This window comes from Capsicum annuum, chromosome 8 (genome assembly GCF_002878395.1).
Source record: "Capsicum annuum cultivar UCD-10X-F1 chromosome 8, UCD10Xv1.1, whole genome shotgun sequence".
NCBI classification, from domain to species: domain Eukaryota; kingdom Viridiplantae; phylum Streptophyta; class Magnoliopsida; order Solanales; family Solanaceae; genus Capsicum; species Capsicum annuum.
This window is the reverse complement of record NC_061118.1, coordinates 137,198,461-137,270,549: the sequence shown is the minus strand read 5'-3', so window position 1 is coordinate 137,270,549 and position 72,089 is coordinate 137,198,461.

The following is a 72,089-nucleotide window of genomic DNA, read 5'->3' as shown; positions in this document are numbered from 1 at the left end:
TTTTGAATTTTCTCAAGCAGATCAAGAATAAGGTAGCAGGTTTGTAATTTGTATCAAAAGTAGAGTGGATTTTTCAAGGAGGCTTTTAGCTTATATTTCAAGACCTAGTTTTTATATCTTTTGAAGATAGCCTCTCTTTTGTTTTTAGGTTCTCTCTTCACTTTTAGCACCTATCTTCTTATCTTTTGAGAATTTGGTACTAAGCTTGGATAAAAAATACATGGTAGTGATTTCCTTTGAATAATTATTGAAACCCCAAGAGTGGAATTACATTGTCTCTATCTCTCATGGATGAAGTTAATGCTAACTTTGGTATATTCTTATCCCCTTTATCTATGAGTAGATAATTTTCAACCTTGGGGTTATGCTTGCTTAGGTAGTGGTAGTGCATGAGTTTTAGCTAAATTTTTTTCTAATTAGTTAGTTGTGGTGGGTCTTGCTTTTATTTTATGAATTAATTGAGATTTGGAGGTTGAAAACTCCAACCAACCTAGAAACCATGCCATTTTTTAAACAGAGGACATGGGTGAGGAATAAATACAGCCAATAACTTGGTTACATTTTATTTAATGATATCTCTTAGACATACGGATGTCAATTGAGGCAATAAATGTGGGAAATTATTACACTTTTGAGGTGTTATAAAGAACCCATTTGTGAAATTTGGTGTTGTAATTGAAAGTTTAACACCAATCATTGACATCTAGCCTACCCATGACTTTTAGCTTAAAATTGAATAAATGGTCAAACATCCATGCATGATCCCATACCTATAATTGCATAACCCAAAGGATTATTCTCAATTGAATTCACTCTTAACATTCTTCAACATCAAGATACAACACTAAAATTGATGTAGTTGTCATTTATAAACACATTCAAACTAAATACACCACTTTACATTTATACTTGCTTTACTCAAACTGGGGTCATCTTTTAGTAGACTATTAATACTCTTGAGTTTGGAATTCCATTCTTTCACTCCTTGTGGATTTGGGCCCAACGTAAGTTGGGTTATCATATTGAAATTGATTACTTACACCCATTCAAGAGTGTAATTTGAGTGTTATAAAAAATGGCACCATTTCCGGGGAGTGAAACATAATTTTCACTCTTGTAGTGTTTTTAGTTACTTTGGGTTAGCTATAATGCTTTATTTTACATTGTTAGGTGTTCTGCTCTTTCTCAGGTGTGTATAACAGTATACTTGAGAATACGGATCACCTCAGTGATATGGGCCGAGCTAGTGCTATTGGTATCCGACCGGTTGAAGGAAATGAAGTGTTTCACACTACTAGCGTGATTTTTCATTTTCTTTAATGAAAGGGTTATTTGGAGGCCAAGATCATGAGGATGCTAATCTACACTTGAAGAATTTTATTGATGTGTGTTCTCCATTTGACATAGCCCACATATCTCAAGAGTCAATCCAGTTTCATATTTTCCCATTCTCTTTGACGGGAGCCTATGGTTCCATTCTTTACCCATGGGATCTATCACTACATGGGGAGTGAGCTCACAGAGGCATTCTTGAAAAAATATTTTTCTCCTTCTTGGATGTTGCAACTAAGAGATGAAATCTTTAATTTTCACCTCATATCATGAGGTTCTAGATAAGATATTTCTCCAAATATTCTATAGGTAATTAGATCAATTGAACAAGATGGTAGTGGATAGTGTCGTCGGGGGTTCTCTTGTCAGACTATCGTATGGTGTTGCATCAAAATTATTAGATCAAGTGACAAAGAAAAGAAGAGTGTGGCACACAAGAGATACCGAGGTGACCGTGGAGGCTCCCTTCACATATTTTGTAAGCCAAGATCAAAAGAAAAAAGATCAAAAAAGAAACGCAAATATGGCTAAAGTGATGACACAACTTGATCTTCTTACCAAGCATGTGATGGGGCTACTCCTAAGGAAGTTAAATTCATTTCTTATAAGAGTGATAAAGCTTATGATTATGAGTAAACGAAGTCTCTTGATAAAGAAATTTGGTTCTTGTCGAACTAATCGGGGGGTTCCCGCCCTATCGACCAAAGGCAAGGTGGAAATTAAGGTTTGACGAAAATATATCATGATATATAGTAGTGTGATAGAGATCATTATTGGAGAGATAAAGAGATAGATTATGATTAGTATGTACCTCCACATAATCGGGCAAAGGGTAAAGAGTCAAGTTCCATTGACCCGGATAAGCTCAAAAGTGAAGATGTCCTTGCTCGAATTTTAATCGGTGTTGAGGGAACTGACAAGATAGTGAGAGAAATGAAAGGTGACTTCTAGCAACTAAATAAAATGGTGACATATCACTCGGCCTCTATCAATAAATTCAAAAATCAATTGGGCCAAATCTCAGCACAACTTAATGCAATACCAAAGGGTGGATTACCTAGTGACATGGTTTTCAATCCTAAAAATTGTCACTAGGAGTCATCAACTCTTGGTAAAGATGTTGTTGATCTTGGTGAAGACCCCAATGAACAAATAAAGAACAAGCTAATGCAAAAATAAAGCGGCTAGAAGAGCCAATATATAATAATCCAAAGCCTAATAAGACAAGTGTTGAACGACCAGTGGCAGTTAAAGAAAATGTTGAAAGTGAGAAAACTCCGAAGGTGATTGACGATGATACTCCAAAAATAGATGAAACTCTAATTGTTACATTGCCATAAATCAAAATTCCTCCCCCATTTCGTCAAAGCCTAAAGAAGAAGGATGATTATACCAAGTTCAAGAAGTTCCTTGCAAAGTTTAGCAATTTATCGGTGAATATTTTGTTGCTAGAAGTTTTACAAAAATGCTCGGTTATGTTATATTTATGAAGGACTTTGTTACAAACAAGTGAGTCATAGATTTTGAAACAATTGAGGTAACCCACAATTGTAGTGCTATAATGTCTAGCACAATGGTGGTAAAGAAAGAAGACCCGAGTACATTTACTATTCCATACACTATAAGAGTCTAAAAATTTAGAAAAGCTATGTGTGATCTTGGGACAAGTATTAATTTGATTCCATTTGCCGTGTTTCGGAAGTTAGGCTTGGGTGCCCCTAAGCCTACCACTACGAGGCTTCTAATGGCTGATCGTTCAATTAAAAAGCTTATGGGTGTGTTGTATGATGTTTTGGTAAAAGTTGATCGGTTTATCTTTCAGATCGACTTTGTTATTCTTGAGTGTGAGCTTGATCATGAAGTCCTAATCATTCTTGGTAGACCCTTCTTAGCTACTGGAAGGGCATTAGAAGATGTGGAATGTGGGGAGATGAAATTTTGGGTGAACAATAAAAAAGTATCCTTCAATGTGTGTAAGTCCATGAAGCAACCTATGGACTTGCAAGTTACTTCAGTGATTGATCTGGTTGATGATGAGGTTGCTAACACCATTGAAATAGATCTTATGAATGACCCCTTGGTGGATGTATTGTGGAACCTTTGGAGTGAGGTGGTTAAACAATATGATGAGGTGGTAGCTTCATTGATGGGTCTTTGGTCCTACACTAAGAACCTGGTTAAATTGGATCTTGATTTGAAAAACCGTGAGAGTTCACATGCCAAGCCATCTATTATTGAACCACCTCAACTTGAACTTAAGTTGTTTCCATACCATCTCCAATCTGTTTTCTTAGGTGAGGATAATACATTGCCAACCATTGTGGTGGGTGATCTTGGACCTTGTCAAGTGGATGCCTTGGCCATCATCGTGATGCGGTACCATGGTATTGGGCTACTAGATTTTGAAAATTGGGAAATGGAACATCAATACGATGCATACAAAATGTAGAGGTCCATTGGAAATTGACAATTGGCATCCTGCATGTCACTGTGATGCGGTGATTCTCAATTTAGGACACTATCTTCACAAAAAGTGCCATAACTTCCCAACCGAGTATCGGATTTAGGAAAAATTGGCATCGTTGGATAGCCAATTCAATTTTCTACACATTGAAGGGTCTAGATCGAGAAAATTATATATGTATCAAAGGTTATTAATTTTTGAAGCTAACCCTTGACATTCTAGGAGCTAAAGTTTCGAGGGTTAATTTTTGAAAGTTGTTTTTTCTGTGGGAAATGTAAAACTAAAGCTGCATGTACATTTAAATCATTCAGCCTAAGTGCAAAAGGATTCACCTTAATCATAAGTAAAACTAAAAGTTGAAATCTCATAAAGAATAATTCATAAAATAAGTTTTGAACACAATTTTGAGTCTTTACACTTAGTTTCTAAAATAATATTTGTTTTCTATGAGAGATTCTCAGAACAAACAAAAACCATGTGAGCTAGCATAGAGTCCAATGTCTGACCAAGGTTAAGGAAGACTATTTTACCCTTTCCATCTAAATAGAACCTGAACTGAACTGGAGTGCTCACTATACTGCGTCCACATTGGGAAAGGGGGATGCTCTCTGGCAGCGCACCTAAACCTATAGTGGAACGTAGTTTCTAGGAAATAGTATGTGTCGAACTCACATTCCACTCTTTATGCTAAATACTAATCCCATAATATATACATATATATACACACACATATGTATATATACTTTATGCTCATACTGATGAAATTCACCTTAAAATAAGCTTATGGATTTATAAATCTAAAAACCAATCATGCTTCTCTAAATAGATCATACTAATGAATAACTATGTAAAATTCATATCATGTCTGAGATCATAAATTCAAAACTAAAATTTGAATCATACTGTAGTAATATGAAATAATAAATTTGAACTTCTAGTAAACTGAGAAAATCATGATAAATTCATATGCTTTTATTTGTAAATTGACTGAATCAAGCTGAAAATAATATATATTAATCATCTTATGGAAATTCATGTCAAAATAATAAAATCCATCTCATAATAATAATCATGTATCTGAAAACATGAGTAATGGTAAATTATTGAGCAAACAAAACTTGAAATTACATAATAGTGCCATAATGTCAAAAAACATGGAAATAGGGTATAAACCCTAATTAAATCATAAGCATTCAATCATAAAATCAAAGCTATTGGGAACAAGGATAAAAGGTTATCCTTGTTCAAACCCCACATACCTGAATTTAGTGAATCTCTTGAAGGAAACTTGAATTAGAGCCTTGGGTTTTAACATTCAGAAGAAACCCTAATTTCTTTTATCTTTAGAGTGGAGAAGAAACCCTAATTTCTTTTATCTTTAGAGTGGAGAGGAGGATGACTATTAAAAAATTAATAATCGATGAGTATAAAACATTTATAGGGTTATTTATGTCGTAGTAGAGGAATTTAAGGTGTTGTAAAGACCAAAATACCCCTAAGAAATAGGATAAGATTGCATGAATTTTTCAGTTGATATCTTGTCAACTAGTTGACCGATTGTTAACTTTGTCGTCAATCTCTAGCTAGATTTTGACATTTTCTTTTTAGGGTTAATGACTCAGTTGATAGCTTATCAATTATGTGATGTCTTGTCAACACAGTCTTCACCTTCTCTCAATGATTTAAGGTCTTTCCTGGTTAAGGTTAATGACTCAATTGACAGTTTGTTAGCTAGTTGACAACTCATAAACTCAAGTCATCAACTTCTCACAGATAGACATTCCCAGGTAAAATAAGCATAACTTTCTTCTCTGATATCAGCTTAAGGTTAAGTTTGATTCATTGGAAAGATAATTAGAAGATATTTTATTTGGTGGGTCTTGATCACAAAACCTCTATATAATCTAAAATTTATACTCATTTAAAGTTGACCCTTGTAGGCTAGAATACTAAAACTCTATCAATAACAAATGTTCTCAATTCAACCTTGCTCTAAGTACTTCCTATCATAATAATCCCATTGAAAACACTATACACAGACGGTGAATGGTCATGATACTTAATTATGGTTTAAAATAATCACTTTGAGGGCCTTAAATATATGATGAATAGTTGAAAACTTATCTAGGAACTTGTGGGGTAGTGCAATATCGCCTCCTTGGGATCATTCATCCTCGAATGAAGACTGATATTAGCACGAAATGATGTAGTTACTATCTTGAAAATGAATTTCTAAAATTTATCATGTATTGCAACTGAAATTACCTCTTTATACTAACTCAGCAAATATATATAAAACATGAACACATACATAGGAATCATATGGAATAATATAGACATGACATGTATGCTAATATAGGATATAGCTGAGTTGAATCGATAAAACATCAATCATAAAACTTATTTCTAAACTAACATGATTACTCTAAGGAGCTAATTCAAGCTAAGAGTTTCGAACTCAATTAAAACATTCATGATATGATTGTACATATAGAACTGTGAAGTGATAGTTAATGCGATGAAATTTCCAAGATTTACTAATAATGGATTATAAGTTTCCTTAAACTCTCGTAATCATAACTTCTAATTACACTCGAGGGAAAGAATCTTGGGCATGATCTGAGTATCAAATTTTAATAAGGAATCACAACATAGCTACAAATCTATAACATTGCATATAGTCATATAGAGCAGAAGCTAAAATAGGATTACTATGCCTTAGGCAATGCAAGTGCTAAATTGCAAGCTTAGCAACACTTCTCAAATGCTCTTCTAAACTATACTTTTCTTCTTAAATACTGCACTTCATTTGATGTAACCTATAATATTCAACTGAGTATTAATGATTCCTCCTACCAAAGTCTTAGTTGAACTAAATACTCTCACTATGTTAAAGCCTAACTCGAAATCACAAGGTACTACACATAAGACCATAATACTAATCTAAACCTCAAAATTCAATATCCTATGTCTTTTTAGATCTCTCATCTCAAGAATAATACTTCTTACTACTCCAACAATCTTGGACCTCTTACTAAGATTCACTTGTGCACAATGCATTCATCCACTTATATACCAACATGACATTCAAGATTATCTTTAAAACCACTTATGAACTTCTAGGCAACAAACCAAACAAGGATTTTTTTCTATATTCTCTAATATCTCTATCAATAAAAACATTCATGCACTATCCCCGAGAAGATACACCTAGAATTCTTACCTAACAATGATATATACCTAGGATTTGCCTCAATCTTTATTCATACTTATAGCATTAGAAAAAAATATAATACAATAATTTTCCCTAATAAGTGTCATCTACTCTCTCTCATAGAGATGGACAAACTAGCCCAAACCTATTTGACTAGCCCTACCCACCCATGTTTTGATGGATTGGGCTAGAGTAATTTTGGAGATAGATTGATTTGGGTTAGCCCAAGTAAACTCATTATAAATCATCAACCCAAATAGGCTCATAATGTTTCCCTAACATTGACCCATAAAGATATTTAAACCAAGTACTTATAGTTCCACTTTTAATATCTTTTAGTTGCTTCAATTATATTGTTTTTTCGTCTTGAATAAATTATTGTAATAAATAATTTTTTCTTACACCATCCCCTAATCCCCCCCGCCCCCACCACTATTAAAAAACATCGGAAAAACTTAAATATTTTTTTAAAAAGTTTTTTGTTACCTCACCCACCTCCCCTATCCCGATCCTCCAGCCCCCTTGCTTCCCTCAAAAAATTATTTTTAGTTTTTTTTTAAATAGTGAATTGACCCCTGTCCCCGAGCTCCACTCATCCCTCCTCCCCCCCACTCACAAAAAATATTTAACTTTTTTCTTATCCCACCCACCCCCTCTATACCACACACCCTAGCCCCCTTCCTCCAATTATTTTTTAATTTGCATGCAAGAGGTTTAAAAATAAATTACATAAAAATTCTGTGAATAAATTCAGGAAGTCAAGTATAAAAGATAGTATAGTCCTTATGTCTTGTTAATTAAGGAGAGAATTAATATCAAGAAGAGCATTATAATTAACTTTACTGGTCTAATGATTTTAAATGGTGGATCAAAATTGAACATTTGAGATATGGGGTAGGTTGTGTTGTGAATAATTTTATTACATTTTTTAGTTTAGTATTACTTGAAAATAATAATGATAATAATAATAATAACAATATAGATATAAATATAAAATGAAAATAAAAAGATATTATTCCAACCTAAATTACCACTAGAATAATTGTTCAATGAAGGATTAAGTTGGCTGGACTGGGCTATAACCTATTGTTTAGCACATATTGTCCTGACCAATCTTGGCCCATCTATATTTTGGGTGTGTTGGCCAATGACCCATTTGTTGATTTAGCCTATTTTGATCCATCCAAATTCAGCCCAGCCCGCCCATTTGCCACCCTTACTCTATCATCTAAACTATTGCGCATCCATTTTCATCACCAATAGCTTAACATAAGACGAGGTCACTGAAGGGATACAACATGAGGACCTGAAGTAGAAAGAATACTATACATAACATTAACACTTAACTTAGACATGATGAATAGAGTATCAAAGGCATGGATTTATTAAAGAGATCTAAACTAGGGAGATACATGACATAATGTGAATTTCACAAATCATTAAGGGTGTGCCATGAGTTTTCAGAACTGAAGAACTAAGTATACTTTAAAAATGGGTTAATACTTATAATTAGCTACTAAATTTAAGACTGGAGTTCATAGATTTATGAGAGGTGGATCAAATCACAAAGTGAATGTAAGACCCTATAAGATACAAGCTTATTTCAGCATACTATAACATGTTAAAAAGGTCCAACACTTAGAATATTTCACTAAGTATTAAGTCTTAGTCTTCTCCAAAGCCTCTTAAACTTTGATGATATTATTTTTGACCTTCTCGACCTCGAAATATTAGTTTTTAAATTGACATGATTAGGGTTATTGATAGTTCATCTCAGTTGAGTTTTGGGTTTTTCAAATGATGTTTGAGACATATTTAGAATGTCAAAAAAGTAGGGTTTCACAATAGGGCCGCGGTGCATTGCATTTCGCGGAGGTGGGGAGAAATGTGGTGCATCGTATATTGCATCGATAGTGTACCGCGATGCGATACATTTCTCGTCGATCAGTTCGATCTAGTTTAAATGAGTTTCGGTCTGGGAAGGGGTAATTTAGTCATTTCCCACACCCTATCCTAGTCATAACATGGGATTTAGAGTCCCCAAAGAATTATTTGTCATCTTTTAAAAAGAATCTCTCAAAAGAATGAAATTCTCTCTAAAGAACAAACCCTAGCCTCTTCAAAATTCAATCTCAAGCTTCAACAATACACCTAGAACTTTTACTAATTCATCAATTAAGGTATGTGTGACGTTCATCCATGGGACTTTTTCACCCATGGATTCCAAGAATCCGTTTTCAAGTTTAAAGCCATGATTTTTACATGTTATTATGAGTTATCTTCAAGAAGCTAATGTGAATTTTGATTTCAAATTATGTTTACCATATATTTTTGTTGGAAATTATCCTTGACACATTCGAATGATTATGTTCACATGTTTGAATGTTAAATCTATGATTTTATATTTCAATTATGTTAGTATCACATGTTTTAAATATTCTCATGCTTAAGCCTATGAATTTCAAGTGTTTGGTGAAATTTCTGAATTATTGGGTTTTGAACAATGACTACTTATAATGTTTTTAAAGCTTCAGCATGTTCCTATTGTTATTGTTATCGAGACTTGGGGGTTTATGAATACCTGAAATTTAGTTGATTACCTAGTTTTCATTATCTATAGATTGATTTCAATTATACCATGAGCAATATTATTTAGTCTATTACTACGCTCCATTGTGAGTTCAATTAAGCTTAGTTATATGCAGTAATAAGTGTCATTCAGTTGGAAGTAAAAACGTAGCACTGAGTGAATGCAGGGATGTCGTCTCCCCTATCAGTACGCATGATGCACTTGTCTCCCATATCAGTAGGCATGAGATGTCAGTAGCTGTCCCTAGGTTCCTAACCTAAGATACCACCATATACTTTGAGGGGTATCCTAAAAATTTGGCATGACACCCTCATCCTTTGGGATATCAAATTAGTGGATCCACATAGCCAATGTCAGTACCCATGGCACAGTACTAACACCCTTCCAACTGGGGTTACAAGTTGGACCTTGATAGTACATTGGGGTATGTCGGTTATTGCTAGCTCCCACAATATCCATTTAGTATTTTATAGAGATTCAATTTTAGGTTTGCTTGACTATAGCATATAGTCATCGGTTATCCAGTATCAGTAATTTAGTACTTCAGTTTATAGACTATATCAGAATCATGTTTTATCCTTGGTTAGGCATTGTTAGATTTAATAGCTTTTATGGACTCATACTCAGTTATCTTATGCTATTCAATCAGTTATTATGTCGTGCATATAACTTATGCATTTTAGCCTAACCTCTTATTATATACCAATACATTCAAAGTATTGATCGCATACTTATTTCTTATGCTATGATGTCTTATATCATAGGTTCGGATGCTCAGGTACCGATCGTACTTAGAGTTTCCATCACAGTCCTCATATATCAAGGACTATTTATGTTTATTTCAATATTTTAGATTAGTAGTTAGTTGGATTTAGTTGGGGGCTTTTCCCATCAATTCTTCAGTTAGTTAGAGGCTTTCTGACTATTTTAAATAATTAGTTAGTTTATCAATCGTTATTATTAGCCTTCTCAGTATTGTTTCTAGACGTTTCCATAATAATATTTTAATTGAATGTTTTAGTATTTGAAATCTTATGGATTTTTCAGTTAAATTGTGATCACATGTTATTTTGTTATCTATTTTATTTAGTGCTCAATGCAGGTACGAGCTCATGAGTTATCCGTGAGGTCTTTTGGGACTGTAATTAATGTGTGGCGTCCAAGGTCTATTTTTAGGGCATTAAAAACTTGATATCAGAGCCTATGGTGTTAAAGTTTCCTAAGAAGTATGAAAGCCATATTGAGTAGAGTCTTGTGCATAGATGTGAAGCTCACCACACCTATGGACAAGAGGCTGCCAAGTATTTTAGGAAAAATTTCCCTTCTTTCCATATTCATGTCATGCGAATTAGTATGAAATCTATTCAAACTCTATTTATAATTCAATCTTTCTTTTTATTTTATAGAACATGCCTCCCAAAAAGACTAACAAAAGAAGAAACTGGAATTAACCTGCAACTTCGCTCATTCAGAAAGATACCATAAATTAAAATGTCTCTTATGTCGAGGTTAGAGATACATTCACTACTCTGGATCACTCTATAGCATCTCAAAATAATCAGCAGGCTGTTATAGCAGCTAATCTAGTAGCTATTTCTACTACAACTAGGATATGGGATATCACCTGAATGAATTCCTCATATTTTTAGGGATCTAAGTCTGATGAGAATCTGCAGAAGTTCCTTGACATGGTACAGAAGGTAACAAAAATTATAGGTATGGCTTCTAGGGAGAGTTCAGAGTTGGCTATTTACTAGTTGTTGTATGTAGCTCACACCTGGTATAAGCAGTGAAAGAAGTATAGAGGTGCAGATGTAGGGCTTGTAGAGTAGGAGAAGTTTTCTATAGCCATTTTAGATAGATTCTTCCCTTTAGAGTTGATAGAAGCTAAGGTTCTAAAGTTTATTAATTTGAAGTAGGGTAGTATGAGTGTAAAGGAGCATTCACTTATGTTTACTCAGTTGGTGAGTTATGCTCCTCATGTGGCATCTGATAACATGTCTAGAATGAGAAAGTTTATGTCTGGTGTATCTGTAGTGTAGTCAAGGAGTGCAAGACTGCAATGATTATTAAGGAGATGGACTTGTCTAGCCTTATGGTCCATGCTCATCAAATTAAGAAGGAAAAGCTTAAGAAGAAAGTAAGAGATAATAGAAGGGATAGGACAGGTAGTTTCAACATTTCTTAACCAAGAACAGAGAGTGGAAACTGTCCTTAATTCTATCAAAGATCTTCTTCCCTAGCTCTGTCTTCAGCTAGTATTCTAGTGCCAAGGTTCAAAAATGGTAATAATGATTGGGTGTCGGGCTCTAAGACTTATGGTATTTTAAATAGTAGTAAGACTAATCTACTTTGACAAAAGTGTGCTAGAAATCATCAAGGTGAATGTAGGGCTAGAAGTGATGTGTGTTTTGGATGTGGCAAGCCTGGCCACAAGATAAGGGAGTTTTCGATAGGTATGTTGAAAGGTAGGAGTTATTTCCGGTAGGGCCAAAATAACTCTTTAGCAGCACCAGCAGGTCACCAAACTCAGTAGGTCAGCACTTCTAGTGCCACCAGTAGTCAGCACTAGAACACATTATATTCTTCCGTTAGAATTATGATCATGAAAGTTCTTCGTATATGGTTAGGGTATGTTACTGGTCTTTCATTTACATATTTATTATTTGTTAGATCCTGGGGCTTTAATCTGTTTTGTAAACCCTTATATTGTTATCAACATTGAAGTTAGTCATAAAAACTTAGTAGAACCCTTCTTAGTGTCTACCTCACTAGATGTTTCTATTGTAGCCCGCCAGGTATACAGGAGTTGTCTGGTCACAATATCCCAGAAAGTCACTTTAGTTAATCTTGTGGATTTAGAGATGAATGATTTTAATTTAATATCATTCTCGGCAAGGACTAGCTCTACTCATTCTATGCTTCATTTAACTATAGAAATAGAGTCATTCAGTTTTAGTTTCCAGATGAAGGAAGGGTAGTACTTCAGCAATTAGGGGTCAACTTATTTAGTACATTAGAGTGAGAAATATAATATCCAAGGGGTGTGTTTACCATCTTTTTTCGAGTTAAACACTCTAATTTTAAGACTCTCAATCTTGAGTTAGTTTTAGTAGTGAGGGAATTTCCACATATGTTCCCTGAAGTTCTTTTCGGAGTTCCTCCCGAAAGGGAAATTGACTTCAGAAGAGACCTTTCTGATACCCCACCTATCTCTATTTTCCCCTATAGAATGGCTTCAACTGAGATTAGAGAATTGAAATAATAGTTGAAAAATCCCCTAGATAAAGGATTCATTAGGCCCAGTGTTTCCCCATGGTGTGCTTTAGTCCTTTTTATGCAAAAGAAAAATGGTTCTCTAAGAATGTGCATCGGTTACCATCAGTTGAACAAAGTCACCATCAAGATAAGTACCCAGTCCCAGTATTGATGACTTGTTCGACCAACTTTAGGGTGCCAGCTATTTCTCTAAGATAGACTGCAAATTCAGCTATCATCTGCTCAGAGTCAAAGAGTGTAACATTTCAAAAATAGCTTTCAGAACTCGATATGGTCAATTCAACTTTTTATTTATCATTTGGACTAATAAATTCCCCAACAACTTTTATGGACTTGATAAACCGAGTGTTCAAGCAGTACTTGGACATGTTCTTCATAGTCATCATTCTCAATACTCTTGTCTATTCTCTTTGTGAAAACGATTATGTAGAGCACCTCAAAATTGTATTGCAAACTCTTAAATCCTATTAGTCTTTTGCCAAATTCAGTTAGTGAAAGTTTTGGCTAAGATTAGTAGCTTTCATTGGCCATATTATTTTCTGGTAATGGCATTAATGTTTACCCATAAAAGATTAAAGTAGTGAGAAACTAATCCAAACTTATCTCTCCATCAGATGTCAAGAATTTTATAGGTTTGGATGGCTATTACCAATGGTTTGTTGAAGGGTTTTCATTTATTGTATCCCCCATGTCCAGATTGATCAGAAGAAAGTCAAGTTTCAGTGGTCAGAGTCTTGTGAGAGGTGCTTTCAGGAGTTAAAGACTCAACTCACCTTAGCTCTAGTTTTGACATTGCCAAAAAGTTTAGGTGGCTTTATCGTTTACAGTGATTCTTCTAGAGTTTATGTATGCTATGTGTTTCTATAGAGAGGTAAGGTCATAGCATATGTCTTTAGATAGCTTAAGAGCCATGAAAAGAATTATCCTACCCATGATCTTGATTTAGTAACTGTTGTGTTTGCCTTGAAAATTTAGAGGCACTATCTCTACGGGGTGCATGTTGATGTATTCACGGATCACAAAAGCTTATAGTATGTCTTTTTATAGAAATATGTAAATCATCATTAGAGAAGATGGTTAGACATGTTGAAAAACTATAATATGAGTGTTTTGTATCACCTAAGCAAGGCTAATGTAGTGGCAGATGCCCTCAGTAGATTGTTTATGGGTAGTGTTGCTCATATTGAGGATGATAAGAACAAGTTAGTTAGGGAGGTTCATCAGCTTGCTAGACTAGGTGTTCGTTTGGTTCATTCAATTGAGGTAGTGTATGGGTTTAGAATAGTTTGGAATCTTCTTTGGTTGCCTAAGTGAAAGAAATTAAGACAGGGATCCTAGTCTAGTTAAGTTGAAAGAGTCAGTAAGAGATCAGAAAGTAGAGGTTTTCTCCTAAGGTGAAGATGGTATGTTGCGAGGTCAGGATAGACTGTATGTGTCGTGTGTTGATGGGTTGATGTAACACCCTATATTTTTGGACTAGGATTCAAACAATTGTTATTAGGTATATGGACCAAAACCCTATTAAGGGATAAAGTATTAGTTCTCATCACTCTTAATCCTCTCCATTCTTAAGAATAAGAAAATTAGGGTTTCCTCTCAAGATTTTCTCCCAAAAACAAGATTCAAGCTCTTTTTCAAGAAAATCAAGAAATTATAATTACCAATATAAGAACATTCAAGAAAGTTCAATTCTTTTTCAAGATTAAAGCTCTAAGGTATGTTAGATGTTCATCTATGGGTCCTTTTCACCCATGGAGTCCAAGAATCCATCTTTTATGTTTTAAATTATGAAATTTCATGTTTATATGATTTATCTCCATGAAGCTTTTATGAATTTTGATTACACATGATGATTAAAATCTATTTTCTTTAAAAGTTTCCCTACACATTTGAAGCATGAAATTTCATTGTTAAATCTTTAAATCATGGTTAAGTATTATAGCCATGTGATTATCATATGTTTTAAATTATTCCAATGCTTAAGTCATGCATTGCAAATGTTTGATGAAATGCCACAAAGAATGAGTTTTTAATATTGACTACATGTCATGCCCTCAAAGTTTTAGTATGATCTTATTGTTATTGGTATTAATTCTTGGGGGTTATGAATGCCCTAACACTTAGCAATTTATAGAATTTTAGTAGTTACAAAATAATTCAGATAAACCATAAGCATATTCAGCCAGTTAACCATCATGATCGGTTACTTATGTACTTAAGCTTAGCTTAGTCCCGTAATCAGTGTCAGTTTAGTTGGGAGTAGGATTCAGCACCAAGCGAGCCTATGGATGGGGGCTCACCCTTTAATTAGGACTAGGTCCTTAGAAGTAATCCCTAAGTTCCAGAATAATTCCACTCGTTAGTTTAGGACTGACACTCTCAAGGATCAGCCGCCAGCTTAGGACTAATGTCAGGGGCCACCCTCTAGATTTGGACTGACTCCACAACCATTGTTAGTACCCATGGCACGATACTAGCACCCTTACAACTGGGGTCACAAGTTGGACCCCAATCATCTCAGACTGGGGCATGTTAGTTAGATGATACCTATCAAAGTTATAGTTTCAATATTCAGTATTCAGTTTAGAACTCAGTTCAATTTTGGGTTTGCTTGATGATAAAAATAGTTATCAGCTATTCAATTAGCAGTATTTTAGTTTATAGACTATTTCAGAATTATGTTATTTGCTTGGTCATGTATTTTTAGATTTTACAACTTTCATGTAATTATATTCAGTAATCTCATTATTGCCAGTCTATCTTTAATTCATGCATGTTTACTCAGTTATTAATATTATTGGACCAGTTATTACTGCATGTTCAGTTATCCCATGCTATTCATTCATTCAGCTATTATTCATGCACGTAAACCAGGAATAACGGCCTAACCTCATCTTTCATACCAGTATATTAAAAGTACTGATTGCATACTCATTTCTTGTGCTATGATTTTTGTATCATAGGTTTGGACACTCAAATTCTCAACTGTACTTAGACTTCCTAGTGCATCAGCGACATCAGTAGTGGTGAGTCCTCAACCATTGAGGATGAGTTATCTTATATTCAGTTATGTCAGCAATTTATTTATGTAGTGCGCTGCAGTTAGTTGGGGGATTGTCCCATTAACTCCACATTCAATCAGTTTAGAGGTTTTTAGCCTAGTACAGATGGACATCAGTTTTCAGTTGTTATTATTAGCCATTTTATTAGTATTGTTTTACAGACATTATCAAAAATATGACTTAAAATATTATGGTGTTTTCAGTAAAATTCTACATATGATCCTTTCTTATTAGATTTTACCTAGTGCTCACTGTAGGTACCAACATCATGGGTTAGCTTGTGGTCCTTCAGAACTGTTAGCACTGTGTGGCGACCAAAGTGTTCTCCTAGGGCATTACAATTGAGGCAGAGAATCCTTGTAGAAGCACATGGTATGCATTACTCTATTCACCCAGGGCCTCCTAAAATGTACTATGATTTTTGGGAGATCTATTAGTGGAGTGGTATGAAAAGAGATATTCTAGAGTTTGTTGCCAAGTGCTCTAATTTTCATCAGGTTAAGGTTGAGCACCAAAGGCCTAGTGTTACTATGAAGGAGTTCAGAATCCTTACTTAGAAATGGGAAAAGGAGAACATGGATTTTGTAATAGGACAACCTCATTTTCATCGTCAGTACGACTAGATTTGGGTTATTATAGATATAATGAACAAATCAAATTATTTCGTGTCAGTCCATACTTCTTATTTAGCCAAGGACTATACCAAATTTTATTTTAGAGATTTGGTTAGGTTGAATTGAGTCCCATTATCTATCATCTCATATAGAGATACTCAATTTACCTCTCACTTTTTGAAGGTATTTTAGAAGGGTCTTGATGCCTAAATTCGCCTCAGTGCAGCCTTTCACCCTCAGACAGATGGTCAGGCAAAGAGGACCATTCATAGCTTAGAGGACATAGTGAGAGCATGTGTTATCAACTTTAAGGGTAATTTGGATGGTACCTTTGATCGAGTTTGCCTATAATAACAGTTAGCATTCCAATATTTAGATGGCTCCGTTTGAGGCACTTTATGGGAGGAGATATGGATCTCCCATTGGTTTGTTTAAGGTGGATGAGACTGCATTGATAGGGCCTAATTAAGTATTTGATATGTTGAGAAGGTTCAGTTGATTAGGGAGAGGCTTAAGACAACCCAAATCCATTAGAAAACCTATGCAGATATAAAGAGAAGAGATCTTGAGTTTGAGGTTGGCGAATTAGTCTATTTGAAAATCTATCCTATGAAGGGAGTGAAGAGATTTGGCAAAAAATGGAAACTCAGTCCCTGATATACTGGACCTTATAGGATCTTGAGTCGTTATGGAAATGTAGTGTATGAGCTTGAGTTACCCATAAATTTGGCATCCGTTCACCCAGTATTCCATATTTTTATATTAAAAAGTGAATTGGTGATCTAGCTGTAGATGTTCCTTTAGAAAGTACAGATGTTCAAGATACCATTTTTTATAAGAAAATTCTAGTTGAAATCCTTAATCATCAGATTCAAAGACTAAGGAACAAAGAAGTTCTTTAGGTCAAAGTTGTTTGGCGAAATTAGTCCGTTGAGGGAGCTACTTGGGAAGCAGAAGAAGATATGCGAAACAAGTACCCTCACCTCTTCTCTACAAACTCATACTCCACTTAAGGTAATCATCCATGTAATCATACTAATGACATTGCATGCATTGACGAATCAGTTTAGTCATGTATTATGTTTCAGACTCAGTTATGTAATCATGTTTTTAGTTATTCTTGTTTAGTGTATAATCTTAGTTCCTCAGTATTCCCAACTTAATAAGTCTTATTCGAGGATGAATATTTCCAAAAGGAAGATATTGTAAGACCTTGTAAGATCCTAGCTCATTTGAGCTTACTATTGTAGGTTAAAGAGGTCGAAGAGTTATAAAAATTCCCTAAGTATTAAGGTTTAGTCTTCTCCAAAGACCGTTAACCTTTGATGATTTTATTTTCGACCTTCCCAACCTCAGAATGTTAGTTTCTAAGTTGATTCAGGATCGGGGTTATCAATTTGTCATATCAGGTGAGTTTGGGATTTTTTGAATGACGTTTGAGACTTGTTTGAAAGGTTAAAATTGTAAGGCTCCACCATAGGGCTGCTATGTGTCACATTTCATGGAGGTGGGTAACAATGTAGTGTATCATATATCATGTCGATAGAGCACCGCAGTGCAACGTATTTCTTATCACTCAAGCTGATTCAGTTTATATGAGTTTGGATACATAGGGGGAGGGGTAATTGAGTCATTTCCCACACCCTATCCCATCGATAAAAGGATATTTAGAGTCCCTAAAACATTATTTATCATCTTTTACACAAAATTCTCTCAAAAGAAAGCAATTCTCTCTTAATAACAAATCCTAGCCTCTTTGAAATTCAAGCTCGGGCTTTAAGAAAAAACCAAGAACTTTCACTAATTCATCAATAAAGGTATGGGTAATGTTCATCCATGGGCCCTTTTCACCCATGGAGTCAAAGAATTCGTTTTCAAGTTTAAAGCCATGATTTTTACATGTTATTATGAGCTATCTTCATGAAGATATTATGAATTTTGATTTCAAATTATGTTTACCATGTGTTTTCGTAGGAAATTGTCCTTCACATGATTGAATGATGATGTTCGCATGTTTAAATCATAAATCCATGATTTTAGTATTTCAATTATGTTAGTATCACATATTTTAACTATTCTCATGCTTAAGCCTATGAATTTCAAGTGTTTGATGAAATGCGTAAATGATTGAGTTTTGAACAATGACTATTTATGATGTTTTTAAAGCTTCAGTATGTTCCCATTGTTATTGTTATAAAGTCTTGGAGGTTATGAATACCTGAGCTTTAGTTGATTACCTAGTTTTCATTATCTATAGAATTATTTGAGTTATACCATAAGCAATATCATTTAGTCAGTTACTAGGGTTAGTTATGAGTTCAATTAAGCTTAGTTCAGCACAATAATCTGTGTCTTTCAGTTGGGAGCAAAAACTTAGCACCGAGTGAACATAGGGATAGTATCTCCCCTATTAGTAGGCATGAGGCACTTTTCTACCCCATCAGTAGGCTTGAGATATTAGTAGCAGTCCTAAGGTTCCTGACCTACGGTGGCACCGTAGACTTTAAGGGGTCCCCCGTCAGTTACGCATGACATCCTCGTCCTTTGGGATATCATATTAGTGGATCCATTCAACCAATGTTAGTACTCGTGGTACGGTACTGACACCCTTTAACTGGGCTTATAGGTTAGAACCTGACAGAACATTAGTGGATATTAGTTGTAGCAAGCTCCCACAGTTTTAGCTCAGTATTCAGTACAAATTCAGTTTCTCATTTGCTTAACCATTATATACAGTTATTAGTTATTCAGTATCAGTATTTTAGTTCTTTAGTTTATAGACTATATTAGAATAATGCTTTATGCTTGGTCATGCATTCTCAGATTTTACAAATTTTATGCATTCATACTCAGTTATCTCATGATATTCAATCAGTTGTTATCTCCTGCGTATAACCTATGCATTTCAACCTAATTGTAACGCCCCAAATTTGGTACCTGGAATGCTACACGGTGCTCATGATCCCGAAGGACCACAAGCTAACCCTTGACTTATATCTGTACCTGAACATTGCATAATATACTATGTAACTACAAAAATAAAGGTGGTAAGGCCATAATGTTCAAAATTGAGACATAATATCTGTTAAAATATAACATCTGGGTGGGGTATAAAATACCCAAAACAACTAAAATAACCGTCTGAACATGCTAGCTCGAAAGCCTCTAATATATCAAAACAAGGAGTTGATGGGACACGCCCCCAACTAACTCCAACTACTGAAATTAATTAATTAATGAGATAATAAAGTAATGGTCATTTCCTCAAAGGATGAGGAGTCACTACTAACTCTAATTACTGAAACTGGAATGCTATTGATGCTCTGGAGCTTGTGCTTCTGAACCTATAGTATAAAACTCTATAGCGCAAATGCGTCAGTATGTTTGAATGTACTGGTATGCATATAAGGTAGGCTGAATGCAAAAGGGTTCACATGCATGAACTAAACTAACTAACTGTATAGCATGAACGTGAGAATACATGCATGACTACATAATAACTAATACTGAGTTTGTGATAACATTATTACTGAGTCAGAGTACTGATAATCTGATATACTGATAACTGTATAACTGATACTGAGTGTTTGTATTTGATAGTCTAGGTTCTGATAGAACTAGCTAGGTTCTCTACTATTCTAAGTTGACTGTATCTGACAGTCCTGAATTCTGTAGAACTATCTGAGTTCTATTATTGAGACTGAATGACTATATCTGACAGCCTTAACTCTCTAACTGAAACTATGGGACTTAGTCATCTAACTGATATGCCTCTAATATGCCATTAAGACTGAGTTGGGGTCCAATCTGTAACCCTAATTAGAATGGTGTCAATACCGCGCCACCGATAAGGATAAATTATGAGTGACCCTCATCTTACAATGTCCCCAAAAAAGAATGGTGAGGCCCTCATTTGACAGTGCTTATCCACCTCATCAACACTTATCTAACAGTATTGATGTCTCAACCTATGCTGGATACATAGTTCTGGAGTGCAAGGATGACTTCAAAAAATCACACCTTCATCTGACAATGTGTGTTGCCATCCTTGGGTTCATTCGGTGCTAATTCCTACTTCCATCTGAATAGACACTGAACATGGATTGCTGAACTAAACTAGACTGAATTAACAGAGTTCTGTTAACTGATGGAATAGTACTAAGATTACTAGATTACTGAGCTTTCCTGAGTCACATGACTGACTGAGTTCTATGGATCATGGCTTGACTGAGGATATTGTGAAATATGTCACTAGATCTAGGCACACAACTATATTTTTCAGGTACAAGTATCCCCAGGACTCGATGGGAAGAAACTGACAAAGCATGACTTTGTTGAAAACATTACAAACATCATAATCCATAATACAATAAGTTGGAGATTTAATGAAGTACAAGTTCTAAAGCAACACAATAGCTACACATATTTCCATAATTCATTGACTAAGACATTTCATCAAACACTTGACATGCATAAACTTGTACATGAATGGGGATTTCATATTATTATAGTAGTATGACACTTTTTCTTCACATAGGTATTTAATCAAACACATGGGGAGCATGCTTTTATTATACAATCATCAACACATCAAACAATCATGGATACATAAATCAACTTATAAATGGAAGGGAGGTTTATCATGATTATTATGCAAATCACCACATTCTAGGGTCCATCATTGGAATATGTAATTAAAAACATCACAACATCATGGATATGAATTCCAAGTCAATTTAAATTATGGAAATTCATAAATACCCAAATCTTGGATTTTGAAAAGAGATTCTTGTGCTTCATGGGTGAAAGGGAACTATGAATCAATAAATAATGTACCTGGGTTATAAGTTTATTGAAGTTATTGTACTAGAAGAACTTGACTCTTTTAGTTTCTTAAATAAGATTTGTATTTGCTCTTGAGGGTTATTCTTGAGAGGAAACCCTAATTTTGAAGTTGTAGATGGATAATGAATTTAGGAGCATTGGTCTGAAATAATTAGGGGTTAAAACGGATGAAAAAAACCCAATTACCCTTTTAAAAATGGCTTTAAATAAATGAATGAAATATACGATGGTTGGTTCATGGTCTGTCACTGGGTCGACGGTCCGTCAGTCCTGACCGTCGCACCTAGGCAGAATAGGGGTTCACTACCTCTCTTATGACGGCTTGGGTGAGGGTCCATCACTAGTTCGATGGTTCGTTGTCCTGAGCCGTCGCTCTTAGGAAGAATTTGGTCTCACTATCTCCGCTGAGATGGCTTGGGTGATGGTCCATCACTAGCTCGACTATCCGTCGGCTCTCACCGTTGCACCTGGGTAGTTTTGACTGCTTTTTGTATTTTGGTCATAACTTTCTACACCGATACCGGATTTGGATAAAATTTATGTCGTTGGAAAGCTAATTCAATTTCCCACTCAACAAAAAGTGAAATTATTAAAAATTCTATGTGTACAAAAATGGATACATCTTTCAAAGTAAGTTTCTAACATTCTCAGGATGATTTCAAGCTAGGTAGAAGTACAGGGTATTAAACTAACCTCAAATCATATACCGGTATATTCAAATTACTGATCGTATACTTATTTTTTGTGCTATGATGTCTTATATCATAGGTTCGGATGCACGAGTTTCCAATAGTGCCTAGATATTCAAGAATATTAGAAGTAGTTGCCGTGTTGATTCCTCATATATTGAGGACCGTTTATGTTTATTTTAGTCTTTCAGCACAGTATTCAGTAGGAGTTAGTTGAGGGCTTGTCCCATTAAATCCTCAATTAGTTAGAGGCTTTTCAAACTATTTCAGATAGTCAGTTTATTAGTCGTTACTATCAGTCTTCTCAGTATTGTTTTCAGACGCTTCCATAACTATGTTTTAATTAAGTGTTTCAGTATTTAAAATATTATGGTGTTTTTGTTAAATTTTGTACATGTTATTTTGTTTTCTGTTTTCTTCAGTGCTCACCGCAGGTACCGGCTTATGGGTTAGCTTGAGGTTTATTAGGACTATGAGCACCGTATGCAATCCAAGGTGTATTTATGGGGCATTATAGTGAAGTTATTGCTTTTTTTACTTGGAATTAAGAATGAATATAAATATGTATGAATATATAAGCATTGGTCAGAGGGATGGCTCTATCACACAAGACATAGATAGGGTGCCGTAATGACTGAAATCCAAGGAAATGAATATGCCAATCTCATCACAAATCTTATTGACATGCATCAAAATATCATTCTCAGAACATAATTTTCATCTTCACCCTATAATCTCCCTCGTAGATTAAAGCTGATATTCTAAGACTATGGGCTTATTCAATATCCTTAAGACTAAGCCGTAACTTCTTCCCTATAAAGGTCTACATAAGAATGCTCAACTCATACGATATAAACCATATTAGGGAAATACCAATATTTTTTCTTGGACACTCCTTTCTTATATACGACCCTTAACTTTCTCTAGCTTCAATAATCATCATCATACACTTATACTCTCCTGGGAAACATACATGCCCACTAACTACCCAATTTGCCTATTTTTCTTCATATCCTACTAATATCATATCTCTAAACTTATATTTCTCCCTAAACCATGAGAATTACCATTACATCAAAATAACCAACATCAACAACCTATATCCCATAACATAGCTATTTAGAAGACTATGTACTATATAACTAGCCTTGTTCACACATAGCAACTCAAGGGTACTATCTAAGCACAAACGATATTTTAAAAACATAGAAAATAATGCAGCCTGATATCACCTTGGGTACACCTCTACATCATACCTACACCATCATACTTAATTGTAGATGAATGAACTTATATTCATGCATACACTATTTCAAGCCTAGTGGTCACTTTCATATAACTAGCATCACTAACCCATGCAATAATTATTTCTATCTTGATGATCATTATATTGAACTTGATGACGTCTACATTTCAAGCTTCGATTCTATTACTATACATGATTAACCACAACCTCACACACAACTCTTGTTTGGCAAAATATCAAGAAACATTAGCCCCCTAGTGCCTCTTAATAACAATAATTAATAGTAATCTTACAGTCTATCTTAATATAATGCATTAGCTCATTCCCCTTTAACATATTATTACTACTTATCCATCCATACATATACATATATTCATAGCACTACAAGCATCAAGAAATTTCCTTTTCATGATTTTAAGGAAAACATAGATTAGCAATCCTTAACAACCTAATACTTTAGTGAACTATCTTTTCTAACACAATAAGATACCATTAAGGACTCCCTTTCTACTTCAATCATATTCTAGGTCACCCTAAATATGAACTCCTTCTTTACCTTTCATCATGAAATGTTCCCCATACTCACTACCCTGTAGTTAACAATAAAAAACATATCACCTGAATACTAACTCAATAGTGTGAATAGATTTATTTATATACTTTCAATCAATCACTATCCCCACCTCTTTTGTCACTACACTTCTAAATCCATACTTTCAATTCTAAATTTGTTCTACTACTTATGGATCATAACATCCTAAGTTACACCATCCCTCAAAATGTAAACTCTAGTTAACAATCTAGGTACATACTATCTCCTCTCATGAACACTATCTAGATTGAAGGGTTAATGTGAATCTGAATACATATCATATTCTATCTTAATTATATTACTCATATGGATGAGGACATAAGATTTTTTCTTAAAGTACTTATAACACACTAGCGAGCTCCTTTCAATCCCTTTATTTTATTTCTGAAGGTTCTGATAGTTAATCTGAGAGCATCATATCGAGAGGAATTTAAGATTTACTACTTATGTTGTCTCAAGAATCAGTTATAGATGGAGAATTGTGGAGTAGCACACAAACCGACAGAAGTTTTTTAGAGAACAACTTTACTGCATGATCTAGAGTATGAAAGAAAGGAAATATTTCTTAAATTCCTAATAACATCTCAAAGAAAAGTACAAACACCATTGTACTATTTCACAAGACTCTACTAGACACGGCTTCATAGACATCATAGAACACTTAAACTCTTTGATCTAATACAAAGTTTGTAGCACCCCAAGACTACCCATTAGATGTCACATGGTGCTTAAAACCACAAGTGATCCTAATATAATCCATGATATTTGCATAATTTGTGAGAAACTAAATAAATAAGTAAAACTAGAAATAATATGTCAAAGAGATGTCACTAGCTGAACTTGTTCAATATTAAAATGTTTAAAACATTAACATCACTAGCTTATACAAAAGAAAGTTGAAACTAAATACATCAAATCTGACTAGCTGCCTATGAAATCCTCTACAAATACTAACTATAGGTAGTCATGAAATGACCCTTAACTACCCTTAATCAATACAAATGAATAAAATATATAATATGAATCTATTGTTGACTCGAGTCCTCGAATCAAGAGAACTCATTATCTACTAACTGAAAGTTGTGAACTATCTTACATGATGTGTGGGGTACAATTAGTACATACATTATGAAATAATATAGCCACATAGATGTATATATGGTCAGTACTTCTTGAATGTACTAAGTGAGTGAGGGTGATTTCAATAAGTAAAATTTAATTAATGTGAAATCTTAAAACACGCATGCTAAGTGCAAGTACGTCCACCAAGATGCTAAAATAAAGTGAAGACTAAGATCTGTTAAAACATGAATAACAAACATAATATGATAAGATGGGTTAGTTACTACACTTAGTTTTTAAAAATTTTCTTATCTGTGAGATACATAAAGTTGAATATGAATGTACTTTAAAACCATAAAGGTTAAGTGTAAAACTACATACCTTAATCACAAGTAATACTAAAATCTAAAATCTCATAAAACAATTTCTGAACAAGACTGTGAGTCTTTACACTAAGTTTCTAAAATACTTTTTTCTATGGTAGATTCTTATAACCGACATAAACCATGTGAGATGGAATGGAGTCCAATGCCTAACCCATATTGAGGAGGGTTGTTATATCCTTTTCATCAGAATAGAACCTGAACTAAATTAGAGTGATCACTAAACTAATCCTATATTATCCAAGGGGGATTCTCTCTCGTAAGGCCCCTAAACCTATGGTGACCCATAGTTTTTAGAAAATATGATGTTCTTAACCCACATTCCCCTATTGGTTTTAAATAATACTCCCAAAATATATATAATGTATGCTCATAATAAAGAAATTCACCTTAAAATAAGCATATGGGTATTTAAATCTAAAAACCAATCCTGCTTCTGTTAACAAATCATTCACATAAATAACTAAGTGAATTTCATATCATGTCTAAGATCATAAGATCAAATAAAAAATCTGAATCATACTATAGTAATCTAAAATAAAAAATCCTAACTTCTTGTAAATTGAGAGAATCGTGATAAATTCATATGCTCTTATTTGTAAATTGGTTAAATCATGCTAAAAATAATATATATTTATAATCTTATAGAAATTTATATAAAATAATAAAATTCTTCTCATAATAACAATCAGGTAAGTAAAAACATGAGTAAGTGTAAATTATTGTGCAAGCTGAACTTTAATTGCATGATAGTGTCATAATTTTAAAAAACATGGAAATTAGGTATGAACCCTAATTGAAATCACATGAATTCAATTATAAAATCAAATTACTTTGGCACACCCATTAAAGGTTATCTGATGTGCTATGTTTTATAACACTTTCGATGCTTAAAACAATGTAAATATGCAAGGTAGGTCTTTTTTTAGATATGATGTGTTTTGTGTTATGTTTTGCAGAAAACTAGGTTTTGGGAGATAAACTGAATATAAGGATGAAAATTGAAGTTTGGGCTAACTACCTGGGAAGCTACGTCCCGTAGGTACTACCTACTAAGTGTATGTGCCAGAGTATGTGTCAGAGGATTGGATATAGAGACACAAAAGCAGAGAAAAAAAAACCATACTAATTATACAACCCCCAGGTGCCACCTACGGTTCATAGGTGTGAATGTTTGTCATATAAAAGAAAAATATAGAGAGTTTCAAGAGTTTTTGAAGAGCCTGACACATACATGGGACAACCTATGGTTAGGTGTCATATACAACCCTTATGTGTCCCATTAGGTGGCCACCAACTCCAATTTTTCTCTTCTATTTAGGACTTCCTTGTACTCTATAAATACCCTTTTGATTTTTTAGTTAGGTTATACACTCTTGATACTTATAAAATATATTCGATTTGGAGACTCATTTTTGATCTTTGGATGGCTTTGTTCTTCACTTTGGTTGATTATTCAATTCTAGACTTTAGGTTTTTGACATTAATATTTCTGATATCGATTTAATGCTTTAAAATATAAATTCTATTAATTGTTTCACAACGATGAGCAGAGAATTCCCTTTGCTAGGGTTGTGAAAACCTTAACGAATTAATGAAGTAGAGAAAGTGTTCAATCTTTGTAGAAGTATTGTTGCTGCATGAATTACAGTTTCTTTATGCTTATTAATTTGATAATGGTTAAAGATGTTAGGATATAACCTATATTCACTACAAACCCGAGAGGAGGTAGACATTGGGAAAAGGAGATCAAAATAGTTATTTGGAGTTTATTATTGATATAAGATAACCAAAACTATCTACTAAAGATAATTCTCTTTATCTAATCAACTTGAGACCGAGAGTAGATAGTTAAAACTGGGATCCAAGGCAAGGGATATTAATATGACACTCTGAAACTAAGAGGAAATGAGTGAAATTCCCTAAAGTATGTCAAGAGGCTGTTGGCGATGCCTCACTTGTCAGATTCTACATGCATAGTAGTTTAATAGTTGGATTCAACATGAGAAGCCTATAGAGTTAGAAGCCAGGGGGGGCAAAAGCCTAATGTCCATTTCTGAATATTTACAATCAAAGCATTTAAGTATTGATACTTTCTACTGTTCACATTACAACTCCTCATTTACTTTTTGGTATTGCCAGTTAATTTAAGCCATCTAGAGAGATAATTCCACGTATTCCCTATGGGATAATCCCCAAACTAGCCTGGTTACTTTACTTGACAATGACCGCTCTAACTTTAAATTAGATGCGTAGTTTGGGCGTTATCAAAATTTTTGAACCATTTTTGGGGAATTATAGTGTTGAGTTGTTGATTGAAATTATTAATGTTTTTAGGTATTTGTTTTTGATTTTTAGTTGGGTGTACTCTATTGTATGCCTAACACAAGCATCAAAGGCAATATATTACTCCTTTTTAATCCTAACCTAGAGAGAATCCTACAACTGACTCATAGAATGACAAAGCACGTAAGAGAAGGTGATCTTGAAAGGGTTTAAGATGATCGTACCAGTTTACCTCCCTCTCTTTTTAGAGACATTAAGGTTATTGTTGATTAAAGAATGGTTAGATTATTAGAAAATTAAGATAACTAAAGTAGGGAAAAAGATTCCTAATGTATATATCATGAGGTAGAGCAAGCAAGGTTAAGGAAATAATCATATCATCAAAAACGACTAGATAGAAATCTAAATAGGGAAATAAAGGGTAGAGCTTAAGTAATTGATGATAGGCGAAATTACGCGCCTATATCAATATATTTTGCCCATATTTTAGCCTAGTTTCGAGAACTAATTATCTATTTCGTACACTTTTAGTCCTTTTTCCTGTAAATGAGCTAACAAATGTGATTAGGAAAGTTTCAGGTATAAATGATGCAAAATACAGCAATTTATGGCTTACTTGACGCAAAAGAAAGCTCACAAACGAGATGGAAAGGAGCTGGACGCATAAAGGACTAAATCTGCTGCATGGAAAATCTGTCCCGGGCTAAAACAGCATTTCTGAAGACTTTGGGACTTACAGACACAAAGCTGGATTTTTGCCATAATACATTAACCTAGTGCAATTAGGTTATGTGTTTCATCATTCTATTTGGATTATAATTTTGTAACCTTACCCTAGTACAATTGGGTCAAGGATTTCATTAGTATATTAGGATTTGGTTATTTATTAGTTTAGTAGGAGTAGGATAGGAGTATTATAAATACCCTATCATGTTAGAGATTTTAGAGAGAAAAAAAAGGGGGGAGACATTCTGACAATTCATTCATCTCCTTACAATTAAGACATCTTCCTACAACCCATTCTCAATTCTTCATTCTTCTACTCTTAAATTCCACAACAAGAGAATCGTTACTTGCTACGGAATCACTAAAACCACACGCCAAACACCTACTATTCACGCCATCCACCATGCAAAACGTGATATCCTTCGCATTCATGGGTAACTAAATCTCTTAGTTGGGGTTATGGAAGCCGAATGAGTTACTATCTATAGCTATGAGTTTGTGAGTTCAAGACAAGTATATTGCTTATATCATTATTCTCTTCATCTTAAATCTACATTCTTTGCGGTTCAAACACAAGAACACGCCATTCTAACATCTAACCTGTTCGAGAGAAAGGTTATTTGTCTAGAAAAGAAGACGCATAGACCAACGCCAGTCTAACATCTGACTTGTTCGAGAGAAAAGTTATTTGTCTGGAAAAGAGATAATGTCAAGGTAGTAGGACACCCTTTCCTATTAAAAAGCTAGTGCCGTACCTGGACTAACTTCTTGGAGAATTCGTACCGTTAGTCACGCTTTAAGCTCGAGAGAGTTAAAGTGAAATAGTCCTTGTTTAGGTCGAGAGACGCTTGGATTTACCATCGACTACAATTCTCTATAAGCAATTACATGTCAAGACTCTACACACTCATAGCCAATAGAGACGTATACCTCAGAAGGTGGACATAACCCCAACGCCTCAATTCTCATTGTTTACAACACACGTGACAATCTCTCTTTATTTTGCTATTTTCAGTTCTTACATTCTTGTTTTGGTTACATACTACAATCCCCCCTTTCCTACGAGACTTGCACTAAAAGTCTAGTAATTTCTCTTGCTTGTTGGCCAAGCTATTCTCTGTGGGATCGATACCCAACCCAGGTTGGGTTCTATATTTGCTAACGACCGCTTTACACTCCCACGAGAGCTGTAGATTGAGCGTTATCAGTAATCCCTGCATATCTGTAGTTTTAACCATATGATGATATAGAGGAGGATATGGGGTATATTAAGCTTGCTGAGAAAGGAGCCATCATTCCTCATATATTGTCACCAGGTATAAAGTCCAACATTACTAGTGTCGTAATCCAACTGTTGAATCTAAAAGGTACGTGTGTGCGCTTGCTAATAAATGATGCAATCATGCACCTTACAAAATTTATTGGGATCTACTGTTTATACATAATACGTAGGGTTGAACAGGAGGCACTCAGACTCAGGTTGTTCCCTTTTTTATTGACTGGTGAAGATTCATTGTGGTTGGGGGAATTTCTTTGAGGATTGATTACTACTTGGAATAAGTTATAGAGGTAGTTTTTAAACTACTTCTTTTGTCTGACCAGGATATTACAGCTGAAAGACGAGATATATCTTTAGTAATCTGACTCAATGTATAAGGCTCGATCTTGGTTTAAGAAGAAGTTGAGCATGGTACCAATAATTGATTTTGGGGAACAATCTATTAGAGATCTTTTATAGAGGCCTGAATTCCATTTCAAAGACTATGATAGGCATTATCACTGGCGGAGTGCATTTATGCATCTGCGATGGGAAATAAATTCTAAGTTGTTAGACCATATCTCTCTCATCAACTAAGGATGGAATACATAGCAGGCTGAGAGGGGTGTGGGAACTTATGGTATTGGAGCTTCTAGTGACCACAGAATTATTGATGATACTGTGGCACAAGAGATTGCTTAACTTAAAACTAAGATTGGTATACTAATGACACAGTTCATAGCTATGAATTCTGAAAAAATGAGTACAATGGGTATGCAAGGTAAGACCTCTAAAACTTATGATTCTAATATAGATGAAGAGGCTAAGTATATAGATCGATAATTGGCAGGTTAAAGAGACAAGGATCATGGGAACCAAGGTTGAAACTACTATAAGGATTGGTACAAAGATTAGAACTGAGAATGTTACGATGAATAGAGAAGGAAGGATAACTACAAAGAGAAGGGTGTTGTGTATGTTCCACCTTTCAGTTGGGACACTGAATCAAGGATGAAGGCCATGTTGTCTAAACTAGTAAAGGGTCAAGAAAGTAAAGAAATTAGCCTCAAGGGGATTAACATTGATATCTTAGGATTGACCCAAAAGGTTGTGTCTAATGCAACATTAATAATGCAGTAAAGCAATAGTTTGGATAAATGTCTGCAACTTTGAATCAGAGGTAGTCGGGTACCCTTCCAAGCAACACAGTTCAAAATCAAAAAATGACGGTAACTGTCTAACCATTATAACTTGTAGTGGTAAGTCAACTGTTGATCCCCTTTGTTGTTTTTTGTTTAGATGAGGAATGATAGTACTGTGGTTGATGCGACACCTAATATGGAGTCCAAAAAATTAATAAGTGTTGATGGTAATGCTGGGGGCAAAGGTAAAGAAAAGGTCAAATAGCCTAAAGTAAAGACAATCCCATAACCTCTCTCACCATTTACCTAGAGGTTGAAACAACAGAAGGAAGAAAGGACATCCAAAAAGTTCATTTTAATGCTGAAAGAATTAAGTCTATACATCCCTCTCCTTGAGGCTCTTAAGTAGACACCTAGTTATGCCAAGTTTATGAAAGAGCTGGTGACGAAGAGAAGAGCCATTAGTTTTGAGGACGTTAAAGATTTTTACCATTGTAGTGAAATTACTTTTAGATCTCTGGCACAGCAAAAGGGTGATCCAGGAGCATTCATGATCCCATGCATCATTAGGACATATTCATTTGCTAGAGTAGTTGTGACTTAGGGGCCAATTTAATTTTGATGCCACTAATATTATTTAAAAAGTTGGGATTGATACCCTAGACCTACTAATATGCGGTTATTGATCGCAGATCGTATAGTTAAGAAACCCATAGGCATATCGTCAGATGCATTGGTGAAAGTTGACAACTTTACTTTTTATGCTGACTTTGTTATCTTAGATTGTAAAGTAGACTTCAAAATGCCCATATGCTTGGGAAGACCATTAGGGGATACAGGTAGATCGATGGTTGACATGGAGAAAAGAGAGCTTATGTTTAGAGTGAATAATGAGAAAGTCATATTCAACATCCATAGAACTATGAAACAGACAACTAACATGAGGTTGGTGTTGGCTATACATTGTGTTGATGAATTAGGAGGTTAATACTTTGAGTACATTGATGAATTTAGAGTAATCAAGGTACCCATATCATGTCATGATGTTGTCTTGAAATTTAAACAAGCTCTGTTTGGGAGGTAATTGTAACACCGTCAAATTTAGGTATTTTATTTTTAGCCTTCCCATGCTTAAAATATTAATTTTTGACTCAAATCATGTTCGGGGATGTAGAAAGGGTAACCCAAGAAAGTTTTAAAATTTTCTGATGGGGTTCAAGATAGTTTTGGGTCACAGAGATAGTAAGCCTCTACAGTAGTCCCGCGGCGAGAAAGGTAGTCACCGTGATGTGGACCTATGTATTTTTATGGCTGTTTTGTTTAATTAAAAAAGAGAGAAGGGTAGTAAGGAACTTTCATTCGTACACAACTTTTAAAACACACAAGGACCAATTCTCATATGTTTTTCAATATGCAAAGGTAATTATTCACTCGTAAACATCCTCTCTAAAATTTCCCTTTTCAACTCAGGGCTAGGGATTGAGGAGATGATCATATATAGTCCTAAGGGTGTGGGATTCTTTAAATTTTTTGGCACTTAAAGCATGTATATCTATCCCTTGAACTTACATTTTCTTATTGGCATAAATTGATTATTATGACATGGTTTTTATGTGAGTTTTGAAATAGTTGAGGGTGTTTGACATGATTGGTCGTTAAATAGATTTTCCATGGTTTAATATGAAAAATTCATTCTTTATGAATGTTTATGAATATTATGGGATGCATGGGAATGATAATTAACTGGAGGGGTCATAGATAATCCCCAATTTGATGATTTTTCCTTGATATATGATTTGGAAATAATGTGCCCTCAACCTATTAGTAAAATTGTCAATGAGTGAGATTTTGCCATCTAATTTGGTTTGGCATATTCACTTTGAAACTAATGCATGCTATAAATGGTTAAATGGTTAAGGATTGTTTTGAAAACCTTGTAGGGCATGATGGAATCCCATAAGTGAATATTTAAGAAAACTTTGCAGGGTACGATAGAATCCCCCTAATAATTTTAATAATGGAGGCTACGGGGTACGAAGGAATACCCTAAGTGTTGGCTAATGACTTTTCTTAGAATCTATAGTTGATATGACAATACCACTTAATAATGACTTATTAATTTAACCCTAGAATTAGTAGATAGGTTATGTGTAAAATGTTTTAATTGGGCATTAATACGTGTTGTATAGCTAGTCGTGAAGGTGTGAGTCTAAAGGGATGATACTGGAAACTCATATTTACCGATGTGAGGGTTGGTCTTACTGACCGCATTCTTGTGGGGTATAAAGGAATCCCCCAAGTGTATATATGTATATATGTATCATGGAGGGAGAAGGGTACGTTAAAATCGCCACCCTTCTATGATATCTCTAGTACGTGCGGTTGACACGCACTGGTTCCTATTCAGGGGGTGAAACTGAACCATGTAGCCCATGGTTGAATTTTATGATGGTTAAGATACACAATCTAGGCCAAAGTTTTAAACGTTCATGTTAAGCATTGTTCACTATACAACATGATATATATATATATGTGTGTGTGTGTGTATTTACATATTGTTATGTGCATTAGATTTTGAAAGTTTTGAATTATCATGCATGGCATTATTTGTTCCCCTATCCCTGATTTACATGCTAGCACTCCAACTGCTAACAAACTTCAGACGTTTTATCCCCATATGATACAGGAGTTGGTCGTACTTTAACTCCTCCTGCATAGTGATCAGGTGTTTGTGGTTGGCTAGTAAGTTGGCTTGAAATAGTGAGCTTCCATTATTTGAAAGACATTATTTCATGTTTTGTTTCTTATGTCATAGAATTTATTTTGTATTTATTTTGGCTATGGTCAGGGGCATATTTATACACTTTATTCGTACTCAATTTTTTGTTAGAGGCTTTGTTGGACAATTGGGGACTTGGGTATTACGATTGTCATTTGTTCTTGGATTTTTAAATTGTGGATAGATTTGGATTTTTATTTTATATAGACCTTGAAGCTTTTCTTTCATGATTTGATTTATATTGGTATTCATCAACTTCTAGGTGTTTTCTGTCATGTTGGAATAGGCTCAAGGGGCTATCTTCGATCCTCGATAGACTTGAGATTCCCATCGTAACTTGGCCCTAGTTCAGGTTATGTCAAAGTTTGTATCAAAACCTATATTTCAATTTCATGGGGTTTCCCCAAAGCCGTGTCAAGCATAGTCTCTTTTATGGGTATGTAGTATACAACACTTATAAGAGAAAGGCTACAAGAAATTTTGGAATGTTTCTCTTTCTTGTTGTCTTATTTTTGGGCTATAAAGTCTAAGGTGTTGAATTCCTCTAATTCCCATTTATTCACATTCTAGATCATTCCCCCAAGAAAATCTGAAGCTCATGGAAACTCATCTGACCCGCTTGAGGACAATGAGGATGAAGTTTGTCCTACTCCTAGGGATAAACTCGATATATGGTCGTTGCTTTTAACTGTCCCCGCAGAGTTCCACCTATCTCTACTGATCCTTCTCAAACTAGTGGCACTCATACTCAGCGATCTCAGGGAGATGTTACTAATGTTGAATTTTGCCAATCCATTCATCTGTTGACTCAGTTGGTAACATCTTAGTCATGTCAGTCGATTACTACTGGTAATGTTGGAAGTTCATCTGAGGCCACTAGAGTTGGCTAGTTTATGAGGCTAAGCCCTCTAAATTTTACTAATACTAGGGTTGAGGAGGATCCTCAAAGTTGTATAGAAGAAATGGAGAAGATCTTTTAAATTATGCATGCTAATAAGGTAGATAGGGTGAAATTCATTGTTTATCTGTTGAAGAATGTGGTATACCAGTACTATAAGGAGTGGGAGCATCTTAGGGGAGATGATGTTGAGTCTTCTTTATAGGATGACTTCTGCAGTCCCTTTCTTTTCCGTTTCTTTTCTCAGGAGTTGAGGGAGGCTAGAGCGGAGGAGTTTTTGAATTTTATATAAGGAAGGATGAGAATAAAGGAGTATTCCTTGATATTCCACCAATAGTCATGGTATGCTTTTGAGCTAGTGTCTAGTATGAGGGCTAGAATGAGGAAATTTGCTTCTAGTTTATCCCATGAGTTGATTTTGGAGAGCAAGGCCGCCTTATTGGATAGGAATATGGACATCACTAGACTTGTGGTATATATGAAGTAGGTTGAAGAGGAGAAGAAGAGGCAAACAGATATATGGTAGAGGCATAGTATGAAATTTTGGTATTCAAATTAGGGAGGAGGTCAGCAATAGAGAGGTAGAGATAGTAGGAAGTAGTCCAAGAAGAAGTGGGGTAAGTCTAGATCCTATTTGATGACTAGTGCACCTTATTTGAAGTTGTTTAGAGATTGGTGTTTCCAAAGTGGTGATGGTTATAGGGCCTAGGGTGATAAATCTTAGCTTAGTGGGGACCAGTCGGCTCCATTATATCCTCCTTGCAAGTTTTATGGTCAGTTGCATCATGGTTTCTGTGATTAGGGGAAGAATCAGTGTTTTAGATGTGGTATGATTGGTCATTTGCAGCAGAATTGTCCTTCAAAGGTTGCTTCTGGGGCCAACCAGGTTCCCATTTCTACTTCATCAGATTTTGCACCAAAGTGTTCAACTTCTGGCTCCGTCATTAGCCGAAATTGCCTGTATTCTCTCACTACCCGTCAAGACTCTGAGGCATCGTCTGATGTCATAACTGGTATGTTACGACTCTTCTCTTATGATTTGTATTATTTAGTTGATCTGGGTTCTACCCTTTCTTATGTGAACTTGTTGCGCCTAAGAGCACATGCAAGTGTACGTGGTCTCACCATGTAATACAGTGGCCTTTTACAATGCTGAATATATATCCCTCAGGGACTTGTTTTAAAAACTATCCTATTCTAGCTCGATTATTAATATTAAATTAGTGCAAACATAAGAAATAGCTTTTTGAAAGTTATAAATTAAAGAAAGTAACAAGTGCATAATCGCAAAGACTTTAGACAATCAATGGATAAAGCCCAGGGTTAAGGAACTTGGAACAATCATACTACACTATTGAACTTCATTTGTTAAGTTACTTATCTTGGTTGATGATTCATAGGGTTTATCGCAGGATCATGTTTCCTGACCTCTAATCGTCTACCTAACTTGGACATTACAACTACATTGTTCAGCAAGGATGTAATAATCCAATTAGATTCATGAAGCTATCATCATACATGTGAACCAAGAAAGGCTTCTAGGTATATCCCTATCCTAGTTTCTAATTCAAATTCCTTGTTTTATAAAAGAATAAGAACCTTACTTTATTAATCCCCACGTTCTATTTTCCTATTCCCCTCCCGAGATCACAAGGTCGACAATATATGTATTCAAAGGTTAGATAATCCTTCAAATAGTTGACAAATGATAAATAAACAACCAAATATGATAAGCAATCCAAACAAACTTCATTCAAAGTGAAAGTAAACATGTTCATGGCCTTAACCCCGGAAAGGGGGCGTTTAGCCACTAATAGACATAACCGTAATCCAAATAATCGAATCAATGACATAATATATTAAAAATCTAAAGTAAAGTGAAATAAAACTTAAAATAAGTGTGTATCGGCCCCTCCTTGAATCTCCAAGACGTACAAATTATCCAAGGTATCAAACAAAGTGTACAATGAATCCTATTTATAGTAAAAGTCATTTGGCCGTGTGTGAACTAAGCAAGGTGTCGCATTGGTCCAGCCTATGGGGGAGTGGTATACATCGCGTATCTTAGTTCACTGGAGAGATGAGTTTTCCACGCTTGTTACTTCAAGGGGGAGAGATCCACATCACATCCATATCGCGTTGCCTCACTAGAAACTACCTTTGACGCCTCCACTTTGCCTTGTGCCTTCCTTTTCAATCATTGGTCTTGTGGTGTTATTTTCCTTCAATTTACAGATTATATTTTCTTAAAATATTACCATAATCAAATTAAAAATAACCCTACACCATCATTCACTAAATACTAGAGCTCAAAATAGCACAATATCAAGAATGGTGGATCAGAAACTCAAGCTAAGACTAGGCTTGCCCACATTGATCTTTAACGTATTGTTTTGACTCTTGTCTTAATTCACTTGAAGTATAAACACTAAAAACAAGTTTTTTCCAAAATAATTACACAATATAAGCCATTGGATCTTTTTTAATACAATATAATCCATCACGATAGAATAGACAAATACCTAGCTTAAGTTAGTAGCACTAATTTTCTCGGTTTAACTCTAAGTGATCAATTTTAATCCAAACTTTTTTGAAAACACCTCTAAAGATTGTAATAACATAAACACTTTGTTGCTTATTTATATCATTATATACTCATTAAGAACACAATTTGTCCTCAAAACAAGGTTAAATATGCTACGATAATAACACCTAGTGCATAAAACCACCTCAGATCACCACCCCACACTTAAAGCCTTGTTTGTCATCGAACAACTCTTTACTCTAAGAATCATAAGTTGCGGTGAATCCACACTTATACTAAAAGAAAGTCAATAAATCTAGTACTATAATTACTACATAGAATACAAGTTTCTACCCTAAGCATGTTACATACACAATTGATAGCTCAAGAATACTACTGCAAATCACCCTAGACTCAAGAATGACTCTCCTAGTTGGAAAACTCATGCAAATTGTTCAATAAAGAATATCATACAAATCACCCATACGCATCAAACTTGTGCCCTTACAACAATAGAGTCATCATAATCACTCACAATTATTAAATCCATAACAAGATGGGTACAAGAATCAAATTTTGCTCACTATTACAAATAATTCACGAGTTACAAATGATGAACCATAGGCTTTCCCGTAGTGTAGTACTCAAATAATATCAGAATGTTCCAACTTAGGATCGAATAGGTATTTAATGATTGCAATGTAGGCTAAGGGACGGTTTTGAACTATTTTGGCCAAGAATAGTTACTAACTTCCCAGAGCGCTTTAATACATCACATGTTACAATTAATTCACCTTCAACAATCAACTTTAACCACTTTTATCTACCTATATCTTTTGTTTTGACCCATATCATTCAGCTCATTCACCAAAACTATGGGGGCAGTATTTTCAATATACAAGCGATTCAATTTGAACAAATTTTTATTCTTTTCATTTGTTAACTCCCAACCACTAGACATCAATTTTTATACACAAATAATTACTATTTTAGGGCTTCAATTTCATCTTTCTCCTACTTGAATTTCCAACCCCTCGCTCAATTATTTGTACACTTATGTACTTTAGAGCTTTAGATATAATTGAGGTCAATCAAAGAAGGGGATGAGGCTACATATAAGGCTGCCAAAGGAAAAGCTAAAGGCTAATTAGGATTTAACTAGGAGAATGCACAAGTTTAGGTAAAAAAGAGGTATGAAATGAGGCTATCAAAGAAATACCGATATCATCTCCTAAACCCACACTTTTTATTTTATTTTTTACACACACCAGGCAAGTTATAGCATTAAGTGCAACAAGGAATATCCAAAGACCTCATATCATGCATGGCGCATGCTTAACTCAAGTAGGATCATCATAGAATCTCAACCAAACAATAACATTAATTCCAATTAAGCTAAAAACTAAAAGAGTCTTAAACATGAGCCTAGGAGTCTTAACAGAAGAAATTCACACAATCAACATACTTTTACCATCAAAACACTTGCATCATGCCATCAAATATATCACTAATGAGAATATCTTACTTACTCCTAACACAAAATTTTTTAAATTTACACTTCAAATGGGAATTCCCACACCATCACTTAAAAATCTACTTTGTCCCTAAAGTATACATTAAAAGGTAGAGGTAGAACTACTCCCTAGTGACTGTAGCCAAGCTAGTAGCATCGTTACACATCAAAAAGGTCCAGGGAACCCATACTTAGTCTTTTCCATTCTCCTTAGCTGAGATTGTTTGGTACTCAGACATCCCCTCAACCTGTGACTCAACAAAAACAAAAACTAGTAGAGCAGAAACAAAAATACTAAAAAAATAAAACCTACCTTAACTTTGGTTTCATTGAAGCAGCACCTTATTTAGTGTAGCAGAACGACCCAATCTATGACTCATCCATTTTCCTTCAGCCTCTTTCTCACACAAAGATGCCATTTTTTATTTACTTCTGACCTATTGAGTGTGAAATCTCAAGGTTAACAACTCTCTCAACTTTAGCCTTTTCAAGCTCATCAATTTACATCATGTCAGGACAAGGCGATTGGGGAATAGGCTGCTTAATGAAAAAGTCTGAAGAGTTTTTTTTTGGAATAGACTCCATCACCCAGCACTTATCCCCTTCATCCATAGTAATCATACACAAATCTTTATAATAGGATAGTGTGTTGATTGGTTTGTACACTATGAAAACCTTCTCTTCCTTATATAGCTTCATTGTGAGCATGCCCTCTCTCACATCTATTAAAGCTCCTCCCATCACCAAGAATGGAAGCACCAAAATGATTGGTACTTTTTTATCTGTCTAAAAATCTACAACAATAAAGTCAGCAAAAATAATAAACTTACAAACCATGATTAGAACATACTTTATGACTCCTTTAGGATGGGTTGTGGTCCCGTTTGCAAGTTGCAGTAACACAAAGCATGGTTTCAACTTCCCCAAATCCAAAGTGTTGAACAAATATAGGGGCATCAAATTGACGCTTTCCCTAAGTCACTAAGTGTGTGGATCACCTCACTATTCCTAATTTTAATAGAGAGGGTGAACTTCCAGGGGTCTAAGAGCTTTTTGGGCATCTTCTGCATCACCACAGAGCTAAAATCCTTAGTGAATGCTACTATCTTAACATCTTAAAACTTAACCTTATTAGTTACCACTTTCTTCAAGTACTTAGACATTCTCTACAAAATATCTAAGAGACGAGGTTAATATAAAGCTCTTTGAACATATAAAAGAACTTCTTAAAGCATTCATCCTCCTTCGGTATCATCCTCTTAAGAATGGTGCTGGTAGTCTCTTTTTTACCTCTTCAGTAACTTTGGGTTTCGAGTACTTAGACTTTCTCATATCTTTAGTAGACAGGTCATCTACCTATTTAGGAACTAAATCAGCATCGACCTCCATAGTTTCCTTTGGAGGTTCTTTATTAACCTTCTTACCACTCCTTAATGTGATTACAATTACTTGTTTAGGAGTTTTAGTAGTACTTGGAAAACCACCTTGGGGTTTGGAATTTTGTGACTGTTGCATCTTCCTAACCTAAAACTCCAAGTTCCTTGTAACTGTATACTGAGTCTTCATATATTCCCACTAACTCTTTATATTTGTTGCCAACTGTGCTTAGCCAGCCATAAGTTTTTTCAAGATCTCTTCCACATTACTAGTCTAAGTTGTGGCCTGATTCCCTTTAACTTGCTGCTGCTGAAACTACTGCTGGTTGTTCCATAATAGATTTGTAGGCTAAGTGTGCCACTTCAAAATATAGGCATTCCTATAATTTAGCCTTTGAACATTTCCCACAAACATCATAGTCTTAAGATTTACAACACATATAGCCGTTGAATGCCCACTATTACCACAAACCTAACTCTAACCTGTAGTTAGTTGAATTATATTTACTGTTATTGCAGGCTGTGTAACCCAACTTCGTATTGCATATCTGATTTTGCAGCGCTGTAATTTGGGCGAATATAGCAATAAATTAGTTCCCCTCCAACACACCTGCAACCCTCTTTGTCAAACTTCTTGAGTTAGTATGCAACTCAGGATTCCCTTATACAATTCGGTTCAATAAGGTATATAGCTCATCATATGTCAATTCCAATGCTTGGCCACCAATATCTTAATCTAACAAAATTTTTATTTTATCATTAAGTGAATCAACAAATGTGTGAGCTAATACATCATTGGACTATTGATGATGTAAATAGTCCTAAAGAAGATCTTTGAATTACTCCCAAACATAATATAAATTATCATCTAGCTTCTATTTGAAACATATAATCTTACTGCAAAGTCTTGTAGTCTTTTTAGATGGAAAGAATTGGATGAGGAATTTTTGGGCTAAGTCATCCCAAGTTGTGATTGAACTTGTTGGATTAGCGTTTAACCATTTTTTTTCTTCCCCTAATAGTGAAAAGGGGAATAGTGTCAACCTAACATAATAAGTTTACACACCCACAGGGATAAATGTGTCACCAATCTCAAGAAAGTTCTGTATGTAGACATGTGGATCTTCATATGAAAGCCCCATAAACTGTTCACAACTGATCAAAAGTTGCACCATGTTCTGTTTCAGCTCAAAATTACCTCCAACAGCTGATTTCTAAAAAGGGAGGTCAAATTTGTCAGAAGTGGGATTACAACTTCTCGAACTATCCTGAGGGCTGCTTGTTCTTCAGCCTTGAGAGCAAGATTGTGTTGTTACTCTTAAAATTGTGGGATACAGGGGAGAAGGATTGCTTCACTCTTTCGTTGATGGAAGCATTTCTTAGGTTCAGGGCTTGCTTCAACTAATTCCCTATCCCTTGCCAACTTACTAGCCTGTAAACCTATTTTTTATAAATACATAACAAAGACCAAGCGTAAAGCACCAAATAAATCTAAAAAGTAAAACTAAAACAAAAATAGTTTCCAAATTACAAGTTCCCTCCAACGACACCAAAAACTTGTGGCGTCTAATCGCACACACAAGTGTACGTAGTCTTACCAAGTAATATAGTGGCCTTTTACAATGCGAAATATCGATCCTTCATACACTTGATTTAACAACTATCCTTTTCTAGATCGACTATTAAGATTAAATTATTGAGAACATAACCAATATAGATTTAAAAGCTATAAATTAAAGTAAAGTAACAAGTGCGTAAAAGTAAAGACTTTAGATAATTAATGGATGAAAGCCCAGGGTTAAGGCACTTCAAAAAATCATACTACACTATTGAAATTCATTCATTAATTTTCTTATCTTGGTTGTTGATTCAAAGGGTTTATCATATGATCATTGTCTCCCAACTTCTAATCATCTACATAACTTGGATATTACAACTATATCGTAGAGCAGGGATTCTATATTCCAATTAGATGCATGAAGGAATCATCCTACATGTGAGCTAGCAAAATATTATAGGTATATCCCTTTACTAGTCGCGAATTCAAATTCCTATTTTATAAAAGAATAAGAACCTTACTTTATTCATCCCCATATTCTATCTTTTTATTCCCCCTCCCGAGATCACAAGGTTGACAATATATGTATTCTAAGGTTATCTACTCCTTAAAATAGTTGAAAAAGTATAAATAAATAACCAAATATAATAATCAATCGAAAAAAACTCAATTCAATTAAAAATTATATATGTTCTTGGCCTTAACCCCGGAAAGGGGGCGTTTGGCAACTAATAGACATAATCGTAATCCAAATAATTAAATAAATGATATAATATATTAAACATATAGAGTAAAGAGAAATAAATCCTAAAAAATTGAGTATTAGACCCCTCCTTAATGCTCCAAAACGTACAAAGTATCCAAGGTATCAAACAAAGTGAACAACTAGTCGTATTTATAGTAAAAGGCATTTATTTGGCCGTGTGTTGGCTAATCAAGGGGTTGCATTGGTCCAGAATATGGTGTAGAGGTGTGTGTCACGCCTATTAGTCCACTGGAGAGTTTAGAGGCCCACATTGCATCCATATCGCGTTGCCTCACTAGAAATTGCCTTTGATGCCTCCACTTTGCCTTGTGCATTCCTCTCCCGTCATTGGTTTTGTGGTGTTATTCTCATTCAAGTTACAGATTGTATATTCTTTAAATACAAACACAATAAAATAACCAAGAACCCTATACCCTCATACACTAAATATTAGAGCTAAAAATAGCACAATATCAAGAACGGTGGACTAGCAACTCGACCTAAGACTAGGCTTGCCCACATTGATCTTTAACTTATTGTTTTGACTTTAGGCTTAATTCACATGCAATTTAAACAATATAAACAAGTTTTTACACCATAATTATATAATATAAACCATAGGAACTCATTTAACAAAATAAAATCCATCATGATAGACTAGACAAACACTTAGCTCAAGCTAGTAACACTAGTTTTCTCGGTTGAACTCTAAGTGATCAATTTGAATCCAAACTTTGATGAAAACAACATTAAACATTTTAATTTCATAATTAATCACTTTTATTATTATTTATATTATTATCTACTTATTTATCACATAATTTGTCCTAAAAAAAGCTTAAATAAGCTATGATAACAACACTAAAGTGCATAAAATCACCTCAGATTAGACCCCCGTTGTAGTTGTGCATTTTAGTTTTGGTCCTGACTGTATTTTGTTCTAATTTTATATTTTTACCCTAGTGGGTGACTTGGTATTTTCTAGAACGGTATGTAGGGGTTGTGTGGTATTTTTTGGTAGTAGGGAAACCTTGATGGATCTGTTTGAATTAGACATTTTAGATTTTTATGTTATATTAGGAATGGATTGGTTGCACACATATTATGCCTATTTAGAATGTAGAATCTATAAGGTAATCTTTCAATTCCCTAACGACCTAGTTATTGTGTGGGAACAAAGTTCCCTAGTGCCAAAGAAAAGGTTCACATCATATCTAAGAGCTTGAAAATTGATTTCTAAGGGGTGTATTTATCATTAGTCTACGTTAAATACTATAAATATGGGGATCCTTCATTATAATATGTTACAGTAGTAAGTGAATTTCCTGAGGTTTTCCCTAGTGATCTTCCTGGTGTTTCTCCTGATAGGGAAATTGATTTTAGGATTTATCTTATTCTTAACAATCATCCTATCTCCATCCCTCCTTATTGAATGGCTCCATCTGAGTAGAAAGAGCTTAAGAAGTAGTTGAAGGATCTTCTTTACAAGGGTTTTATCCTCCTTAGTATGTTTCCATGGGGTGATCCTATTCTAATCGTGCATAAGAAGGATGGTTTCATTTTGTTTTATATTGATTATTGTCAGTTGAATAAGGTTAATGTAATGAATAAGTACCCTCTTTCTAGGATTGATTATCTATTTGGCCAACTTTAGGGTGCTAAGTATTTCTCCAAGATTGACCTTCGATCGGGCTATCATTAATTAAACATTAGGGAGGTGGATATCCCTAAGACTACATTTCATACTCAGTATGGCAATTTTGAGTTCTTAGTTATGACATTTCGGTTGACCAATGCCCCAACGACATTTATGGATCTCATGAACTAAGATTTTATTAGTTCTTCGATTTGTTTATGATTGAGTTTATAGATGATCTTTTAGTTTATTATAAGAGTGAGGTGGATCATGCCAATTTCCTTTGTTCTATGTTGCAGACCTTAAAAGATCAAAAAATATATGCTAAGTTTTCCAAGTGTGAGTTCTTGTTGAATTTTGTAGCTTTTTTGGGTCAGGTTTTTTCAATTGAAGGGATCATGGTGGATCCACAAAAGTTTGGATGGTTAATAAGTGACCTAGTCCCATGACTCCAATTGACATTCAGAGTTTCTTGGATTTAGCAGGTTATTATTGGAGGCCTATGGCGATCTTTTCATTAATTATTGCACCTTTGACTTGGTTAACTTAGAAGATGGTAAAGTTTCTATGGTTCGATTCTTATGAGAGGAGTTTTGTGAATATGAAAGATAAATTAACTTCTACATTGGGTTTTGACTTTTCTCAAGGGTAGTGATATATTCTTGGTTTATTATGATGCATCCCGTGTGGGACTTGGTTGTGTATTGATACAACATGGAAAGGTAGTAGTGTATACTTCAAGGCATTTGAAAGTTCATGAGAGAAATTATCAAACTCATGATTTGGAGTTGTTAATTATGGTGCTCGTATTGAAGATTTGGCGGCATTACTATATAGGATTTATGTAGACATCTTTTGTAAGAATAAGAGCCTACAATATGTTTTCTCCCAGGAGGAGTTGAATTTCAGGTGACGGAGATGGCTTGAATTGCTCAAGAACTATGATATGAGTCTCCATTATCATCAAGGTAAGGCTAATATAGGTGTTGTTGCTCTTTACAGGTTATCTTTAGGGTGTTAGTCTCATGTAGAAGAGGAAAAATAGGATCTAGTGAAGCATATTAAATATTTGGCTAATCTTGGAGTTAGTCGCCTAGATTCTTGGGATACTGGTGTGTTTATGCAAGATGTGGCGAAGTCATCCCTTGGTACTGAGGTAAAGAAGAAATAGTTGTTGCATCCCATCCTAATGCAAATCAAGGATGATATGGGTAGGCAGAAGGTGATGGCTTTTGAGGTTGGTGGTGATGGTATCTTAAGGTACCTAGGGATGTTGTATGTTCCCGTTATGGATGTGCTACAAAGTAGAATTTTGGCTGAATCTCATGAGTAATGTTATCCTGTTCACCCTAGTTCGACGAAGATGTATTATGACCTTAAGGAGATTTATTGGTGGAATAACATGAAGAAAGAGATATAGCTAATTTTGTAGCTAAGTACACGGTGTATTAACAAGTGAAAATGAAACACTTAAGGCCTAGTAGGTTATCTCAAGAAATTGAGTTGCTTGTATGAAAATGGGAAGTGATAAATATGGATTTTGTTACTAGTATTCCGTGGTATCTAAATTAGTTTGACTGTATTTGGGTCATCATGATAGGATTACTATTCTGCTCACATCTTGTCGGTGAGGACTAACTATTCTGCTGAGGACTATTCAAGGTTGTTTATTCAAGAGGTCGTGAAGTTGCATGGTGCTCATTTTTCAATAATTTTGTATTATTGTACTCAATTTTCATCTTATTTTGTATGGTTCTTTCACTGAGGTTTAGGGACTAAGGTGACCCTTATTACCGATTTCACCCGCAAATGGATAGATAAACAAAAAGGACCATTCATACTCTAGAGTATATGCTTCAAGATTTTGTAATTGATGTTGGTGGTAGTTGGTTTGACAAATTACCTCTTCTAGAGTTTGCATACAATAATAGCTATCACTCTAGTATTGGTATGGCTCCGTTTGATGGATTATATGGTTGGAGGTTTAGATCTCCTATTGGGTAGTTCAAAGTTGGTGAGGCAAGGTTGTTCGGTCCTAATTTAGTTCATTAAGCTATGAAAAAGGTAAAGGTGATTTGAGCCAGGCTTAAAACTACCTAAAGATGCCAAAAGTCATATGCAGATGTATGAAAAAGACTGTTGGAGTTCGATGTGGGTGATTGGGTATTGTTAAAGGTATATCCTATGAAGGGAGCAATGTATTTTGGAAAGAAGGGGAAGCTCAATCCCCATTTCATTATTTCTTATTTGAATTTGAAAAGAGTGGGGAATGTTGAATAGGAATTGGAGTTTCCTTCGAGTTTGGGTTCTATTCACCCTATGTTTCATATGTCCATGTAAAAGAAATATGTAGGTGATCCTTCCTTGGTGATGCCTGTTGAGAATGTTGGCTTCTTGAATTCCCTATCTTATAAGGAGATCCCAGTGGAGATCTTGGATAGGCAAGTTTGTAGGTTGTGGACCAAATAAGTATTATTGGTAAATTTCCTTTGGAGGAACCATAGAGTGGAAGAAGCCACATAGAAGGTTGAAGAGGATATAAAGGCAAAATATCGATTTGTATTCCATGTGATAGATAAAGAAGCTTGAGGTATGAATTTCATTCTTCCATGTTATTATTCGGATTTATCCTTTAATTTTGGTGTATTGTTATTATTCTCTTGCAAAATATGTCCTAGATCAACATTCGAGGAGGAATGATCCTAAAAGGGGGGATAATCTAACACCCTCAAATTTTAGGTATTTTATTCTTGGCCTTCTCGTTCTTAAAAGATCAATTTTTATCTCAAATCATGTGTTGGGGATGTAAAAAGGGTAACCCAGGAGAGTTTTAGAATTTTCGGATGGGGTTTGGGCTATTTTTAGATCACGAAAACCGTAAACCTCTGCAATAGCACCGTGGCGCGGAAGGTAGTCACCGCAATGAGGTCCATGATACAGACCTGTGTATTTTATCATCTATTTTTTTAACTAGAAAAGGGAGAAGGGTAATAATGTCCTTCTCATACACGACTTTTAAAACATATAAGAACCAATTCTTATCAGTTTTTTAATATGCAAAGGTTATTATTCACTTGTAAACATCCTCTATAAAAATTACCTTTTCAACTAAAGGCTAGGGTTCAAGGAGGTAATGAACTAGGGTCCTAAGGGTGTGGTATTCTTCAAAATTCTTTGCAATTAAGGCATGTATCTCTTTCACTTGAATTTATATTTTCTTATTGGCATAAATTGATTATATTGATGGTTTTTATGTGAGTTTCGACATAGTTGAGGTCTTTTAACATGATTGGTTGTTACATTGATTTTCGATGGTTTATTATGCAAACTTTATGGTTTAATAATGTTTATGAACATTGTATGACATATAGGATTGATAATTAACTAGAGAGGTCATGGTTAATGCTCAAATTGATGATTTTGTCTTGATACATGGTTTGAAAATAATGTGACCTCAACCTATTTGTGAAATTGACAATGAATATGATTTTATAATATAATTTGGTTTGGCTTATTCTGTAACACCCAAAGAGTACATACTGGGTGCCACATAGTGCTTACGATCCCAATAGACCACAAGCTAACCCATGAGCTATTACCTATTACGAACACTGGGTAAAACTGATAACAAAAGATCATATGTGAAGTTTAATTGAGGAATGCCATAAGGTTTTAAATAATAATTCTGATAATGCTTGTAAAACAATACGTAAAATACTAATAAAATGGCTGATAATAACAACTGAAAACTGAAGACTGATTAACTATCTGTACTAGTTTTTTGAAAAGCCTTTATTGACTGACTGTCGAGTTGATGGGATAAACCCCTAACTAACTCCGACTGAATAGAAAATACTATAATAGATAAAGTAAGCTGAGGTAAATAAGTTGTGTCCTCAATGTATGAGGACTCACCACTACTATAGCAGATACATTGGTATGTCTATGCGCAATTAGGAAACTGAGCGTCCGAACATATGATATTAGACATCATAGCACATAAAATGAGTATGCGATCTGTACTTTGAATATACTGGTATGCTAAATGAGGTTAGGATGATATTTATGGATTCAGGTGCATGAGTAGTAACTGACTGAATATATAACATGAAGTACTGAATATAATGCATGAAATCTCTAAAGACTAAGAATGCATGACCAACCATAATATAATCTGTAAACTGAGATACTAAGTACTGATAAATGGATAACTAATATCTGTATGCTATGGACAACAAAACAAAAAATAATTTTTGAGATGAATACTGGACTGAGACTATGAGAGCTATCATCTAAATGATATTCCCCAACGAGCAAATTGGGGTCCAATATGTAACCCCAGTTGGAAAGGTGTTAGTACCGTGCCACGGGTACTAAAACTGGCTATGTGGATCCACTAATATGTTGTCTCGAAGGACTAAAGGTGTCAAGCCTAAACTAATGGGTTACCCCTGAGAGGTAGTCAAGCCTAAACAGATGGGTGACTCCTTATATCCTATGTTGGCTACGTAGTTCTGGAGTATAGAGACTGCTACTAATGACTCTGCCTATCTGATGGGTAAGTTTTCACCCCTACACTCACTCGGTGCTAAATCCCACTCCCAACTAAACTGACTGGGTATACTGAACTGTTCTAGTTTAACTGATTATGATAATTGACTGAACTGATAATTCTCATAACATATCTTAAACCATTTTGAAGATACTGAGACTAAGTAAACAACTATATTTTAGGGTATTCATAAACCCAAGGACTCGATAGTAATAATATCAAAATAGTACAAAAGCTTTGAGAACATAATGTGAAAGCATCTATTAAAATTTCATTCTAATAGGCATTTCATCAAACACTTGATATTCGTAACTTAAGCTAGGTATGGGAATAGTTCAAAGCTTTTAGTAATAGCACGACTTCATCGTCAACATCACTAATTATGAATTAAATCAACTAACAATATCTTTCAAACGTGTGGGGTTTAATAACAAAAGAAATTTTATGTAAACATGGTATAAAATCAAAATTTATGGGGATTCATGGTTAAAATCACAATTGAAATCACAATAACTTGTAAAAATCATAACTTTGGATTTTAAACTAGATTCTTTAACACCATGGGTTAAAGGGACCCATGGATGAACATTTAACGTACTTTAGTTTGTAAAATTTAGAATGTTCTTGATGAATTGTTGAAGTTTGATCTTGAATATTAGATGAGTTAGGTTTTGTTCTTGAAATAGGGTTCCTTTAATTTCAGAATACAGTGAAAATAATGAGCAAATAATGCTTTCTTGGGACTTAAATCCCGTGTTTAAACTAAATAGGGTAAAGGGAAAGGACTTAAATTGCCTTGGAAATGCAGTGCTATCACGTTTCGCGACTGGAATAAACAATCTTGATTTTACCCAATGGCACAAAGAGGTGCTATCGCGTTGTGCTAGTGAAAATGGAAAATTCTGATATCGCACCATGGTACGATGCGGCTCCGTCATGGTGACTCACTGGAAAAGGACGAACACGAAATTTACCATTATTGTGATGCGACATAACCTGTTGAGCTACCGCCTCTCACTAAAAGTACAACAACTTCTCACTCGAGTATCAAATTTAGGTAAAATTTGTATCTTTTTAAAGCTAATTCAATTTCCTACAATTTGGTGGTCTTTATCTTTAAAATTATCAGAAGAACAAAAGATATGCTCGTTTGAAATTTACTATGGAAATATTCTCCTGAAAAACATAATCAGTAAGGGATATTTTGTTTCGTTTAATAGCTAGGAGTTATTTAAGGACTTAATATACATTAAACTCGCTCATAAAACTACCAAATATCTATAATTCATTTCTCATAAGCTCGAAGCATGGTTCAAATATTGGTTTGGATTTTTGGGGTATTACTATATCTTCTCCTTGGGAATATTTGTCCTCAAATGAGATTGGCTAAGCTTAAAACACTGAGGAATTGAGGTTACATAATGAATATACATGATGACAATGTGATTACATGACTGGGTCTAAAACATGACACGTGACTGAACTGTTTCTGTGAATACATAACTGATATCAGAGTGATATGCGGGTAAAACTGAGCATGGATAAGAGAAATTCTTAAAAGATTGTTACCTTAAACTGAGTCTGAGTTTGCAGAGAAAATATGAGGTTACTTGGTCCACATATATTCCTCTTCTTCCTAAGTAGCTCCCATAACAGACTGATTCCTCTAAAGAACCTTGACTAGGGCAACTTTTTTGTTCATTAGTCTACGAATCTGGCGATCAATGATCTATACTTGAATTTCTTCATAAAAAAGGTTGTTCTGAATACCTATGCTCTCTAAAGGGACAAATACAACTAGGTCACTAATACACTTCCTCAACAAGGAAATATGGAATACTGGGTGCACTGATTCTAAGTTAGTTGGCAACTCAAGCTCATAAGCCACCTTTCTGAAATGGCTCAAAATTCTATAAGGGCCAACATATCGAAGACTAAGCTTCCCATTCTTACCAAACCTCTTTACCCCTTCATGGAAGAGATTTTTACATATATAAACTCACTAATCTCAAACTCAAGATCCTTTCTTCTCCCATTTGCATTAGATTTCTATTGGCTTTGGGCTTTCTTGAGCCTCTCCCATATTGGCTGAACTTTCTCCATAGCATCAAACACCAAATTGAGCCCTATCAAAGTGTTTTCACCTATCTCAAACCAACCAATTGAAGATCTACATCTCCTTCCAAAAAGAGCCTCAAACGGAGATATCTGAATGCTGGAATGATAATTGTTATTATATGCAAATTCAATTAAAGGCAAGTGGTCATCCTACCTGCCTTTAAAGTTAACTACACACGCTCTCAATATATCTTTAAGGTTCTTAATGGTCCTCTCAACCTGACGATCTATTTGAGGGTAAAAGGTTGTACTAAGGTAAACTTAGGTATCGAGAGGCTTCTAAAAAGCTTTCCAAAAGTGAGAGGTGAACTGAGTACCTCTATGTGAGATAATAGATAGCTGATCACCGTGTGTAATGCCCCAATTTTCTAAAACTGGTATGCCACATGGTGCTCATGACCCTGAAGGACCACAAACTAACCCTCTCTGATATTTGTAATTGAGCACTGCATAATATACTAAAATAAATATGGAAAACTGGCGAAAACTTGCCATAAGGTTGAAAACATCTAAAATACTCAAAACTGAAAAATAAATATTGATACATCTATCTGAAAAGCCTCTAACTATCTAAACTATGGAGCTAATAGGACATTTCCCCAACTAACTCCATCTACTGAAAATAAACTGAATCTAAGGCCATAAAAGAAATAAGGATCTTCCTCGAAAGAAAAGTACTCACTTCTACATCTACTACTGTTGACTGAGTCTAGATAGCTAAGGGTGCTCTGGATCTCATGCTTTGGAACCTATAGTATAAGAAACCATAGCGCAAGAGAAAGTATGCTTCGATACTTTGAATGTACTGTTATACTAGATGAGGTAAGGCTAAATGCAAGGTCTTATTCATAAACATAGCTCAACTGAATAATCATGAGAGTATCGCATGGGGACTATTCGTGAATGCACAACCATAACTGAAATCATCATAACTCTAAATACTGAGACTCAGATACTGCTTTATTGACGTCTGAACCTACTACTAATATTGATAAAATGAATAACTTAATCTTTTGATATTTATAATTAAGTACTAAATTTGATATCAGACCTATCTAGCGAGTGATCTCCGAATCTGATGATACTGAAGCTGATTAACTGGATCTACTCATATAAATGACTGAGTTCTGAGCTTGTTACTATTGAATAACTAAATCTGTGATTAAACCTTTCTAATGAATGATCTTTGAATCTACTAATAATGATAAAAAATGATTATATCTGAGATCAAACCTATCTAGTAGATGATCTCTAAATCTTTTAATAATAGAAATGATGGACTGATTTTGAGATCAGGACTATCTGACGGGTGATCTCTGGATCTATTAGTATGGATTCTAATTGACTTTACGTGACACCAGACCTATCTAGCGGGTGGTATATGAATTTATTGAACTATCTAAGTTCCTTACTAGATCCGCGATGCACTAAAGTGCTAGGTGGCACACTGTCTCACCAAAATTGTTCTAACTCTTCACACGAGTGTTAGATTTAGCCGAATTGGGTATTGACGGAATGCTTATTCAATTTGGTTGAAAATATTTCTCACTTTGGAAGTCATTTCTCGATCTTTTAAGGATAGAATTACACTTCACTTGACATGCTCTAAGGCTTAGACTATGAGAGATCTTTGTAGGGTCTTACACCATACAACCTAACCAACTCTCTAATATAAAGCTTGGCATAGTCATCGGCTGAATAAGAAGTATGGAATGGCAAGAAATGGGATGATTTTGTCTTCTAGCCTATAATGACCCAGATCGAATCATGCTGACGACGAGCATGAGGAAAACCCTTCACAAAATCCATGTTCACTTTTTCCCACTTCCAAGTGGGTATACTCAACTCCTGTATAGACCCACTAGGCTTTTGATGTTCAATATTAACTGATTGACAAGTGGATTACTTAGCTACAAACTCTTCCATATCCCTCTTCATCCCACTCCACAAATAGATTTTCTGCAAATAGCGGTGCATCTCCATAGCTCCTGGATAGATAGAGTAATGCACACCATGCACCTCTATAAGTATTCGTTGTCTCAACTCATTAACATATGACAAACACAATCTACCCTGGCAATGCAACACACCATCTCCCCCTTGGGAGAAAACCTCTATTTTTTGGTCCCTAACTGTCTCCTTCAGTTTCACCAGACTAGGATCTCTATCTTTCTTTTCTTTCTCTTAGGCAACCAAAGAAGATTTTGAACTATTTTGAACCCATTCACTACCCTGTGCTGAATCAACAAAATGATCACCTAATCTGGCAAGCTGATAAACTTTTGTAGCTAACTTCTTCTTATCATCCACAGCATGAGCAACACTACCCATAAATAGTCTACTTAGGGCATCTACCACTACTTAGTCCTTGCCCGGGTGGTACAAAACACTCATATCATAATCTTTCAAAAATTTTAACCTTCTCTAAGGTAGATTGAAATCCTTTTGTGATAACACATACTGCAAGGTTTTGTGTTCTGTGAACATATCAACATACACCATACAAATAGTACCTCCAAATCTATAAGGCAAGCACAACACCTACTAACTTGAGATCATGGGTGGGGTAGTTATTTTCAAGGAGCTTAAGTTGTCTAGAGGCACAGGACAGAACCTTACATTTTTGCATCAAAACATACCATAAATGAACTCTGAAAGCATCATAATACACAACAAACTCGTCTGAACCATCTGGTAGTATCAAAACTGGGGTTGTGGTGAGTCGAGTCTTTAACTTCGGAAAACTCTTCTCATAAGAATCTTACTATTAAAACTTGACTTTATTTTGAGTCAATCTAGACATGGGGGATGCAATAGATGAAAACCCTAAAACAAAATGTCGGTAATATCCAACCAAACCTAAGAAACTCCTAATGTCTGATAGAGAAATAGGTCTAGACCAATTTCTCACCACTTTGATCTTTTATGGGTCAACTCTAATGCCATCACCAAAAATAATATGGCTAAGAAAAGCTACTGATATTAGCCAAAATTTACACTTGCTGAATTTAACTAACAATTAATAAGCTCTAAGAGTATGCAATACTATTCTGAGGTGGTCTGAATGATCATTTTTGTTATGGGAGTAGACAAGAATGTCATCAATGAAGACTATGATGAACATGTCCAGGTATTTCTTGAATACTCGGTTCATTAAGTCCATAAAGGCTGCTAGGGCATTTGTGAGACCAAAGGACATGACTGGAAACTCAAAGTGACCATACTATGTTCTAAAAGCTGCTTTTGGAATGTCACATTCTCTGACTCTTAGCTGATAATAGACAAATTTTAGGTCTATTCTAGAAAAAGAGCTGGCACCCTAAAGTTGGCCGAACTAGTCATCGATTCTATGAAGTGGGCATTTGTTCTTAATTGTGACTTTGTTCAACTGGTGATAATCAATACATATTCTAAGAGAACTATCTTTCTTGTGCATGAAAAGAACTAGTGCACCCCATGGGGAAATGCAACGCCTAATGAATCCCTTATCTAGGATATCTTTCAATTGTTCTTTCAACTCTTTGATTTTAGCTGGAGCCATTTTGTATAGAGTAATAGAGTTAGGATGGATATCTAGAAGAACGTCTATTCTGAAGTCAATTTCCCTTTCGAGAGAAACTTCAAGATGTTCTTCAGGGAAAACATCTGGAAACTCCCTCACTACTATAACTGACTCAAGATTAGGTGTCTCAAAATTAGAGTCTTTGACTCAGAGAATATGATAAGTACACTTAATTATTATCTTTATCAATCTAAGGTACGAAACAAGATTATCCCTAAGTGTTGTAGTACTATTCCTCCATTCAAGGATTGGTTTATTTGGAAACTGAAAATGAACTACTCTATTTCTACAGTCCACTAAAGCATAGCATGAATGGAGCCAATCTGTGCCAAGAATAATGTTAAAATCCATCATCTTTAACTCTATAAGGTCTACTAAAGTAACTTTTTAAGACACTTTAATCGGGCAGTTCCTGTATACCCATTTTGCTCTGATAGACTTACGTACTAGGGTAGACATTGATAAAAGGTCTACTAAGATTTATGGACTATCTCTAAAGTTGATGGCTATATAAGGGGTTAAAAATGAAAGAGATACTTCAGGATCTAGTAAAGCATAAACATGTATATGAAAGAATTACATCATACCAGGAACCACATCAAAATTTTCCTAATCTTATTGGGACTGATGTATATAAAGCCTATTCTGACACAAACCACTAGTAGCACTAGAAGCGGTGCCCTGCTGAGTCAGGCGGTCGAATGGATCCGATGAATTATGGGACTTGCTCTTTGGCGCGAATCCCCTCCTTTCTGAGCAAATACCCGACAAACACGAATCTGATAGCCTGGCTTGCCATACCCAAAGCATACATCACTGTCATCTCTACACTAACTCTAATGGTTACTACCATATTCATGGCAAACAAAATTTGTGAGACCAGTATTTACACTAGCTTGGAACTTAGAGCCTAGCGCCCTATCTCAATTGCCATTTCTAAACTTTGGCACTAGGCATTAGATTAATATGGAGTAGGAGAAAAATATTTTCGATGGAATTGAGGACAGTTTCCACCCCTGACTTCGGCTGAGTAAAATTAAAGCTACCTGTTCTAGCCCACTTATTCTCTCTCTCCTTTTCTTTAAGCTTCTACTTCTCAATCTGTTAAGCATGGACAATGATCATAGATATGTCTATCTCCTTAATTAATATCGTAGTCCTACACTCCTTGACCATATTATCAGATACTCTAAAAACAAACTTACTTATCCTAGATCTATTATCAGCCACCACATAAGGAGAATACCTAGCTAACTGAGTAAACTTGAGGGAATATTCCTTTACACACATGTTTCCCTACCTCAAATTAATAAATTATAACACCTTATCTTCTCTTAACTCCAAGGGGGAAAATTTCTAAGAAGGTGGTAGCAAACTTCTCATATTCTATAGGCCCTGCATCTGTGCCTCTATCCCCTTTCCACTACTTAAACTAGGTATGGGCTACACCCTATAGCTGATAAGCAGCCAATTTATCACTCTCACTAGAATTTACCCCCATAATGTTTGTTACCTTTTAAACTATGTCTAGGAATTCCTACAGATCCTCTTTAGATTTGGATACCATAAACAAAGGAGGATTCATTCGGGTAAAGTATTGAATCCTAACTGTGGCAGTATGGGCCACTGGGTTGGGCCAAGCATTTTGAGCCACTATAGAGTAAGCTAGAGTACTGAATGCAGCTCTGAACTCTGCATGAGAAACATACTCATCCAGGGGATCTTCCTTAATGGGCGAAGGTACTGATTGGTTTACATTTTTTCTTCCGTTTATCTTTATAGAAGGCATGTTCTGTAAGTGAATGGTAGAATAGATTAGATAGAGAATTTAATATGAGCATCATGCTCAGTCATAGGACATAGATATTGAAAGAAAGGAAACCATTCATAAAACATCTCGTAGCCTCTTGTCCAAAAGTACGAAGGGATTCACACCCATGCTCAAAACTCTACTTGATGCAGCTTTTAGACTCCCTTAGATACTTTAAAACCTAAGGCTCTAATACTAGGTTTATAATTCCCCAAGAGTACACGACCATAAGCTCACCCATGAGTTGGTACCTACTGTGAGCACTGAGTAAAAAAAATAATAAAATATCATATGCAGAACGTAATTGAGGAATGGAATAAGGTTTTAAATCATAATTCTGACAATTTTTGTAAAATAATACTGAAAATACTAATAAAATGGCTGACAATAACAATAGAAAACTAAAGGCTTACTAACTTTCTGTACTAGTACAAAAAGAATCTACTAACAAACATTAGAGCTGATAGGACAAACCCCCAACTAACTTCGACTAAATAGAAAATACTGAAACTGATAATGTAAGCCAAGGTAAATAAACCGTGTCCTCAAAGTATGAGGACTCATCACTGCTACAGCGGATACTCTACTATGTCTATGCACAAACAGAAAACCGAGCATCCAAACCTATAATATTAGACATCATAGCGTAAGAAACAAGTATGCGATTAGTATTTTGAATGTACTGTTATACTAAATAAAGTTAGGCTTATATACTTGTGTTTAGGTGCATGAGTAATAACTGAATGAATGTATAACATGAAGTACTGAATAAAATGCATGAAATCTGTATAGACTAAGAATATACAACAAAACATAAAATATGTTTTGAAATATAAACTATAAGCTGAGATAATGAATACTGATAATCGATAACTGATATCTGTATGCTATAGTCAAAAAAATTAAAACCAATTTTTAAGCTGACTATTAAACTGATATTTTGGGTGCTATGATCTAACTGACATGCCCCAATAAGTGAATTAGGGTATAACCTGTGACCCCAATGGGAAGGCTGTCAATACCGTCCTAGGGGTACTAACACTGGCTAAGTGGATCCACTAATATGCTATCCCAAAGAACTAAGGGTGTCAAGCCTAAACTGACGTGTTACCCCTAAGAGGTAGTCAAGCATGAACTGATGGGTGACTCCTCATATCATATGTTTGCTACATAGTTCAGGAGTACAGGGACAGCTATTAACAACTTTGCCTATCTGATAGGGAAGTTGTCATCCCTACACTCGCTCGGTGCTAAATCGTACTCCTAACTAAATTGACTCGTACACTGAACTGTTCTAGTTTAACTGATTAGGATAAGTGACTGAACTATAATCCTCATAACATATCTGAAACAATTTTAAAGATACTGAGACTAAGTAAATAGCTAAGTTTTAGGGCATTCATAACTCGTAGGACTCAATAGAAATTATATCAAAATTATACAAAAGCTTTAAGAACATAATATGAATACTTCTATTAATATTTCATTCTTGTAGGCATTTCATCAAACACTTGACATTCGTAATTTAAGCTAGGCATGGGAATAGTTAAAAGCTTGTAGTAATTGCATGACTTCAATGTCAACATCACTAATTATAAATTAAATCAACGAATAATATAATTATAATGTGTGGGGTTTAATAACAACAACAATTTTATGTAAACATGGTATAAAATAAAAATTTATGGGGATTCATGGTTAAAATCACAATTGAAATCACAATAACTTGTAAAAATCACAACATTGGATTAGCAATTAGATTCTTGGACTCCATGGGTGAAAGGGACCATAGATGAGCATTTAATGTAACTTAGTTGGTGAAATTGAGAAATTTCTTGATGAATTATCTAAGCTTGATCATGAATGTTAGAAGAGTTAGGTTTTGTTCTTGAAAGAGGGTTCCTTTAATTTGAGAGAATTGGGAAAATAATGAGTAAATAATGCTCTCTTAGAACTTAAATCCCGTGTTTGGACTTAATGGGGTGAAGAGAAGGGACATAAATTCCCTTGGAAATTAAAATTTGGAACTAGAACTTGAAATCCCAATTTTGACCTATGGCGCAATGCGGTGGTATAGCATTTCACCACTGGAAACAAACAATCCCAATTTTACCCAACAGCGCGATGCGGTGCTATCACGTTCACCACTAGAGAAGGAAAATTCCAAAATTGCACCTTGGCATAGCGTGGCTCCATTGCAGTGCCTCATTAGAAAAGGATGAATGTAAAATTGATCATCACCGCGACACAACATAACGTGTTGAGTTGCTGCCTCTCACTAAAAGTGCCATAACTTCTCACCCATGGATTAGATTTTGGTAAAATTGGTGTCATTGGAAAGATAATTCAATATCCTAAAATTTGGTGGTCTTTAGCTTGAAAATTCTCAACATAACAAAAGATACCCTCATTTGATGTTGACTATATCCACATTATCCTTAAAAACTGAATTAGTAAGGGATATTTAGATTCGTCTAATATCTATGTAATGCCCTCAAAAGACCACAAGCTAACCCATGACTGATATATATACCTAAACACTGCATAATATATTGTATAATTGTGAAACCATGTATTGAAAGGCCATAAGGATCAAACTACATAAATATCTAATAAAACAATATATGAAAACGGTATAACAATACCAAAACAAATCAGAAATAACTATCTGATATGCTATATACTGAAAGCCTCTAAACTGTCTGAATAAGGAGTTGATGGGACATGTCCCCAACTAACTCCATCTTCTGCAGTAAACTAAAAACTGAAAGAATAACATAATAAAATAATATCATCCTCACATGATGAGGACTCACTGCTAACTCTGTTTGCTGTAGCCTGGCAGGCTACTGACGCTCTATGTCTCGTGCTTCTAAACCTATGGTATAAGACACCATATCATAAATGTGTCATTACTTTAAATATACTAGTATGTAAGTGAGGTCGGATAAATGCACGGGGTTCATGTGCATGTATAATAATAACTAACTGACTAAAATAAATATGAGAATACATGCATGACTATGTTTCTGTAACTGAGATTGTGATAGGACTAAATACTAAGTTCTGACTACTGAGTTTACTGATAACACGGATATTCTGATATCTGAGTTTTCTGATACTGATAACTAAGTTTACTGATGCTGAAATACTAATGAGTAATGATAGTTTGAATTATTAAGAACTTATCTGATTGACTGTATCTGCCAGTCATATTATAAAGAATTTGATCTGACTGACTTTATCTGACAGCCATGTATATGAAGTACTGATATGCTTGACCGTATCTGACAGTCATGAATATGAATACTGAAAATATGAGTTTCATAATAACTAATATACTGATAAGAAGTGATTGTATCTGACAGTCTATGTTTTAATAGAACTAGCTGAGTTTTGTATTGCTGTGTGACTATAGCTGACAGTCTTGAGTCTGACGAACTATCTGAGTTCTATTACTAAAACTGAGACTAAGAATGATTCAGAGAATGTAACTATAACTGTAACTATAGGAGGTAATCATCTAACAGACATGCCCCAAATCTGATTTAGTGGGATCCAACCTATAACCCCAGCTGGAAGGGTTTCAACACCGTGCCACGAGTAGAGACAACATACGAGTAAACCCTATTCTGTTTGGGAGCTCTTTCTGTCTACCCTTGCTATCAGGTAAACTCAAAAAGATGTATTAGACCTATGTGTATGGACATCTCAACCTACGATGGCTACGTAGTTATGAAATACAAGGATTACTTCTAAGGATCATACCCTCTGATTCAGGTAAATCCCCATCCTTAAGTTTACTCGGTGCTGAATCCTACTCTCAAATGAATAGACACTGAACTGATTAACTAAAATTAAACTGATACTAATGGTATTCTTTAGATGAGCTAAACTGAGTTTACTGAGTTCTGATAACTGATGGAGTGATAATGAAATCTTAGAACTGACTGAGAATAATGAAGTTACTAATATTGATTGGGAATACGGAGTTTACTGAGATTACTGAGTTTTATGAGGTTTCCTGAGTCACATGACTGACTGAATTCTATGGATCATGGCTTGACTAACAGTATAATGAAAACATGACATGGATCTAGGCACACAACTATATTTTCGGGTACAAGTACCCCTAGGACTCGATGAAAGAAAACTGACAGGACTTGATAATTCTTGAATACATAATCAAGATCAACAATTCATAATACACTAACTTAGGGATTTCATAAAACACATAGTTATCATAGTCTTTTTCATGGATAAGAATGCAAAAATTCATAGCATAATTCCATACTTTAACATCATGAGCATTTTATCAACATATGCATAAAACAACAATAACATGGGAACTATTTAAGCATGAGAGAGTGGTATGCATTTATCATGTAGGTCATAATTTAGCTATTATGCATAATTTCTAGTCTCTTAGGCCTTTTATCGAACACCTTGCATGCACCAATTAGGGCATAGGCATAATTCATCAATTAACACATAAAAATCAACTCAATCCATGGATTTCCTCTCATATGCTAATGTAGTTTCATAGATTCACATAAAGATTCTATCTTGAGAATCATTCAACATCAACAACATGATTATAACCAACCCACATAATAAACATCATAATTTCATAATTAAAAGATGGTGCTTGAGCTTCTTGGAAGAAAGGAATCGAAGAATTAATACTTGACATACCTTAGTTTGTGAATCTATAAAGATTGATAGAGAGGGTTACTTAAAATTGAATCTTCTATGAAAAACCCTCTTATTGTTATTGAGAGAATTTTGAAAGAAAGAGTATGTTTTGGTGAAATAAGGGCTTAATTCCTTGTTTAGGCATTATATAGGGAGGGAAAAGGACTATTTTGCCCCAAAAATAAAATGTTTAAGTCACTTGGACCGCAATGTATGCGGCGCACACCTTATTGCACATAATAGGGTGTGCGTTGGACACCTTATCGTACATATTAGGGTGTGCGTCGCACACCTTATGGCATACTTTAGTTCTTGTGTCATACACCATATGTTGGCGACGTACTCCAGTTTGTAAAGCATAACTTCTTGCTTGGGTTTCGTATTTTGCTAAAATTGGTTTCATTGGAAAGATAATTCAATTATCTATCTCTTGGTGGGTTATGATATCAAAAATTCATAGTATACAGAAAGATATGATTATTTGAATTTTACTATAGCAATATCCTTCCCAAGAATTCAATTGGTAAGAAATATTTTGATTTGTCTGATAGATGGGTGTTATTTGAAGCCTTAATATATATCTAAATTACTCATAAAACTATAAAAGGACCATGATGTTGTATGCATGAGCTTGAAATATGGATCTAATATTGGTTTGAATTTCTTTTTGGGTATTACAATATCTCATCTACCCCTTGGTAATATTTGTCCTCGAATAAAACTTACTGAGATGGAACAAAAGATCAACTAAAGTACGTACAATACATACACTACTGAAATATGTTTTCGTGACTGATATGACTGATAAGATGAGTACATTATACTGTACATATATTTCTAATACATAACTGATAAGCCGAAGTCATCCATATCTGATGCATGACTGAAGATGAAAAGGCACTTAGTACCAAGTTTGTATTGATAATTTGATTATGGAATTAAGGAATTTCAAGAAAAACTGTTATGTGACTGAAAAGTATTGAAGACCCCATGATTTTTCTAAAAGTATGCATGAACGGGAAATTGAGAAGATAATTGAGGCTGGAACATGACATATAAATAGAATTTTGTGAATTGAACTGAACCCCTACATATATGGCTCACGACTGAGATCTGAACTTGAAGGCTAACTTATGAGTATCCCTACTCCAAAGTGGATTCATTACGTTAAAAAAGAATGGAACACTTATGTTATAAAGGTTCGGGGGATCATAGCATATATCCTTCTTGGGACACTAGGTCACTCTAGAAATACTATTTTGGATGAGCTACTGAGGGAAATAGAGTCGATGCGCAATGCACGTAGGAACTTAATCATGATTGTTTATCTAACATATCAAATTGAATCATAAAGCATGCTCTGTGCGGAGGTTTTATCCACTTGATTGGTTTATCTTATAATGGTTACTTTTATGAGATCTTGGATAACACATTTGAAAGAAAGGGATGGGAGCCAAACCATACGAACTTGTCTGTCTGATTGCTCAACTGAATTACTAGTTTACGGATTAACTCATGCTGAAAACTTATATGGGGAGAAAGCAAATCTTGGCCTGATCTGAGTAGGTCATCAGAATAGGAGATCACTACATGACTAGGGTTTCTTACATTAGGGTGAAGGCCTATGAAACTTTATCTAAGATAAAGGGACTAAGCCTTATACACTACAACTGAGGCTACTGAAAGGATTCACGTGAGTGTTGAGCATGACTGTATAAAACATACTAACTTATCTGATAAATTGAATAACTGTTAGCTGGATACTGGATCTGTAAAGATGAACTATACTTAGCCTAAATAACTGGACTAAAACTATAGAGTATCATACATAGGGCTAATGGTTGACTGTGTATCATAAGGTGACTGAGCATGGATTGATGAAGACTGTATTACTTGAGAATGAAGTGCCACACGTGTAACATAATTTTGAAAGATTCGCTAAACTGAGGTACTAAAAACTGAAACATAAAATGATAATTGCAAGGTATGTCAAAGCGAATCTGAGACCGAACTGAGGTTAGGATCTGATTACTTAACTATGACTAAATGATGGGTTCAGTTAACTAAATATCTGCATTTGAAGTTTAAAATTAACAATGAGGTACTTAGTTCTGAGACTGAATACTAATTACTGAGTGGGGAATACTGGAACTGAACATTAGTAATTAAGGCCGATACTATTGCTAATATACTGAATTTTGATGGCTTAGAAATTAATAACTGATAGCCATGGTATTGTAGGACTATCAGAGTCCTTTACTGAATATCGATCACTAGGTACTGAATACTGTAATTGAGGGTCAGAGGATGTAATGTCAACATTATAGATTTATCATAAGATCTAAAATGAGGATTTACGGGATATGTTCTGAATTTATATGATCGTTAGGATCATAGAATAAATGGTAGGAACTAAGAATACCGTAAAAATTGGCATGAGTACATAAGTTCTGAGTTGCATGACTTGAATTTTAGAGATTCTATGTTTATGAGATATGATTCGTAACACTTAATGAGTTGGAACTCCATATACTGGGAATTGAAAGTGTATACTATCCCTATAGAAAACATGTAAATATTAACCGTATTCATGGAACTGAAATGTGAAGAATGTGTGGGTAACTTGATAAATGAAATACAAAAAAAAATAAGGATAACACATCTACTGATTTGGCACAACTACTAGAATTCTAAAGGCCTTGACTTTCTGAGTTTTGGTAATCGGGCGGTCCCTGTATACCTGTCGGGCAATGGTAGACTAACCCTCTGGATAGAGACTGGGAAATACCATATAAATATTTGGTCTGTCCTTAAGGTCGACCGTTATACAAAGAGTTTAAAAAGAAAAGAAGTACATGGACAAGACAAAACATAAGCATGTAAATGAGAGATCTAAAACATACCAATGACTGTATAGGGAGAAGTTTCTTAATCTTATTAGGACTAAAGTGTAGAGAGTCTGTTTGGGCATTACCAACTGATAGCACTAGAAGTGGCACCCTGCCGATTTGGGTGACCCGACTAAGTTGAGGAGCGAAGATGACTCTGATAACCTGACGGGGGACAATCTCTAACTCTGTGGCCTAGCTTGCAACAGCCAAAACACACACCACTTGCATCCTGACACACACCCTTTTGATGCTTACCACAAGTCTAACAAAGGGGATGGGTAAGAACTTTGCTCTCACTACCCCCTGACCTCGGCTGAGAAAGACTGTAACTACCTATTCTAGCCCTCTTATCTTCTCTCTCTTTCTTTTTTAGCTTATGATCCTTAATTTTTTGAGCATAGACCATCAACCTAGACAAGTCTATATCACTAATCAACATCATAGTCCAGCACTCCTTAACCACTCTACCTGATATCCCGATACAAATTTATTCATTTTGGACCTACTTTCTACCACTACATGGGGAGAGTGCCTGGCTAACTGGGTGAACTTGAGGGAGTATTCTTTTACCCTTATCATACCATGCTTGATATTGATAAACTCTAATACTTTAGCCTCCTTTTTCTCTATGGAAAGAACCTATCTAAGAAAGCTATAGTGAACTCTTCCCACTCTATGGGCAATGTATCTATACCCCTTTCTACTTTCAACTATTTGAATAACGTATGGGATACATCATGTAGCTGATAGGTGGCTAAATCGACACTCTCACTGGAAGTCACTCCTATGATGTCTGTGACTTTATGACCTTGATCGAGAAACTGCTATGAATGTTCTTAGAACTTAGAACTAGAGATTAGAGGAGGATTTATTTGGGTGAAGTCCCGAATCCTAGATGCAGTAGCATTGGCCTTTGGTTCGGACGAAATAATGGTTGGCCATTCATTCTGAGCTGCAAATGAATTGGCTAGAGTAGTGAAAACAGTCCTAAATTCTACAAGAGAGACGTGTTCGTCCAGGGAATCTGCTTGGACGGGCTGAGGTACTGACTAATTTTTGGTTCTTCTTTTGTTGATCCTTTCTGAAGATATGTTCTGTAAACAAAAGAAAATGTGAATTGGACTGAGAGCTTAATTTGAGATTTTGCTCACTGGAACGACATGAATACTTAATGAAGGGACATTATTCCTAAAACATCTCATACCCTCCTACACATAAGTGTAGTGCACAACACACGTATCTACTAGGCTCTACTAGATGTGGCATTTTAGACTTTATAGGACATTATTAAACCTTAGTCTCTGACATTAATTTTGTAACACCCCGATTTCTGAACCATAATGCTAGATGGTGCTCGTAACCCTAAAAGACCACAAGCTAACCCATGACTGATATCTGTACCTAAATACTGCATAATATAATATATAATTGTGAAAACATATATTGAAAGGCCATAAGGTTAAAATTGAATAAATATCTGATAAACTAATATCTAAAAAATGTATAATAATACCCAAACAAATCTAAAATAACTATCTGACATACTATAGAATGAGAGACTCTAAATTGTCTGAATAAGGAGTTGATGGGAGATATCCCCAACTAACTCCATGTACTGCAATAAACTAAAGACTGAAAGAATAACATAATCAAATAATATCATCCTCACATGATGAGTACTTACTACTAACTCTGTCTGCTGAAGCCTGGAAGTCTACTGATGCTTTAGATCTCATACTTCTAAAGCTATGGTATAAGACACCATAGCGCAAATGCATTAGTACTTTTAATGTATTGGTATGCTAGTGAGGTAGGCTAAATGCATGGGGTTCATATGAATTTACAATAATAACTGACTGACTAACTAACATGATTATGAGAATACATTCATGACTACGTAGCTATAACTAAGATCGTGATAGGACTAAATACTAAGTTCTGACTACCGAGTTTACTGATAATAGGGATATTCTAATATCTGAATTTTTTGACACTGATAACTAAGTTTATTGGTCTTGAAATACTGATAAGTAATGACAGTTCGAATTATAAAGAACTTGTCAGATTGACTTCATCTACCAGTCTAACTATAAAGAATTTAATTTGATTGACTGTATCTGACAACCATGAATATGAAGAACTAATATGCTTGACCATATCTGCCAGTCATAAATATGAATACTGTATCTGACAGTCTAAGTTTTTATGGAACAAGTTGAGTTCCATATTGCTGGGTGAGTATAGGTAACAGTCCTGAGTCTAATGAACTATCTGAATTTTATTAAAAAAATTGAGACTGAGATTAATTCTGAAAATGTAACTGTAACTATAACTATAACTGTAACTATGGAAGCTAACCATCTAACCGACATGCCCCGAATTTGATTTGGTGGGGTCCAACCTGTAACCCCAGCTGGAAGGGTGTCAATACAATGCTACGAGTAGAGATAACATGTTATTAAACCCTATTCTATTTGGGAGCTCTTTCTGTATGCCGTTGCTATCAGGTAAACTCAAAGAGATATATTAGACTTATATATAGGGACATCTCAACCTTTGTTGGCTATGTAGTTCTGGAAAATAGGGATTGCTTCTAAGGATCATACCCTCTGACTTAGGTAAATCTCCATCCTTGAGTTTACTTGATGCTAAATCCTACTCCCAACTGAATAGACATTGAACTGATTAACTTAACTAAACTGGTACTAGTGGTAATATTTAGCAGAGCTAAACTGAGTTTATTGAGTTCTAATGACTGACGAAGTGCTACTAAGATCTGAGGACTGATTGAGATTACTAAGGTTTCTAATATTGATTGAGAATACAGAGGTTACTGAGATTATGGAGTTTTTTGAGGTTTCCTGAGTCACATATTTGACTGAATTCTATGGATCATTGCTTTACTGAGAGTATCATGAAAACATGACATGGCTCTAGGCACACAACTTTATTTTTTAGTTACAAGTACCCCCAGGACTCGATGAAAGAAAACTGACAGGACTTGACAATTCTTGAATACATAATCAAGATCAACAATTCATAATACACTAACTTGGGGATTTCATAAAACACATGGTTATCATAGTCTTGTTTATGGATAAGAATGCAAACATTTATAGCATAATTCCATACTTTTACATCATAAGCATTCTATCAACATATGCATAAAACAACAATAACATGGGAAATATTTAAGCATGAAAGAGTAGTATGCATTCATCATATAGGTCATAATTTAGCTATTATGCATAATTTCTAGTCTCTTAGGCCTTTTATCGAACACCTTGCATGCACCAATTAGGTCATAGGCATAATTCATCAATTAACACATCATAATGAACTCAATCCATGGATTTCCTCTCATATGCTAACGTTGTTTCATAGATTCACATAAATATTTCATCTTGGGAATCATACAACATTAACAACATGATTATAAATAACCCACATTATAAACATCATAATTTCATAATTAAAAGAGGGAGCTTGAGGTTCTTGGATGAAAGGACGCGAAGAATCAATACTTGACATATCTTAGTTCATTAATCTGTGAAGATTGATGGAGAGGATTGCTTAAAATTGAAATTTCTATGAAAAACCCTTTTCTTGTTGTTGAGAGAATTTTGAGAGAAAGAGTATGTTTTAGTGAAATAAGGGCTTAGTTTTATGTTTAGACATTATATAGGGGTGGGAAAAGGACTATTTTGCCCTAAAAATAGAGTGTTTAAGTCACTTGGACCAAAATGTATGTAGTACACACCTTATCACATACATTTGGGTGTGCATCACACACTTTATCGCACACATTAGGGTATGCGTCGCACACCTTATGTTAGGCAATGTGCTCTACTTTTTAAAGCCATAACTTCTTACTCGGGTGTTGGATTTTTGTAAAATTGGTATTATTGGAAATATAATTCAATTATATATCTTTGGGTGGGTCATTAGCTCAAAAATTCATAGTATACAGAGAGATATGATCATTTGAAGTTGACTATAGCATTATCCTTCCTAAGAATTCAATCGGTAAGGAAAGTTTTGATTCGTCTGATAGATGGGTATTATTTGAAGCCTTAATATATATCTAAATTACTCATAAAACTATTAAGGGACCATGATGTTCTATGCATGATCTTGAACTATGTGCTAATAGTGGTTTGGAGTTTTTTGGGGGTATTACAAGCTAAGAGTTATTTGAGGCCTTAATATACATCAAACTCTCTCATAAAACTACAAAAGAGCTATAATTAATTTCTCATGAGCTCGACGCATGGTTCTAATATTGGTTTGGATTTTCAGGGTATTATATATTCCCTTTAAAACTAATACATTGTATAAATGGTTAAATGGTTAAGGATGGATTTGAAACCTTTTGGGGTACGATGGAATCCACTAAGTGAATGATTTATGATAACCTTGTGGGGTATGATGGAATCCTTCAAGAGATCTTTCTAATAGAGTCTATGAGGTATGAAAGAATCCCCTAAGTGTTGGATAATGACATTGCTTGCAAGCTATAGTCGGTATGATGATACCACTTAATAATGACTTATTAATTGACTACTAGGATTGGAGGATGGGTTATGTGTAAAATATTTTAATTAGGCATTATTGGGGGTTGTGTTAGCTAGCTGTGAAGGTGTGATTCGGAAGGACAGATACTAGAAATGCATGTTTGCCGTATAAGGGTTGGTTTTAGTGACTGTCTTCTTGTAGGGTATGAGGGAATCCCTTATGTGTATATATGTACATATTTATCATGGAGGGCGAAGGGTACATTGGAATTCCCATCTTTCTATGATATCTTTAGTTTGTGTGGATGGCATGTACTGGTACCTGTTCGGGGGGTGACACTGGACCATATAGCCCATGGGTGGATTATATGATGGTCAAGATACGTAATCTAGGCAAAAGTTTTAAATTTTCATGTTAATACTTGTTCCCTATCCCGACATGATATATATTTATATATATGAGAGTATTTTTATATCATTATGTGCATTGGATTCTAATTGGCTTGTATTATTATACATCCATTATTTATTCCCCTATCCCTGTTTTATATGCTATCGTGCAAACTGTTAATCGTCTTCAAACATTGTATCGCTACACGATGTAGGAACTGGCTATACTTCTACTCCTCTTGAATAATGATCAGGCATTAGTGGGTGGTTCGTGAGTTGACTTAAAGTGGTGAGCTTCCATCCTTCAGAAGACGTCATTTCATATTCGGTTTCTTATGTCATAGACTTTATTTCATATTTGTTTTGACTATGGTCGGGGGCATGCACCAACATTTTATTAGTACTCAATTTTTTGTTAGAGGCTTTGTTGAACTACTTATGAATTGGGTATTATAGCTGTCATTTATTATTGGATTTTGGTATTACAGATAGATTTGGATTTTATATAGACCATTGAGTTTATCTTTCATGTCTTTTCTGTATTGGTATTCATCCGTTGCTAGGTGTTCTTGGTCATATTAGAATAGGCTTAGAGGGAGGTCTCTGATCCTCCATGAACTTGAGATGCCTGTCGTGACCAGGCTGTGGTTAGGGTCATGACCGAAACCCATGTGCTTGTTTGTGAAATATGAGTAACCAACTTAGCCAGGTCGTGTCACGATATTAAATAAAGCATTGTCTGGGAGGAAACCTACTATTTTTAATGTTCAAATTGTTTTCTTTTTTGTAGGTAAAATAGCATGAGGAACAACTTGGACCATGGTAAAACATCACTTAATATAAATATTCCAAGTAAAGGGACTATGTCATCAACTCATAAAGGTTGTAATTCCCACTAGTACCAGTTAAATTGTGCATTGAATTATCGAAAAAAGATATTTTGAGGATTTTTGGGGAATTCTGAACTTTAACTTATGAACCTACCTACAGGGTCATAAATACACCTTATGATTTTGTAAGTAGTATAATATAAGTCAGAATAAAAAGTTTAGAGAACAAAAATAGGCCTAATAATTTTTCCAACCTACGACCCGTAGGTAGTCCTATAAGTGCCAAAATTTTGGGCCCAAGTTTTTTTAAAAATTAGGCCTAACTTGACCCCGAGTAATACAAAAATAGCCCCCTAAGGCTTTTTTAATCCCCAAACCTGATCCACCCTCCCTCCGACAAACCTCACAATTTCTTATTCCCTTTAAACATTCAAACTTTCCATCTTCGTCCACACTCCATATAAGGCAAAAACTCTAATTATTCTTCGTACCAACTCAAATAAATGCAAATATTGTGCGTTAAAGCTAGAGTTTCACTTTATCTTTTCAAAATTTTCTTCCGATTCTTCTAATCAAAGGTAAAATTCTTGGATCCTAAGAGTATATTATCTTGTGATAAACATAAAATAAGCGAGTTGGTATGTTTACTTTCATTCAAAATATGTAGAAATCAGTAAACTCAAGTATAGGATCCTAGAATTATTGTCAAAGCTTAAAGTGGTGCATTGTTCTTGAATATATTCTTTGTGATCATGCCCCCAACTGAAGTAGAAGTTTAAAAGGTCTAGTAGTCTTAAAAATCTTGTATGTAATACTTGTGTTTAGAAATTTGACACTAAATGATTATGAAAAAATTAGACTTATTGGACTGAGTATAGGTTATCGGGATGTCAAATTTAGGAAAATTTCAAAGTTTCATAATTTTTAGTTTTTCTTCAAATTTTGCAATCCTTTACTATCATTTGGGAACTAACACTTGGTTTTTAAGGTACATATGGCATAAAAAAAGGAAGGGCCATCAAGGCGATGGGAAAAATCACCCAACCATAAAGGCTTAGTGGAGGTGTACTCGATTGCCCCTACAAGAGTAGTTCACCCACAGACTAGGGCCTAGAGACATACTACGACTGAGATGATTATTAAAGCCACATTGGGCATACAAATCATAGCACGGTCATAGTGGGGTAGACGACCCACTTCTTCTCAGCCTAGGGCTCAACCAGGGGGTAGTATACTAGTATAAGTTGGCTAGGATGTCACCACCACACTCTACCTAGTCTGTGGAGAGAGATAATGATAAGGAAGGGAGTTAGAGTTTGAATAATTTCCAGAGGTAGCTACACAGGACCCCCATTTAAGAAGGGGCCCCAGGATGAGTCCATAAAAGTAGTTCTTGAGATATTATCCCCAGTCTAAGGAAGGTACATCCATGATATCTCATTAGGCACCAGAACCAGAGACTGAGCCACCAGTCTAGACTGACTAGAATTTCAAACCTACTCATATCTCGACTGAACCTATAAATGAGGTAAACTCGAGGTGGTTATTAAAGAGGCTATGCATAATTTATGAGAAAGAATTTTGACTAGAATAGTTAAGCCTAAGAGTAATATCGGGGAGGAACAATGGATTGAGTTATATGGGTTGGCTGGAGAACCATTCTTATGGGATGTATTTGATTGTTATCAATTGGGTTGGATAACCAGACCCCTGGTTCATATACCCAAGAGTTGGTGCTGGAGTTATATACTTCCTACACTGCTACAATATCATTTACTACACCTAGACATAATAGGCATGGAGAGTAGCCCAAGTTAGAGAAAACACTGTCTAGAAGGGTCATGGTTGATATTCTGTGGCGACCATCCATCGAGTTCTATTTGGTCTTGATTATATAGCTTTTGTGACTATGGGAACTTGTCACCATCGATTGAGTTTAGCATATGATAGATGCACTATATGAGAGGCTGAGTATAGGAGTCATAGGGTAGGTTTGGGGAGATAGATCTCTAGTTATATTTTAACTTTTGTTAAGGATGCCACTTAGATTGAGTTACAAGGTGTGATTAAGAAGGCGTCATCAAATTTTGTTGTAAGTTTTTAGTGGATGGTAGTTCATTATCAATTATGTCCAACTGTTGTGGAAAACTTGCTGACTTATGAAGGTGCTACATTGATCGCGGGTTTGATGGTTGGGTATGATATAGACTTTGCATCCGTTAGCAAGTATGAGCTAAATAAGATAGAATTTAGTAATATGGCAACACTACCCTTCCCTTTCCTTATCTAGTTATTGGGAAATAAGGTCGATGTACTTGAGGTTCTAGGTGTTTATAGGAGAGTTGATATAATACCCCGAGACTCTAACCAATAGTGCAACAATGACTCAAGCTCATAAGAGGTAAATTATAGTGCTTTGGTACTTTTTTGATCAATGGTGATGGGTATTAAGGCCTCAAAGATGTTCTAGCGATTAGGCGAATCAAAACATTCCTTATCGATTGAATTTTTGGGAAGGATATTTCCATATTCAACTTCAAATGAGCAGATCTCTCCTTATACTATGAATTATTAAGGTCATGACCTACCAAAATATATATAATTGAATTATCTTTCTAACGATACCTATTTCACCAAAATCTGGTATCGAAGCAGAGAGTTATGCCCATTTAACTCTAGCATGTCAGGCTGGAAAAATGAGTGAGGACATTTTGTGATAAGCTGTCACAAGTGTTACGACTTATCACCAATTTCGTCAAACATAAGTAGATTTCCACCCCCAGTGATGACATTTTGTGATAAGTTGTCACAAGTGTGATGACTTATCACCAATGTTGTCAACCTTAAGCAAAAAATCATAAAATTCACCCTTTGTGACAACATTTTGTGATGATTTGTCACAAGTCTGACAACT